This window comes from Triticum urartu, chromosome 3 (genome assembly GCF_003073215.2).
Source record: "Triticum urartu cultivar G1812 chromosome 3, Tu2.1, whole genome shotgun sequence".
NCBI classification, from domain to species: domain Eukaryota; kingdom Viridiplantae; phylum Streptophyta; class Magnoliopsida; order Poales; family Poaceae; genus Triticum; species Triticum urartu.
In genome coordinates this window covers 597,458,698-597,530,786 of record NC_053024.1, presented here as the reverse complement: position 1 = coordinate 597,530,786, position 72,089 = coordinate 597,458,698, and positions in this window count along the sequence as shown.

Below are 72,089 nucleotides of genomic sequence, written 5' to 3'. Positions count from 1 at the left end.
AATGGGAATGGAGCAGGCAGCAATCAGAACTGCTCTAACCTAGCAATGCCCGCCAAGAAGGACCTGGGTCACATTACTTGTTTCAAGTACGGGAAGACTGGACCTATGCCACTGAGTGTTCTGAAGCAAAGAATGGGAATGGCAATGGAAACTCTGGGAAGAAGCCCAACCCATTCAACAAGGGACAAGGGAACCATGTGAACGTGGAGGAGGTTGAAGAGCAGCCAGATGCAGTTATTGGTAAGTTTTTGGTTAAGTCGTTTACCGCAATTGTTCTTTTTGATACTGGTGCATCGCATTTATACATTTCAAGGGGATTTGTGGACAAGTTTAAGTTACCCACCTTAGCCCTTAGGACACCCTTGCTAGTGAGCTCACCCGGTGCAGAGTATATGGCCAGCCGATGGTGCGGTCGGATACCCTTAACCATTGGTAGCCATGTTTTCCCCTCAGACCTAGTAATTTTGGAGTCACAAGGTTTGGATGTGATACTAGGAATGGATTGGCTATCAAAGTATGGAGGAAACATTGACTGTGCTAGCAGGTCTATTCTACTCACCACCCCAAAGGGAAAAATGATCAAGTATGTTTCTAGGCATGCGCCGAGAAGGACCCAAGTAAATTCTCTTACGGGAGTGGTTTAGGAGGAAGTGCCGGTAGTGAAGGATTACGCAGATGTATTTCCAGAGGAGTTACCAGGCATGCCGCCAGATCGAGACATCGCATTTTTGATTGAGCTATTGCCAGGCACCAGACCGATATCGAAGAGACCATACCAGATGCCCCCAAATGATCTGGAGGAGATCAAGAAGCAGATTAAGGAGTTGTTGGAGAAATGTTACATTTGACGAAGTTCATCACCATGGGTAGCCCCAGTGCTCTTGGTTGAGAAGAAGGATGGATCGTTAAGAATGGTTGTTGATTATCGTGTGTTGAATGAAGTGACAATCAAGAACAAGTACCCACTACCGATGATCAATGATTTGTTTGACCAATTGCAAGGAGCAAAAGTGTTTTCGAAGATCGATCTGCGATCTGGATATCACCAGTTGAAGATTCGAGAAAAGGGTATACCTAAGACAGCTTTTACCACAAGGTATGGGCTATATGAGTATACGGTTATGTCATTTGGATTGACTAACGCCCCTGCTTATTTCATGAGTATGATGAATAAGGTGTTCATCGAATTCCTGGATAAGTTTGTTGTGGTGTTCATTGATGATATCTTGGTATACCCAAAGGATGAAGAGGAACACAAGGAGCATTTGCATTTGGTTCTTGAGAAGCTCAGGGAACATCAGTTATATGCCAAGTTTAGAAAATGTGAGTTTTGGTTGAAGGAAGTTGGATTTCTTGGACATGTTATATCAGGAGAAGGTATAGCAGTGGATCCTACGAAGGTTCAGTCAGTCACTGAGTGGTTGGCACCCACCTCAGTTGGAGAGATCCGCAGTTTTCTTGGACTCGTGGGATACTACCAGAGATTTATTGAGAATTTCTCCAAGATTGCGAAGCCTATGACGGCATTGTTGAAAAGGACACCAAGTTCCATTGGATTGAAGAATGTGAAGCAAGTTTCCAGGAGTTGAAGAAACGTTTGACTACAGCCCCAATGTTGATTCTGTCTAATATACGCAAGGATTTCCAAGTGTATTACGATGCCTCTCGCTTAGGACTTGGAGGAGTACTTATGCAGGACGGAAGGGTTGTTTCTTATGCCTCAAGACAACTTCGACCGCATGAGTTGAATTATGCTACACATGATTTGGAGTTAGCAGCCGTAGTGCATGCGCTCAAGACCTGGAGACATTTTCTTATTGGAAACCGTTGTGATGTGTACGTGGATCACAAGAGTTTGAAGTACATTTTTACCCAGAAGGAGCTGAACCTCAAGCAAAGGAGATGGTTGGAGCTCATAAAGGATTATGATATGAAGTTGCACTATCATCCAGGAAAGGCCAATGTTGTAGCAGACGCTTTGAGCCGGAAGATTTATGTCAATACCCTCGTAAACGGAGGATTGCCAAAGGTGTTAGCAGAAGATCTCAGGGAGCTACGTTTGAAGATAGTACCATGAGGTTTTGTTGCAGCATTGGAGGTTCAGTCAACATTATTGGGAAAGATTCGAGAAGCTCAAAAGGATGACAAAGAAATTTCTGCAATAAAGGAGAAGATGAGTGATGGAAAAGCCAAAGGTTTCCGTGAGGATGAGCACGACACCTTGTGGTTTGAGGACCGTGTTTATGTGTCCAATAATGCAGAGATAAGGAAGTTGATACTTCAGGAAGCTCATGACTCGCCATACTCGATACACCCCGAAAACACCCAGATGTATTTGGATTTGAAGGAGCGTTTCTGGTGGACTGGAATGAAGAAGGATATTGCCGAGTATGTAGCCGTATGTGATGTATGTCAGAGAGTGAAGGCAGAACATCAGAAGCCAGCAGGATTACTGCAGCCTATGCCGATACCCGAACGGAAGTGGGACAAGCTTGGCATGGATATTATCACCGGATTGCCCAGGACCCGATAGGGATATGATTCTATCTGGGTAGTAGTGGATCGTTAGACCAAAGTAGCTCACTTTATCCCAGTGAAAACCACTTATACAAGTGCGAAGTTGGCCAAGATATACATGACCAGGATCGTATGTCAGCACGGAGTTCCGAGGACCATCGTATCAGATAGAGGAACACAGTTTACTTCAAAGTTTTGGCACCAGCTGCACCAGACTTTGGGTACCAGGCTGGAGTTTAGTACAACTTTTCACCCGCAGACAGATGGACAGACCGAGAGAGTCAATCAGATTTTGGAGGACATGTTAAGAGCTTGTGCATTAGATTATGGATCTAGTTTCGACGATAATTTGCCATATGCAGAGTTCTCATACAACAACAGTTACCAGGCCAGTTTGAAGATGATACCATTTGAAGCCCTGTATGGAAGAAGATGCCAAACACCGTTGTTGTGGGATGAGGTTGGAGACCGTCAGTTGTTTGGTCCGTATTTGATTAAAGAGTCAGAAGAGAAGGTTAAGCTGATTCGAGATAGACTGAAGGTAGCTCAGTCCAGACAGAAGAGTTGTGCAGACTCGAAACACAAGGAGGTAGTCTATGAAATCGGAGACAGGGCATATCTATGAGTGTCACCCTTGCGAGGAGTTAAATGTTTTGGAGTTAAGGGAAAGTTAGCCCCGAGATCTATAGGACCGTACCTTGTCTTGGAACGCATGGGAGAGATTGCCTACAAGTTGGAGTTACCCGAAGGACTGTCGGCAGTTCATGATGTGTTTCACGTTTCCCAGTTGAAGAAGTTCCATGGAGAGATGGCCGATATTCCTTTGAGAGATACAGTGCCCCTGGATGCAATTAAGTTGGACAGTGATTTGAGATATGAGGAGAAACCTGTCAAGATTCTTGAATTTGCCAGCCAAGTTACTCGCAGCAAGGTTATCAAGTTTTTCAAAGTTCAGTGGGGCCACCATACCGAGGATGAAGCCACTTGGGAACGAGAGGATAATCTACTTAAGGACCACCCACACCTAGTTTCTAGCCAATCCGAATCTCGTGGACGAGAATCACCTTAAGGGGGGTAGGTTTGTAACATCCTAAATTTTCAATTTGGAATGTTATACATAGGTCATTCATGCATATCATATTTTATTGCATTTCGTTTCACGATCCTCGAAATTCTAAGCAACTCAAGGACCCACGGAGAGACTTGGGGATTTCACGTTTTTCATATTTGAATTTTAGCAAATATTGAAACAAGGATCATTTTGGTTTTAAATAATTTTTCTCTCCGAAAATATTTCGTATTAAAATATATGAGAGTAGATAATATGACTTCTTCAAAATAAACGAAATATTGGAGGAAAAATATTAAAATCAATAAATAAATTTTATTTGGAGTTTATTGCAATTTAATTTGAATTAGGAAAAATATGCGTTTTTCAAAATTGCATTAGAGGACGGTGAAAATTTATTTCAGGATTTTTGGAGTCCGTTTAGTATTTCTTTTAATCGTTTTTCTGCTCGTCAGATTTTTTTTAAGATACCGACCTTACCGGGTCGTGTCCACCTGGGACACTGACCCGGCCGGCCCTTTAAGAGCCGTAGCCCCGAGCCGCCAGCCCACCCCACCGCACCCCAAACCCTAGACCAATCCACGCCGCCGCCTCGCGTCGCCCGCGGCCGCACCATCCCGCCGCCGCCGGAGCCGCCCCGCCGGAGTTGCCCGGAGCCGCACCGCCGTCTCGCGGCCGCCTCGCCGACCGTCGCAGGAGGTAGCCACTGCCGGTTTTCGCGAGAAAACCGATCGGTTTTATTTCGAAAACCCTAGATCTTGTTTTTATTTTAGTTCGGTTTTGTTTCGGTTTTTCCTGGTTTAGTTAAATAGCGGACATTCGTCCATACATTCGTTTTAACGAACGGTATTCATTCGTTAGTCACAGACAGCGAACGTTCATTCGTTAGCCTGTTCATCAGTTTTTCTTTTTCCAGGGTTTTTCCACGATTATTTTCGATCGTGATTTCTGCCCTGATCTTCGTTTTAGTTTATCTTTTCACCCGTTTATCAGAATCAGGAAATTCAAGCACCTAGATCTTCGTCTCGAAGCCCTCTTTTTGTTTAACCAACTTGAACAAGATTTTGGTACTATAAAATTTGACTTTAGTCCAAATTAGTAATCAGATCTTGTTTCTTTCGCAGTTTGAGTTTCGTTGCTCCGTTTGATTTGATTCTTTTTGCAAACCGGAGTTCTTCAGTTGAACTTTCTGGTTAGATCTTCTTATTTGAGTTTTAACCATGCATCTTTGCTTGATTTCTTATGTATGTTATTGTTTGCTTGCGATAGAATACCCGGAGTGCGAAGCGTGCTACTACAAGTCGCTAGGTTTTGCAGATCGTCAGAAAGGCAATTAACACATTGATCATACTCTTTTCATACCCAGTTTTATGCATTAGTTTCAACCCTTACACATTACATGAGTAGGATCTCTTAACATGTGGGTTTGGGAAGTAGATGATGCGGTAGAACCTATTGACCTTTTATTATCAAACCCTGGGAGTTACTTCTACATTATGCTTATATTGCTATGCTATGCTCGTAGACGTGGATTGGGTTTGAGTGTATCCATGACAGATGTGAGTTGTTAATTAATGGTTCAACTTAAGGTGGCAAATTTAATACACATCTGGGTGCATTGCTTGTGGGCACCTAGAGAATCCAGTGTTGTCCTAGGATATCCCTGAGGACCCGTGTGCTCATCCTACGGTCCGCCACCCAGGCTCAAAGGGATCATAAGATTATTCATGCTAGAAACTTACGTGTGCAGCCACAAGACATTATGGGCTCTGGCATAGTTGAGTATGTTGCATGACCTCTTCCAGTGGTAGGCTAGCAGATGTAGGGGATGTAGGTTGGTACTGTCTACCTGGGGTTAGAGTTAATGCTTCTGAAAGACTGTGTCTCGGTCATCCGTTTCTCAAACACCATGCAGTGCAAGAAATCCAACGGAGGAGATCGAGTCTTGTGGGGAAAAGTGTGCAAACCTCTGCAGAGTGTATAAACTAATCATGGTTAGCTGTGTCGTCGGTTATGGACATCTTGAGCATCTGGTACTTGAATTATTGGTTTGATCTCATCACCCTAAATTAAATTGTTGGATTGTTAATGACTACTTTGATGGGGATTGAGTTGGAGGAACCTTCTCAATGATGTTTCAACCACCATGATAGTTAAATAAAATATATTCCTTTGATGTAGGGAAAAATTGGCTTTTCGCAAAAACAATATAACCATAGAGCCTCCACCAGCCATATATGCATGTAGTGATAGCATTTGTCTGTTCATTGCTCTACTGTGTTATAGTGCCAGCATATTCCATGTGCTGACTGGTACGTCTCCAACGTATCTCTAATTTTTGATTGCTCCATGCTATATTATCTACTGTTTTGGACATTACTGGGCTTTATTATCCACTTTTATATTATTTTTGGGACTAACCTATTAACCGGAGGCCCAGCCTAGAATTGTTGTTTTTTTGCCTATTTTAGGGTTTCAAAGAAAAGGAATATCAAACGGAGTCCAAACGGAATGGAACCTTCGGGAACGTGATTTTCTCACCAAACATGATCCAGGAGACTTGGACCCTACGTCAAGAAATAAAGGAGGAGGCCACGAGGTAGGGGGCGCGCCTAACCCCCCAGGCACGCCCTCCACCCTCGTGGGCCCCCTGTTGCTCCACCGACGTACTCCTTCCTCCTATATATACCTACGTACCCCCAAACGATCAGATACAGAGCGAAAACCCTAATTCCACCGCCGCAACTTTCTGTATCCACGAGATCCCATCTTGGGGCTGTTCCGGAGCTCCACCGGAGGGGGTATCCATCACGGAGGGCTTCTACATCAACACCATAGTCCCTCCGATGAAGTGTGAGTAGTTTACCTCAGACCTTGCGGTCCATAGTTATTAGCTAGATGGCTTCTTCTCTCTTTTTGGATCTCAATACAAAGTTCTCCCCCTCTGTTGTGGGGATCTATTCGATGTAATCTTCTTTTTGCGGTGTGTTTGTTGAGACCGATGAATTGTGGGTTTATGATCAAGTCTATCTATGAACAATATTTGAATCTTCTCTGAATTCTTTGATGTATGATTGGTTATCTTTGCAAGTCTCTTTGAATTATCAGTTTGGTTTGGCCTACTAGATTGATCTTTCTTGCAATGGGAGAAGTGCTTAGCTTTGGGTTCAATCTTGCGGTGTCCTTTCCCAGTGATAGTAGGGGCAGCAAGGCACGTATTGTATTGTTTTCATCGTGGATAACAAGATGGTTTTTTTTATTATCATATTGCATGAGTTTATCCCTCTACATCATGTCATCTTGCTTAAGGCGTTACTCTGTTTTCATGAACTTAATACTCTAGATGCATGCTGGATAGCGGTCGATGAGTGGAGTAATAGTAGTAGATGCAGGCACGAGTCGGTCTACTTGTCTCAGACATGATGCCTATATACATGATTGTACCTTGATATTCTCATAACTATGCTCAATTCTGTCAATTGCTCAACAGTAATTCGTTCACCCACCGTAAAATACTTATGCTCTTGAGAGAAGCCACTAGTGAAACCTATGGCCCCGGGGTCTATCTTCATCATATTAATCTTCCAACACTTAGTTATTTTCATTGCCTTTTATTTTACTTTGCATCTTTATCATAAAAATACCAAAAATATTATCTTATCATATCTATCAGATCTCACTCTCGTAAGTGGCCGTGTAGGGATTGACAACCCCTTATCGCCTTGGTTGCGAGGATTTATTTGTTTTGTGTAGGTGCGAGGGACTCACGCGTAGCCTCCTACTGGATTGATACCTTGGTTCTTAAAAACTGAGGGAAATACTTACGCTACTTTGCTGCATCACCCTTTCCTCTTCAAGGGAAAACCAACGCAGTGCTCAATAGGTAGCAAGAAGGATTTCTGGCGCCGTTGCCGGGGAGTCTACGCAAAAGTCAATATACCAAATTTGATGGATTATGGAACAAGGAGCGGCAAGAGCATAAGCTTGGGGATGCCCATGGCACCACCAAGATAATCTAAGGACACCTAAAATCCAAAGCTTGGGGATGCCCCTGAAGGCATCCCCTCTTTTCGTCTACTTCTATCGGTAACTTTACTTGGAGCTATATTTTTATTCACCACATGATATGTGTTTTGCTTGGAGCGTCTTGTATGATTTGAGTCTTTGCTTTTTAGTTTACCACAATCATCCTTGCTGTAATCACCTTATGAGAGAGCCATACATGATTTGGAATTTGTTAGAATATTCTATATGCTTCACTTATATCTTTTGAGTTATATAGTTTTGCTCTAGTACTTCACTTATATCTTTTAGAGCACGGTGGTGGATTTGTTTTATAGAAACTATTGATCTCTCATGCTTCACTTAGATTAATTTGAGAGTCTTTAAATAGCATGGTAATTTGCTTAAATAATCCTAATATGCTAGGTATTCAAGATTAGTAAAAAAATTCTTATGAGTGTTTTGAATACTAAGAGAAGTTTGATGCTTGATGATTGTTTTGAGATATGGAGGTAATAATATCAAAGTCGTGCTAGTTGAGTAGTTGTGAATTTGAGAAATGCTTGTGTTGAAGTTTGCAAGTCCCGTAGCATGCACGTATGGTAAACCTTATGCAACAAATTTGAAACATGAGGTGTTATTTGATTGTCTTCCTTATGAGTGGCGGTCGGGGACGAGCGATGGTCTTTTCCTACCAATCTATCCCCCTAGGAGCATGCACATAGTGCTTGGTTTTTGATGACTTGTAGGTTTTTTGCAATAAGTATGTGAGTTCTTTATGACTAATGTTGAGTCCATGGATTATACGCACTCTCACCTTTCCATCATTTGCTAGCCTCTTCGGCACCGTGCATTGCCCTTTCTCACATTGAGAGTTGGTGCAAACTTCACCGGTTTATCCAAACCCCGTGATATGATACGCTCTTTCACACGTAAACCTCCGTATATCTTCCTCAAAACAGCCACCATACCTACCTATTATGGCATTTCCATAGCCATTCCGAGATATATTGCCATGCAATTTCCACCATTCCGTTTATCATGACACATTCATCATTGCCATATTGCTTAGCATGATCATGTAGTTGACATAGTATTTGTGGCAAAGCCACCATTCATAATTCTTTCATACATGTCACTCTTGGTTCATTGCATATCCTGGTACACCGGCGGAGGCATTCATATAGAGTCATATCTTGTTCTAAGTATCGAGTTGTGAATAAATAAAAGTGTGATGACTATCATTCATAGAGCATTGTCCTGAAAAAGGAGAAAGGCCAAAAAAAAAGGCCAAAAAATTTTATAAAAGGAACAATGCTATTATCCTTTTCCACACTTGTGCTTCAAAGTAGCACCATAATCTTCATGATAGAGAGTCTTTTGTTTTGTCACTTTCATATACTAGTGGGAAATTTTCATTATAGAACTTGGCTTGTATATTCCAACAATGGGCCTCCTCAAGTGCCCTAGGTCTTGGTGAGCAAGCAAGTTGGATGCACACCCACTTAGTTTCTTTTGTTGAGCTTTCATACATTTATAGCTCTAGTGCATCCGTTGCATGGCAATCCCTACTCCTTGCATTAACATCAATCGATGGGCATCTCCATAGCCCATTGATTAGCCTCGTTGATGTGAGACTTTCTCCTTTTTGTATTCTCCACATAACCCCCATCATCATATTCTATTCCACCCATAATTCTATATCCATGGCTCGCGCTCATATATTGCGTGCAAGTTTATAGGTTTGAGATTACTAAAGTATGAAACAATTGCTTGGCTTGTCATCGGGGTTGTGCATGATGAGAGCATTCTTGTGTGACGAAAATGGAGCATGACTAAACTATATGATTTTGTAGGGGTGAACTTTCTTTGGCCATGTTATTTTGAGAAGACATAATTGCTTAGTTAGTATGCTTGAAGTATTATTATTTTTATGTCAATATGAACTTTTATCTTGAATCTTTCGGATCTGAATATTCATAACACAATTAAGAAGAATTACATTTAAATTATGCCAAGTAGCACTCCGCATCAAAAATTCCATTTTTATCATTTACCTACTCGAGGACGAGCAGGAATTAAGCTTGGGGATGCTTGATACGTCTCCAACGTACCTACAATTTTTGATTGCTCCATGCTATATTATCTACTGTTTTGGACATTGTTGGGATTTATTATCCACTTTTATATTATTTTTGGGACTAACCTATTAACTGGAGGCCCAGCCCAGAATTGCTGTTTTTTTTTCCTATTTTAGGGTTTCGAAGAAAAGGAATATCAAACGGAGTCCAAACAGAATGAAACCTTCGGGAACGTGATTTTCTCACCGAACATAATCCAGGAGACTTGGACCCTACGTCAAGAAATAAAGGAGGGGGCCACAAGGTAGGGGGCGCGCCAACCCCCCCAGGCGCGCCCTCCACCCTCGTGGGCCCCCTGTTGCTCCACCGACGTACTCCTTCCTCCTATATATACCTACGTACCCCCAAACGATCAGATACGAAGCCAAAACCCTAATTCCACCGCTGCAACTTTCTGTATCCACGAGATCCCATCTTGGGGCCTCTTCCGGAGCTCCGTCGGAGGGGGTATCCATCACGGAGGGCTTCTACATCAACACCATAGCCCCTCCGATGAAGTGTGAGTAGTTTACCTCAGACCTTCGGGTCCATAGTTATTAGCTAGATGGCTTCTTCTCTCTTTTTGGATCTCGATACAAAGTTCTCCCCCTCTCTTGTGGAGATCTATTCGATGTAATCTTCTTTTTGCGGTGTGTATGTTGAGACCGATGAACTGTGGGTTTATGATCAGGTCTATCTATGAACAATATTTGAATCTTCTCTGAATTCTTTTATGTATGATTGGTTATCTTTGCAAGTCTCTTCGAATTATCAGTTTGGTTTGGCCTAGTAGATTGATCTTTCTTGCAATGGGAGAAGTGCTTAGCTTTGGGTTCAATCTTGCGGTGTCCTTTCCCAGTGACAGTAGGGGCAGCAAGGCACGTATTGTATTGTTTCCATCGATGATAACAAGATGGTTTTTTTATCATATTGCATGAATTTATCCCTCTACATCATGTCATCTTGCTTAAGGCGTTACTCTGTTTTCATGAACTTAATACTCTAGATGCATGTTGGATAGCGGTCGATGCGTGGAGTAATAGTAGTAGATGCAGGCAGGAGTCGGTCTACTTGTCTCGGATGTGATGCCTATATACATGATCATACCTAGATATTCTCATAACTATGCTCAATTCTGTCAATTGCTCAACAGTAATTCGTTCACCCACCGTAAAATACTTATGCTCTTGAGAGAAGCCACTAGTGAAACCTATGGCCCCCGGGTCTATCTTCATCATATTAATCTTCCAACACTTAGTTATTTTCATTGCCTTTTATTTTACTTTGCATCTTTATCATAAAAATAGCAAAAATATTATCTTGTCATATCTATCAGATCTCACTCTCGTAAGTGGCCGTGTAGGGATTGACAACCCCTTACCGCGTTGGTTGCGAGGATTTATTTGTTTTGTGCAGGTGCGAGGGACTCGTGCGTAGCCTCCTACTGGATTGATACTTGGTTCTCAAAAACTGAGGGAAATACTTACGCTACTTTGCTGCATCACCCTTTCCTCTTCAAGGGAAAACCAACGCAGTTCTCAAGAGGTAGCACTGACCCGTTTTCGGGCTGGAACGTATCATGTTGGAGACTTTTCAGACGACGAGTAAGGTGCCATAGGTTGTTTGTCATGCACTCAGCTATGCTGTTGGAGTTGATGGACTCACTTTATCTTACAAGCCTTCCGTTGTTATCGTATTAGATGGCCTTAAGCCATATTTATTGTAATAAGTTCTCTTTTGAGACATTTGATGTAATAAGTGTGTGATTGCTACTCCGTTATAAATCCTTCGACTACTGTGTGTGTCAGCATTACCGATACAGGGATGACACTGAACACAGAGACTTGACCATCTGAGGTCGGGTCGCTACATTATTATTCAAAATTTGTATGCCCGGCTTTCTCTCAATAATCGCTCCATGCTCGATACTTCTTGTACCGGTTCTTTTACGATGAAGACTATTGAATTCAGATGGGATTTATTGGAAAGGATTAAATGCAACTCTGAAGATTGGGAAATCGACGAAGGTAAGGAGTCAGGTATAACACCTAAGTTTGATTGTGTTAAATCTTTTATGGATATCGATGCTTTTCGTGAAGTTAGCACTAAATATGGACTTGACTCTGAGATGGTAGCTTCTTTCTGTGAATCATTTGCTACTCATGTTGATCTCCCTAAGGAGAAGTGGCTTAAATATCATCCTCCCATTTAAGTAAAAGTAGTTGAACCTATTAAAGTTGAAGAAAATACTATCACTTATAATGTTGATCCTATTGTTCCTACCGCTTATATAGAGAAACCACCCTTTCCTGTTAGAATAAAGGATCATGCTAAAGCTTCAACTGTGGTTCGTAAGAGTAATACTAGAACACCTACACCCTCTGAGCAAATTAAAGTTGAACCTAGTATTGCTATGGTTAAGGATCTCTTGGTCGATAATATTGATGGGCATGTTATTTACTTCTGTGATGAAGCTGCTAGAATAGCTAGACCCGATACTAAAGATAAACATAGACCTATTGTTGGCATGCCTGTTGTTTCTGTTAAAATAGGAGATCACTGTTATCATGGCTTATCTGACATGGGTGCTAGTGCGAGTGCAATACCTCATTCCTTATATAAAGAAATTATGCATGATATTGCACCTGCTGAGATAGAAGATATTGATGTTACTATTAAGCTTGCCAATAGAGATACTATTTCACCAGTTGGGATTGTTAGAGATGTTGAAGTCTTGTGTGGGAAAGTTAAATATCCTACTGATTTTCTTGTTCTTGGTTTCCCACAAGATGACTTTTGTCCCATTATATTTGGTAGACCCTTCTTGAATACTGTTAATGCTAAGATAGACTGCAAAAAGGATATTGTTTCAGTTGGTTTAGGGGATATGTCTCATGATTTTAATTTTGCTAAATTTCGTAGACAACCCCATGATAAAGAATTTCCTAGTAAAGAAGAAATCATTGGTCTTGCTTCTATTGCCGTGCCTCCTAATGATCCTTTAGAACAATATTTGCTAGACCATGAAAAATGATATGTTTATGAATGAAAGAAGCGAAAAGATGAAGTATTCTTTAAACAGGGACCTATTTTGAAACACAACTTGTTTGTTGAAATTCTAGGGGACCCTCCTCCACCAAAGGGTGATCCCGTGTTTGTGCTTAAACCATTACCAGATACTCTTAAATATGCTTATCTTGATGAAAAGAAGATATATCATGTTATTATTAGTGCTAACCTTTCAAAGCAGGAAGAAGAGAAATTATTGAAAACTCTGAAGAAGCATTGTGCTGCTATTGGATATACTCTTGATGATCTAAATGGCATTAGTCCCACTCTATGCCAGCACAAAATAAAATTGGAGAAAGACGCTAAACCGTTTCTTGATCAACAACGATGGTTAAATCCTAAGATGAAAGAAGTGGTAAGAAATGAAATACTAAAGCTTCTAGAGGCAGGGATAATTTATCCTGTTGATCATAGTCAATGGGTAAGTCATGTCCATTGTGTCCCTAAGAAGGAAGGTATTACTCTTGTTCCTAATGATAAAGATGAATTGATCCCAGAAAGAATTGTTACAATTTATAGAATGGTAATTGACTTCCGCAAATTAAATAAAGCTACTAGAAAGGATCATTACCCTTTACCTTTTATTGATCAAATGCTAGAAAGACTATCCAAACATACACATTTTTGCTTTCTAGATGGTTATTCTGGTTTCTCTCAAATAACTGTGTCGAAATAGGATCAGGAAAAGACAACTTTTACTTGCCCTTTCGGTACCTGTGCTTATAGACATATGCCTTTTGGTTTATGTAATGCACTTGCTACCTTTCAAAGATGTGTGACTGCTATATTCTCTGACTTTTGTGAAAAAATTGTTGAGGTTTTCATGGATGATTTTTCAGTGTATGGAACTTCTTTTGATGATTGCTTAAGCAACCTTGATCGAGTTTTGCAGAGATGTGAAGAAACTAATCTTGTCTTGAATTGGGAGAAGTGCCACTTTATGGTTAATGAAGGTATTGCCTTGGGGCATAAAGTTTCTGAAAGAGGCATTGAAGTTGATAAAGCTAAAGTTGATGCTATTGAAAAGATGTCATGTCCTAAGGACATTAAAGGTATAAGAAGTTTCCTTGGTCATGCCGGTTTTTATAGGAGGTCCATGAAAGACTTCTAAAAAATTTCTAGGCCTCTAACTAATCTCTTACAAAAATATGTTCCTTTTGTCTTTGATGATGATTGTGTAGAAGCATTTGAAATACTTAAGAAATCCTTGATCTCTGCACCTATTGTTCAGCCACCTGATTGGAATTTACCCTTTGAAATTATGTGTGATGCTAGTGATTATGCTGTAGGTGTTGTTCTAGGACAAAGAGTTGATAAGAAATTAAATGTCATACAATATGCTATTAAAACTCTAGACAGTGCCCAGAGAAATTATGCCACTACTGAAAAAGAATTTTTAGCAATTGCATTTGCTTGTGATAAGTTCAGACCTTATATTGTTGATTCCAAAGTAACTGTTCACACTAATCATGCTCCTATTAAATACCTTATGGAAAAGAAAGATTCTAAACCTAGACTTATTAGATGGGTTCTCTTGCTACAAGAATTTGATTTGCATATTATTGATAGAAAGGGAGCTGAGAACCCCCGTTGCAGAAAACTTGTCTAGGTTAGAGAATGTTCTTGGTGACCCACTACCTATAGATGATAGCTTTCCTGATGAACAATTAACTGTCATAAATGCTTCTCATACTGCTCCATGGTATGCTGATTATGCTAATTACATTGTTGCTAAATTTATACCAACTAGTTTCACATACCAGCAAAAGAAAAAGTTTTTCTATGATTTAAGACATTACTTCTGGGATGACCCACACCTTTATAAAGAAGGAGTAGATGGTGTTATTAGATGTTGTGTACCTGAGAATGAACAGGTACAAATCCTATGCAGGTGTCACTCCGAGGCTTATGGAGGACGCCATGCTGGAGATAGAACTGCACATAAGGTATTGCAATCCGGTTTTTATTGGCCTCCTCTTTTCAAGGATGCACGTAAGTTTGTCTTGTCTTGTGATGAATGTCAAAGAATTGGTAATATTAGTAGACGTCAAGAAATGCTTATGAACTATTCACTTGTTATTGAACCATTTGATGTTTGGGGCTTTGATTATATGGGACCGCTTCCTCTAATCGGTATACACATATATTAGTTGTTGTTGATTACATTACTAAGTGGGTAGAAGCTATTCCAATTAGTAGTGCTGATCATAACACTTCTATTAAGATGCTTAAAGAAATTATTTTTCCGAGGTTTGGAGTCCCTAGATACTTAATGACTGATGGTGGTTCACATTTTATTCATGGTGCCTTTTGTAAAATGCTTTCTAAGTATGATGTTAATCATAGAATTCCATCTCCATACCACCCACAGACTAGTGGTCAAGTAGAACTGAGTAATAGATAGCTTAAATTAATTTTGCAAAAGGCTGCTAATAGATCTAGAAAGAATTGGTCCAAGAAACTTGATGATGCATTATGGGCCTATAGAACTGCATATAAAAATCCTATGGGCATGTCTCTGTATAAAATGGTTTATGGAAAAGCATGTCACTTACCTCTCGAACTAGAACATAAGGCATATTGGCCCATTAAAGAGCTCAATTATGATTCCAAACTTGCCAGTGAGAAGAGACTATTTGACATTAGCTCACTTGATGAGTGGAGAACCCAGGTCTATGAGAATGCCAAAGTTTTAAAGAAAAAGTTAAAAGATGGCATGACAAAAGGATACAAAAGCGTGAGTTTAATGTAGGTGACTTTGTTCTATTATACAACTCTCGTTTAAGATTTTTTTGCAGGAAAGCTCCTCTCTAAACGGGAAGGTCCTTACGTTATCGAGGAGGTCTATTGTTCTGGTGCCATAAAAATCAACAACATCGAAGGCACAAATCCGAGGGTAATGAACGGTCAAAGAATCGAACATTATATCTCAGGTAATCCCATAAATGTTGAAACTAATGTTATTGACACCGTAACCCCGGAGGAGTATATAAGGGACACTTTCCAGAATGTTTCAGACTCTGAAAAGGAATAGGTAAGTGGTATGGTAAGTAAACCAACTCCAAAACAGTTCTAATAGCAATTTTTCTCCGTTTTGGAATATTTAAGAAAATAGCAAAATAAGAAGCAGTCTGAAAAGGACACGAGGCGTCCACGAGGATGGAGGGCGCGCCCTAATCCCTTGGGCGCGCCCCCTGCCTCGTGAGCACCTCGTGTGCCCTCCAGACTCCGATTTCTTGCATGATACTTCTTTTGGTCGGTAAAAATTCATTATATAATCTCCCGAAGGTTTTGACCACCGTACCACGCAAATATATGCTGCTTTATTTTCGAGCTGTTTTTCTGACAGATCTAGATCACCATGACATCTTCAAGCGCCCCCAAGGACAAGTTTTTCGAGAGGGTCATCAAACCCCTACCTCACAGAGGTGCTGCAACACCCTCAAACCATTGAGTTGCATGAGGGGGTGCTGCACATCCATGATGTTGAGGGACCAAGGAGGACCGGAAGCGTGGAGACAAGACTCGAAGCAATGGAGCAACAAGTTTTCAAGTGCCAGGGGATGGTGGAATGCGGACTCAACGCCAACCACATGATGATCGCAGAGTTCACCACCAACCACAAGTTGGATGTCAAGAACATTGGTGAGACCATCTTCAAGCTTCACGAGAAAATCGAGCACCTCCAAGCCCAGATCTATGACCCGCAAAACGAAAACTATGAGTATGAATATAGATTCAAGAGGATGAGTTTGGCTGCAAATTTGAGGATCCCGGAGACTCAATCATCCTTCTATGATGGTGAGCCTATGCCTTGGAAGATGGACGACAAGCCTACATCATCAACAACTCTGTCATCACTACCACCAAAGGAGAATTGAGTATCGGGTATGGGCACTCCCCTTGGCAATTGCCAAGCTTGGGGGAGTGCCCCGGTATCGTATCACCATCACACTTCTATCTTTACCGTTTTCTTAGTTCGATCCTTTTTGTTATATCTTGATCTAGTAGAATAAATTTTAGTATGATCTAGCTTTCAGTTTTAGTATCGATCCTTATCTATGTAATTGAGTTCGTGAGCTATATATAATAAAGATTAGTTTTGAGTCAGGGGCTTGGTTATCTTGCTATGATCTTGAGAAAAAAGAGAAAGAATAAAAAGAAATAGAGAGATCATATTGATCTTATGGAGAGTAATGACTTCACATATAAAGAGTATGATGAATAAAAGTTGTTGAGAGTTGACAAACATAGTTTTGGTCATCGTTGCAATTAATAGGAAGTAATAAAGAAAGAGAGATTTTTACATATAAATATACTATCTTGGACATCTTTTATGATTGTGAGCACTCATTAAAAATATGACATGCTAAAAAGTTGATGTTGGACAAGGAAGACAACATAATGGGTTGTGCTTTCTTATATCCGAAATAAATTATATCGTCATGGATCGTCCCACATGTTGAGATTGCCTTTCCCCCTCATGCTAGCCAAATTATTTGCACCAAGTAGAGATACTACTTGTGCTTCCAAATATCCTTAAACCCAGTTTTGCCATGAGAGTCCACCATATCTACCTATGGATTGAGTAAGATCCTTCAAGTAAGTTGTCATTGTTGCAAGCAATAAAATTTGCTCTCTAAATATGTATGATTTATTAGTGTGGAGAAAATAAGCTTTATACGATCTTGTGATATGGAAGAAATAAAAGCGACGGACTGCATAATAAAGGTCCCTATCACAAGTGGCAATATAAAGTGACGTTCTTTTGCATTAAGATTTTGTGCATCCAACCATAAAAGCACATGACAACCTCTGCTTCCCTCTTCAAAGGGCCTATCTTTTGTTTTTGTCCTATACCTTATACAAGAGTCATGGTGATCTTCACCTTTCCTTTTTACATTTTATCCTTTGGCAAGCACTATGTGTTGGAAAGATCCTGATATATATATAACTAATTGGATGTGGGTTTTCATAAATTATTATTGTTGACATTATCCTTGAGGTAAAAGGTTGGGAGGCAAAACTGTAAGCCCCTATCTTTCTCTATGTCCGATTAAAACTTCATACCCATAAGTATTGCGTGAGTGTTAGCAATTGTGAAAGACTAAATGATAGTTGAGTATGTGGACTTGCAGAAAAGCTCTTATATTGACTCTTTCCGATGTTATGATAAACTGCAATTGCTTCAATGACTGAAATTATAGTCTGTTAGTTTTCAATGAAGTTTCTGATTCATACTTTACATTGTGAATAAGATTGTTACTTTAGCATAAGAAACCATATGACTATATACATATATATGTTGTTGTTCTAAGAATGATCATGATGCCCTCATGTCCGTATTTTATTTTATCGACACCTCTATCTCTAAACATGTGGACATATTTTTCGTTTTCGGCTTCCGCTTGAGGACAAGCGAGGTCTAAGCTTGGGGGAGTTGATATGTCCATTTTGCATCATGCTTTTATATCGATATTTATTGCACTATGGGTTGTTATTACACATTATGTCACAATACTTATGCCTTTTCTCTCTTATTTTACAAGGTTTACAAGAAGAGGGAGAATGCCGGCAGCTGGAATTCTGGGCTGGAAAAGGACCAAATATTAGAGACCTATACTACACAACTCCAAAAGTCCTGAAACTCCACGAAAGTTAGTTTTGGAATATATTAAAAATATTGGGCGAAGAAAGCACCAAAGGGGAGCCAGCCACCGTCCACGAGGGTGGGGGCGCGCCCTACCCCCCTGGGCGTGCCCCCTGCCTCATGGGCCACCTGACAGGCCCCTGATGCCCATCTTTTGGTATAAGGTGTCTTTTTCCCTGGAAAAAATATGGAGGAAGCTTTCGGGACGAAGCGCCGCCGTCTCGAGGCGGAAGCAATCTAGGGCTCCGATGGAGCTGTTCTGCCAGGGAAACATCCCTCCAGGAGGGGGAAATCAACACCATCGTCATCACCGTCGATCCTCTCATCGGGAGGGGGTCAATCTCCATCAACATCTTCACCAACACCATATCCTCTCAAACCCTAGTTCATCTCTTGTGTCCAATCTTTGTCTCAAAACCTCAGATTGGTACCTGTGGGTTGCTAGTAGTGTTGATTACTCCTTGTAGTTGATGCTAGTTGGTTTATTCGATGGAAGATTATATGTTCAAATCCTTTATGCATATTAATACCTCTCTGATTATGAACATGAATATGATTTGTGAGTAGTTAAGTTTGTTCCTGAGGACATGGGAGAAGTCTGGCTATAAGTAGTCATGTGAATTTGGTATTCGTTCGATATTTTGATGAGATGTATATTGTCATTCCTCTAGTGGTGTTATGTGAACATCGACTACATGACACTTCACCATTGTTTGGGCCTAGGGGAAGGCATTGGGAAGTAATAAGTAGATGATGGGTTGCTAGAGTGACAGAAGCTTAAACCCTAGTTTATGCGTTGCTTCGTAAGGGGCTGATTTGGATCCATATGTTTCATGCTATGGTTAGGTTTACCTTAATTCTTATTTTGTAGTGGCGGATGCTTGCGAGAGGCGTTAATCATAAGTGGGATGCTTGTCCAAGTAAGGGAAGTACCCAAGCACCGGTCCACCCACATATCAAATTATCAAAGTAACGAACGCAAATCATATGAGCGTGATGAAAACTATCTTGATGATAATTCCCATGTGTCCTCAGGAGCGCTTTCCTTTATATAAGAGTTTATCCAAGCTTGTCCTTTGCTGCAACAAGTATTGGGCCACCTTACTAATACGTCCATTTTGCATCATGCTTTTTATATCAATATTTATTGCATTATGGGCTGTTATTTCACATTATGTCACAATACTTATGGCTATTCTCTCTTATTTTACAAGGTTTACATAAGGAGGGAGAATGCCGGCAGTTGGAATTCTGGGCTAGAAAAGGAGCAAATATTAGAGACCTATTCTGCACAACTCCAAAAGTCCTGAAACTCCACGGAACACCTTATAATAAATAATGAAAAATCCTTACCAAAGATGAAGACCAGGGGCCCACACCCTTCTCACGAGGGTGGGGGGCGCCCCCCCCTAGGGCGCGCCCCCCTGCCTCGTGGGCCCCCTGGTGGCTCTCCGATGACCATCTTCTCCTATATGAAGTCTTTCGTCGAGAAAAAAATAATAAGCAACCTTTCACAACGAAACTCCGCCGCCACGAGGCGGAACCTTGGTGGATCCAATCTAGAGCTCCCGCAAAGCTGTTATGCCGGGGAAACTTCCCTCCCGGAGGGGGAAATCGTCGCCATCATCATCACCAATGCTCCTCTCATCGGGAGAGGGAAATCTCCATCAACACCATCTCATCTCAAAACCCTAGTTCATCTCTTGTATCCAATTCTTGTCTCCAAGTCCGGGATTGGTGCTAGTAGGTTGCTAGTAGTGTTAATTACTCCTTGTAGTTGATGCTAGTTGGTTTAATTGGTGGAAGATCATATGTTCAGATCCTTTATGCATATTAACACCCCTCTGATTATGAACATGTTTATGCTTTGTGAGTAGTTACGTTTGTTCCAGAGGACAAGGGAGAAGTCTTGCTATTAGTAGTCATGTGAATTTGGTATTCGTTCGATATTTTGATGAGATGTATGTTGTCTAGCCTCTAGTGGTGTTATGTGAATGTCGACTACATAACACTTCACCATTATTTGGGCCTATAGGAAGGCATTGGGAAGTAATAAGTAGATGATGGGTTGCTAGAGTGACAGAAGCTTAAACCCTAGTTTATGCATTGCTTTGTAAGGGGTTGATTTGGATCCATATGTTTCATGCTATGGTTAGGTTTACCTTAATACTTTTGTTGTAGTTGCGGATGCTTGCAATAGAGGTTAATCATAAGTGGGATGCTTGTTCAAGTAAGAACAACACCCAAGCACTGGTCCACCCACATGTCAAATTATCAAAGTACCGAACGCGAATCATATGAACTTGATGAAAACTAGCTTGACAATATTCCCATGTGTCCTCGGGAGCGCTTTTCCTTATATAAGAGTTTGTCCAGGCTTGTCCTTTGCTACAAAAAAGATTGGCCCACCTTGCTGCACTTTATTTACTTTTGTTATTTGTTGCTCGTTACAAATTATCTCATCACAAAACTATCTGTTACCACTTATTTCCGTACTTGCAGAGAATACCTTGCTGAAAGCCGTTTATCATTTCCTTCTGCTCCTCGTTGGGTTCGACACTCTTACTTATCGCAAGGACTACGATAGATCCCCTATACTTGTGCGTCATCAAGACTCTTTTCTGGCGCCGTTGTCGGGGAGTGAAGCGCCTTTGGTAGGTGGAATTTGGTAAGGAAAATTTTATATAGTGTGCTGAAATTTACTATCACTTGTTACTATGGAAAGTAATCCTCTGAGGGGCTTGTTCGGAGTATCTTCACCCCGACCAGTAGAGCAAAGAGTTGCTCCTCAACCTACTGAACCTATTGAAAATGAAATTTCTTATGAAGTTCCTTCGGGTATAATAGAAAAACTGCTAGCTAATCCTTTTTTAGGAGATGGAACAAAACATCCTGATGAACATCTAATATATGTGGATGAAGTTTGTGGATTATTTAAGCTTGCAGGTGTATCCGGAGATGTTGTTAAGAAGAAGGTCTTCCCCTTATCTTTGAGGGGAGATGCATCGACATGGTATAGGCTATGTGATGATATGAGGTCTTGGAATTACAAACGATTGAAATTGGAATTTCATCAGAAGTTTTATCCTATGCATCTTGTTCATCGTGATCGCAATTATATATATAATTTTTGGCCTCGCGAAGGAGAAAGCATCGCTCAAGCTTGGGGGAGGCTTAAATCAATGTTATATTCATGCCCCAATCATGAGCTTCCAAGAGAAACAATTATTCATAATTTTTATGCTCGGCTTTCTGATAACAATCGCAGCATGCTTGATACTTCTTGTGCTGGCTCTTTTATGATGAAGACTATTGAATTCAAATGGGATTTATTGGATAGAATTAAATGCAACTCTGAAGATTGGGACCTCGACAATAGTAAGGACTCAGGTATGACACCTAAGTTTGATTGTGTTAAATCTTTTATGGATACCGATATTTTTCGTAAGTTTAGCACTAAATATGGACTTGATTCTGAGATAGTAGCTTCTTTCTGTGAATCTTTTGCTACTTATGTTGATCTCCCTAAGGAGCAGTGGTTTAAATATCATCCTCCCATAGAAGTAAAAGTAGCTGCACCTATTAAAGTTGAAGAAAAGATTGTCACTTATAATGATCCTATTGTTCCTACTTTTATGTTGAGAAACCACCTTTCCCGGTTAGGATAAAGGATCATGCTAAAGCTTCAACTGTGGTTCGTAAAAGCAATATTAAAACATATACACCTCCTGAGCAAGTTAAAGTTGAACCTAATATTGCTATTGTTAAAGAGCTCTTGTCTAATAATATTGATGGGCATGTTATTCAGTTCTGCGGTGAAACTGCTAGAATTGCTAAACCTTGTGCTAAAGATAAACATAGACCTGTGGTAGGCGTGCCTGTTATTTCTGTTAAAATAGGAGATCATTGTTATCATGGCTTATGTGATATGGGTGCTAGTGCTAGTGTTATACCTTATGACTTGTATAAAGAAATCAAGCATGAAATTGCACCTGCTAAGTTAGAAGATATTGATGTCACAATTAAACTTGCTAATAGAGATACTATTTCAGCAATGGGAATTGTTAGAGATGTTGAAGTCTTGTGTGGGAAAACTAAATATCCTGCTGATTTTCTTGTTCTTAGTTCCCCACAAGATAGCTTTTGTCCCATTATATTTGGTAGACCCTTCTTGAATACAGTTAATGCTAGGATAGACTGCGAAAAGAATGTTGTTACTATTGGCTTGGATGATATGACTCATGAATTTAATTTCTCTAAATTTAGTAAACAACACCGTGAAGAAGAATTGCCTAGTAAGCATGAAATTATTGGTCTTGCTTCTATTGCCGTACCTCCTAATGATCCTTTAGAACAATATTTGCTAGACCGTGAGAATGACATGTTTATGAATGAAAGAAGGGAAATAGATGAAGTATTCTTTAAACAAGAACCTATGCTAAAACACAATTTGACTGTTGAAATCCTAGGGGATCCTCCTCCACCAAAGGGTGATCCCGTGTTTGAGCTTAAACCGTTGCCTGATAATCTTAAATATGCTTATCTTGGTGAAAAGAAGATATATCCTGTTATTATTAGTGCTAACCTTTGAGAGCATGAAGAAGAAAGATTATTGAAAACTCTGAAGAAGCACCGTGCTGCTATTGGATATACTCTTGATGATCTTAAGGGCATTAGTCCCACTCTATGTCAACATAAAATAAATTTGGAAGCAGATGCCAAACCAGTTCATGATCCTCAACGACGTCTGAATCCTAAAATGAAAGAAGTGGTAAGAAAAGAAATACTAAAGCTTCTAGAGGCAGGTATAATTTATCCCGTTGCTGATAGTCAGTGGGTAAGTCCTGTTCATTGTGTCCCTAAGAAGGGAGGTATTAATGTTGTTCCTAATGATAAAGATGAATTGATTCCACAAAGAATTATTACCGGTTATAGGATGGTAATTGATTTCCGCAAATTAAATAAGGCTACTAAGAAAGATCATTACCCCTTACCGTTTATCGATCAAATGCTAGAAAGATTATGCGAACACACACTTTACTACTTTCTAGATGGTTATTCTGGTTTCTCTCAAATACCTGTGTCGGCTAAAGATCAATCAAAGACTTCTTTTACGTACATGCCCTTTTGGTACTTTTGCTTATAGACGTATGCCTTTTGGTTTATGTAATGCACCTGCTACCTTTTAAAGATGCATGATGGCTATATTCTCTGACTTTTGTGAAAAGATTTGTGAGGTTTTCATGGACGACTTTTCCGTATATGGATATTCTTTTGATGATTGCTTGAACAATCTTGATCGAGTTTTGCAGAGATGTGAAGAAACTAATCTTGTCTTGAATTGGGAAAAGTGCCACTTTATGGTTAATGAAGGTATTTTCTTGGGGCATAATGTTTCTGAAAGAGGTATTGAAGTTGATAAAGCCAAGGTTGATGCTATTGAAAAGATGCCATGTCCCAAGGACATCAAATGTATAAGAAGTTTCCTTGGTCACGCTAGATTTTATAGGAGGTTCATTAAGGACATCTCAAAAATTTCTCGGCCTCTGACTAATTTATTACAAAAAGATATACCATTTGTCTTTGATGATGATTGTGTAGAAGCATTTGAAATACTTAAGAAAGCATTAGTCTCTGCACCTATTGTTCAGCCACCTGATTGGAATTTACCCTTTGAAATTATGTCTGATGCTAGTGATTATGCTATAGGTGCTGTTCTAGGGCAAAGAGTTGATAAGAAATTAAATGTTATCCATTATGCTAGTAAGACTCTAGACAATGCTCAAAGAAATTATGCTACTACTGAAAAAGAACTTTTAGCAGTTGTATTACCTTGTGATAAGTTCATACCTTATATTGTTGATTCTAAAGTAACTATCCACACAGATCATGCTGCTATTAAATATCTTATGGAGAAGAAAGATGCTAAACCTAGACTTATTAGATGGGTTCTCTTGCTACAAGAATTTGATTTGCATATTGTTGATAGAAAAGGAGCTGAGAACCCCGTTGCAGACAACTTATCTAGGTTAGAGAATGTTCTTGATGACCCACTACCTATTGATGATAGCTTTCCTGATGAACAATTAAATGTCATAAGTACTTCTCGTAGTACCCCTTGGTATGCTGATTATGCTAATTACATACTTGCTAAATTTATACCACCTAGCTTCACATACCAACAAAAGAAAAAGTTCTTCTATGATTTGAGACATTACTTTTGGGATGACCCACATCTTTATAAAGAAGGAGTAGATGGTGTTATTAGACGTTATGTACCTGAGCATGAACAGGAACAGATCCTACACAAGTGCCACTCCGAAACTTATGGAGGACACCACGCGGGAGATAGAACTGCACATAAGGTATTGCAATCTGGTTTTTATTGGCCTACTCTCTTCAAGGATGCCCGTAAGTTTGTCCTATCTTGTGATGAATGTCAAAGAATTGGTAATATTAGTAGACGTCAAGAAATGCCTATGAATTACTCACTTGTTATTGAACCGTTTGATGTTTGGGGCCTTGATTATATGGGACTTTTCCCGCCTCCAATGGATATACACATATTTTAGTTGCTGTTGATTACGTTACTAAGTGGGTAGAAGCTATTCCAACTAGTAGTGCTGATCATAACACTTCTATTAAAATGCCTAAATAAGTTATTTTTCCGAGGTTTGGAGTCCCTAGATATTTAATGACTGATGGTGGTTCACATTTTATTCATGGTGCTTTCCGTAAAATGCTTGCTAAATATGACGTCAATCATAGAATTGCATCTCCGTATCACCCACAGTCTAGTGGTCAAGTAGAATTGAGTAATAGAGAACTCAAATTAATTTTGCAAAATACTGTCAATAGGTCTAGAAAGAATTGGTCCAAGAAACTTGATGATGCATCATGGGCCTATAGAACTGCATATAAAAATCCTATGGGTATGTCTCCGTATAAAATGGTATATGGAAAAGCATGTCACTTACCTCTCGAACTAGAACATAAGGCATATTGGGCTATTAAAGAGCTCAACTATGATTTCAAACTTGCCGGTGAAAAGAGGTCATTTGATATTAGCTCACTTGATGAATGGAGAACCCAAGCTTATGAAAATGCCAAGTTGTTTAAAGTAAAGGTTAAAAGATGGCATGACAAAAGGATACAAAAGCGTGAGTTTAATGTAGGTGATTATGTATTGCTATACAACTCTCATTTAAGATTTTTTGTAGGAAAACTTCTCTCTAAATGGGAAGGCCCCTATGTTATTGAGGAGGTCTATCGTTCCTGTGCCATAAAAATCAACAACTTCGAAGGCACAAATCCGAAGGTGGTAAACAGTCAAAGAATCAAACACTATATCTCAGGTAATCCCATAAATGTTGAAACCAATATTATTGAAACCGTAACCCCGGAGGAATACATAAGGGACACTTTCCAGAATGTTTCAGACTCCGAAAAGGAATAGGTATGTGGTACGGTAAGTAAACCGACTCCAAAACAATTTTTAAGGCAATATTTCTCCGTTTTGGAATATTTAGAAAAATAGAAAATTAAGTAGCAGCCAGGAAGGACACGAGGGCCCCACGAGGGTGGAGGGCGCGCCCTACCCCCTGGGCGCGCCCCCCTACCTCGTGAGCTCCTCATGTGCCTTCCGGACTCTGTTTTGTTACACGATACGTATTTTGGCCGGTAAAAACTCATTATATAATCTCCCGGGGGTTTGGGCTCCCGTATCATGCAAAAATCTCCTGTCTTTGTTTCGAGCTATTTTCTGTCAGGGTTGTCAAGGCCAGGCACTATGTCGTCTCCCTCCTCCTCCAACCATGAGGGCAACGATGCTTGGCTAATGAATATAGAGCTGAAGAGAGAAGAACCTATGGAGATCAACAAGGATGAAAGGATCAAGAAGGCCGTGGAGGACCAAGTTCCAACAATAGAAGACACCCTTCAACTGGATCATAATCTCCTTACCCCTACAGAAATCTAAGCTTTCAAGATGATTGAGTTGGCTCGTATACAAAATAAGTATCTCACACATGAAAATATTTTGTTGAAGGAGCATATCATCGCACTCAAGGGCATTATCCGCAAGTTAGAAGACCTTCTACGCTCGATGTGCGACTATCCATCATCAACAACACCTCCACCTTCTTCATCAACCAAGGAGATATAATAACATGGGTATGGGCACTCCACTTGGCAACTTCCAAGCTTGGGGGAGTGCCCCGGTATCATATCACCATCACTTTTATCTTTACTATTTTCCTTAATTCGATCTTATTAGTAGTATTTTGATCTAGTAGAATAAAGTTTATGGCATGATCTATTTGTGAGTTTTGCTTTATTATCCATCTATGTAATCGAGTCCGTGAGCTATATAATAAAGATTAATGTTGAGTCAAGGGCTTGATTATTTTGCCATGATCCTAAGTGAATAAAAGAAAGGAGAAAGAAATAAAAAGAAACAAAGAGAACATATGGATCTCATGGAGAGTAATGAGCTCACATAGAAAAAGTATGATGAATAAAAGTTGTTGAGAGTTGACAAGCATAGTTTTGGTCATTGTTGCAATTAATAGGAAGTAATAAAGAAAGAGAGGTCTTCACATATAGATATAGTATCTTGGACATCTTTTATGATTGTGAGCACTCATTAAAATATGACATGCTAAAGAGTTGACATTGGACAAGGAAGACAACGTAATGGGTTATGTTTTCTTACATCTGAGACAAATTATATTGTCTTGGATCCTCCAACATGTTGAGCTTGCCTTTCCCCCTCATGCTAGCCAAATTCTCAGCACCAAGTAGAGATACTACTTGTGCTTCCAAATACCCTTAAACCAGTTTTGCCATGAGAGTCCACCATATCTACCTATGGATTGAATAAGATCCTTCAAGTAAGTTGTCATCGGTGCAAAGCAATAAAAATTACTCTCTACATATGTATGATTGATTGGTGTGGGAGAAATAAGCTTTATATGATCTTGTGATGTGGAAGTAATAAAAGCGAGGGACTGCAAAATAAAGGTTCATATCACAAGGGGCAATATAAAGTGACATTCTTTCATATTAAGATTTTGTGCATCCAACCATAAAAGCGCATGGCAACCTCTGCTTCCCTCTGCAAAGGGCCTATCTTTTATTATTATCTTCTACCTTATGCAAGTGTCATGGTGATCTTCACCTCTCCCTTTTTCATTTTATCCTTTGGCAAGCACAGTATGTTGGAAAGATCCTGGTATATATGGCTAATTGGATGTGAGTTTTCATGAACTATTACTGTTGACATTACCCTTGAGGTAAAACGTTGGGAGGCAAAACTATAAGCCCCTATCTTTCTTTGTGTCCGAATAAAACTCCATACCCATAAGTATTGCATGAGTGTCAGCAATTGTGAAAGATTATATGACAGTTGAGTATGTGGACTTGCTGAAAAGCTCTTATACATTGACTTTTTCCTATGTTATGATAAATTGCAATTGCTTCAATGATCGAGATTGTAGTTTGTTAGTTTTCAATGAAGCTTACGATTCATACTTGATATTGTGATTGAATTATTACCCTAGCATTAGAGATCATATGACAAGAATTATATAAGTTGCTGTTCTAAGAATGATCATGATGCCCTCATGTCCGTATTTTATTTTTATCGACACCTTCATCTCTAAACATGTGGACATATTTTTCGATTTCGGCTTTTTCCTTGAGCACAAGCGAGGTCTAAGTTTGGGGGAGTTGATACGTCCATTTTGCATCATGCTTTTATATCAATATTTATTGCATTATGGGCTGTTATTTCACATTATGTCACAATACTTATGGCTATTCTCTCTTATTTTACAAGGCTTACATAAGGAGGGAGAATGCCAGCAGCTGGAATTCTGGGCTGGAAAAGGAGCAAATATTAGAGACCTATTCTACACAACTCCAAAAGTCATGAAACTCCACGGAACACCTTATAATAAATAATGAAAAATCCTCGCCAAAGATGAAGACCAGGGGGCCCACACCCTTCTCACGAGGGTGGGGGGCGCCCCCCTAGGGCGCGCCCCCTGCCTCGTAGGCCCCCTGGTGGCTCTCCGATGACCATCTTCTCGTATATGAAGTCTTTCATCGAGAAAAAAAAAATAAGAAGCAACCTTTCGGGACGAAACTCCGCCGCCACGATGCGGAACCTTGGCAGATCCAATCTAGAGCTTCGGCAGAGCTGTTCTGCCGGGGAAACTTCCCTCCCGGAGGGGGAAATCATCGCCATCGTCATCACCAACGCTCCTCTCATCGTGAGAGGGCAATCTCCATCAACATCTTCATCAGCACCATCTCATCTCAAAACCCTAGTTCATCTCTTGTATCCAATTCTTGTCTCCAAGTCCGGGATTGGTGCTAGTAGGTTGCTAGTAGTGTTAATTACTCCTTATAGTTGATGCTAGTTGGTTTAATTGGTGGAAGATCATATGTTTAGATCCTTTATGCATATTAATACCCCTCTGATTATGAACATGTTTATGCTTTGTGAGTAGTTACGTTTGTTCCTGAGGACAAGGGAGAAGTCTTGCTATTAGTATTCATGTGAATTTGGTATTCGTTCGATATTTTGATGAGATGTATGTTGTCCACCCAAGCGCCGGTCCACCCACATGTAAAATTATCAAAGTACCAAACGCGAATCATATGACGTGATGAAAACTAGCTTGACGATATTCCCATGTGTCCTCGGGAGCACTTTTCCTTATATAAGAGTTTGTCCAGGCTTCTCCTTTGCTACAAAAAGGATTGGGCCACCTTGCTGAACTTTATTTACTTTTGTTATTTGTTGCTCGTTACAAATTATCTCATCACAAAACTATCTGTTACAACTTATTTCAGTACTTGCAGAGAATACCTTGCTGAAAACTGTTTATCATTTCCTTCTGCTCCTCGTTGGGTTCGACACTCTTACTTATCGAAAGGACTATGATAGATCCCCTATACTTGTGGGTCGTCACTTACTGCACCTTGTTTACGTTTATTACTTGTAACCCGTTACGAATTACCTTATCACAAAACTATCTGTTACCGATAATTTCAGTGCTTGCAGAGAATACCTTACTGAAAACCGCTTGTCATTTCCTTCTGCTCCTCATTGGGTTCAACACTTTTACTTATCGAAAGGACTACGATAGATCCCCTATACTTGTGGGTCATCAGCATACTTTATAGAACCTATGACTGTGGCATAGGGAATGACTTTTCATTCGCTTTCTATTTTCTGCCGTGGTCGGGTTTTGAGTCTTTACTCGACTTCACACCTTGCAACACAGGCAACAACTCCTTCTTTGACTGTTCCATTTTGAACTACTTCAAAAACTTGTCAAGGTATGTACTCATTGAAAAATTTATCAAGCGTCTTGATCTATCTCTATAGTTCTTGATCCTCAATATGTAAGCAGCTTCACCAAGGTCTTTCTTTCAAAAAATCCTTTCAAATACTCCTTTATGCTTTCCAGAAAATTCTACATTATTTCCGATCAACAATATGTCATTCACATATACTTATCAGAAATGTTGTAGTGCTCCCACTCACTTTCTTGTAAATACAGGCTTCACCACAAGTCTATATAAAACTATATGCTTTGATCAACTCATCGAAGCATATATTCCAACTACGAGATGTTTGCACCAGTCCATAGATGGATCATTGGAGCTTGCACACTTTGTTAGCACCTTTAGGATTGGCAAAACTTTCTTGTTGTATCATATACAATTCTTCTTTAAGAAATCCATTAAGGAATGCAGTTTTGACATCCATTTGCCCGATTTCATAAAATGTGGCAATTGCTAACATGATTCAGACAGACTTAAGCACCGCTACGGGTGAGAAAATCTCATCATAGTCAACACCTTGAACTTGTCGAAACTTTTTGTGACAATTCGAGCCTTGTAGATAGTAACACTACTATCAGTGTTCGTCTTCCTCATGAAGATCCATTTATTCACAATGGCTTGCCGATCAACGGGCAAGTCCACCAAAGTCCACACTTTGTTCTCATACATGGATTCTATCTCAGATTTTCATGGCCTCAAGCCATTTTGCGGAATCTGGCTCATCATCGCTTCCTCATAGTTCGTAGGTTTGTCATGGTCAAGTAACATGACCTCCAGAACATGATTACCGTACCACTCTGGTGCGGATCTTACTCCGGTTGACCTATGAGGTTCGGTAGTAACTTGATCAGAAGTTTTCATGATCATCGTCATTAGCTTCCTCACTAATTGGTGTAGGAATCATTGGAACTGATTTCTGTGATGAACTATTTTCCAATAAGGGAGCAGGTACAATTACCTCATCAAGTTCTACTTTCGTCCCACTCACTTTTTTCGAGAGAAACTCCTTCTCTAGAAAGGATCCACTCTTAGCAACAAAGATCTTGCCTTCGGATATGTGATAGAAGGTGTACCCAACAATTTCTTTTGGGTATCCTATGAAGATGCACTTCTCCGATTTGGATTTGAGCTTATTAGGTTGAAACTTTTTCACATAACCCCAAACTTTAAGAAACGACAGCTTAGGTTTCCTGATAAACCATAGTTCATACAGTGTCATCTCAACAGATTTTTAGACGGTGCCCTATTTAACATGAATGTAGTTGTCTCTAATGCATAACCCCAAAACAATAGTGGTAATTCGGTAAGAGACATCATAGATTGCACCATATCTAATAAAGTACGGTTATGACATTTGGACACACCATTACATTGTGGTGTTCCAGGTGGCGTGAGTTGCGAAACTATTCCACATTGTTTCAAATGAAGACCAAACTCGTAACTCAAATATTTGTTTCCGTGATCAGATTGTAGAAACTTTATTTTCTTGTTACGATGATTTTCCACTTCACTCTGAAATTCTTTGAACTTTTCAAATGTTTCAGACTTATGTTTCATCAAGTATATATACCCATATCTTCTCAAATCATCTGTGAAGGTTAGAAAATAACGATACCCACTGCGAGCCTCAACACTCATTGGACCGCACACATCAGTATGTATTATTTCCAATAAGTCTGTTGCTCGCTCCATTGTTCCGAAGAACGGAGTCTTAGTCATCTTGCCCATGAGGCATGGTTCGCAAGCATCAAGTGATTCATAATCAAGTGATTCCAAATGTCCATCAGCATGGAGTTTCTTCATGCACTTTACACCAATATGACCTAAACAGCAATGCCACATATAAGTTGCACTATCATTATTAACTTTGCATTTTTTGGCTTCAATATTATGAATATGTGTATCACTACGATCGAGATTCAATAAACCATTTATATTGAGTGTATGGCCATAGAAGGTTTTATTCATGTAAATAGAACAACAATTGTTCTTTGACTTAAATGAATAATCGTATTGCAATAAACATGATCCAATCATTATGCTCAACGCAAACACCAGATAACATTTATTTTAGGTTCAACACTAATCCTGAAGGTAAAGGGAGTGTGCAATGGTGATCTTATCAACCTTGGAATCACTTCCAACTCACATCATCACCTCGCCCTTAACTAGTCTCTGTTTATTTTGCAACTCCCGTTTCGAGTTACTACTATTAGCAACTGAACCAGTATCAAATACTGAGGGCTTGCTATAAACACTAGTAAAGTACACATCAATAACATGTATATCAAATATACCTTTGTTCACTTTGCCATCCTTCTTATCCGCCAAGTATCTAGGGCAGTTCCACTTCCAGTGACCATTTCCTTTGTAGTAGAAGCACTCAGTTTTAGGCTTGGGTCTAGCTTTGGGCTTCTTCATGGGAGTGGCAACTTGCTTTCCATTCTTCTTGAATTTCCCTTTCTTTCCCTTGCCCTTTTACTTGAAACTTGTGGTCTTGTCAACCATCAATACTTTATGCTTTTCTTGATTTCTACCTTCGCTGATTTCAGCATCGTGAATAGCTCGGGAATCATTTTCGTCATCCCTTACATATTATAGTCCATCACAAAGTTCAAGTAACTTGGCGATAGTGACTAGAGAACTCTGTCAATCACTACCTTATCTGGAATATTAACTCCCAATTGATTCAAGCGATTGTAGCACTCGGACATTCTGAGCACATGCTCACTGATTGAGCTATTCTCCTCCATCTTGTAGGCAAAGTACTTGTCAGAGGTCTCATACCTCTCGACTCGGGCATGAGTCTGAAATACCAATTTCAGCTCTTGAAACATCTTATATGCTCTGTGGCGTTCAAAACATTTTTGAATTCTCGGTTCTAAGCCGTAAAGCATGGCGCACTAAACTATCAAGTAGTCATCATACCAAGCTTGCCAAAAGTTCATAACATCTGCATCTGCTCCTCCAATAGGTCTATCACCTAGCGGTGCATCAAGGACATAATTCTTCTGTGCAGCAATGAGGATAATCCTCAGATCACGGAGCTAGTCCACATCATTGCTACTAACATCTTTCAACATAGTTTTCTCTAGGAACATATCATAAATAAAACGGGGAAGCTATACGCGAGCAATTGATCTACAACATAGATATGCAAATACTATCAGGACTAAGTTCATGATAAATTTAAGTTCAATTAATCATACTACTTAAGAACTCCCACTTAGATAGACATCCCTCTAATCATCTAAGTGATCACGTGATCCATATCAACTAAACCATGTCCGATCATCACGTGAGATGGAATAGCTTTCAATGGTGAACATCATTATGTTGATCATATCTACTATATGATTCACGCTCGACCTTTCGGTCTCACTGTTCCGAGGCCATATCTGCATATGCTAGGCTCGTCAAGTTTAACCCGAGTATTATGCGTGTGCAAAACTGGCTTGCACCAATTGTATGTGAACGTAGAGCTTATCACACCCGATCATCACGTGGTGTCTCGGCACGACGAACTGTCGCAACGGTGCATACTCAGGAAAAACACTTATACCTTGAAATTTTAGTAAGGGACCATCTCATAATACTACCGTCGTACTAAACAAAATAGGATGCATAAAAGATAAACATCACATGCAATCAAAATATGTGACATGATATGGCCATTATCATCTTGTGGCTTTGATCTCCATCTCCAAAGTACCGTCATGATCTCCATCGTCACTGGCATGACACCATGATCTCCATCGTCTTGATCTTTATCAACGTGTCATCACATGGTCGTCTCGCCAACTATTGCTTTTGCAACTATTGCTATCGCATAGCGATAAAGTAAAGCAATTATATGGCACTTGCATCTTATGCAATAAAGAGAAAACCATAAGGCTACTGCTAGTTTTCGATAACTTTAACAAAACATGATGATCTTATACAACAATTTATATCTCATCACGTCTTGACCATATCACATCACAACATGCCCTGTAAAAACAAGTTAAACGTCCTCTACTTTGTTGTTGCAAGTTTTACGTGGTTGCTACGGACTTAGCAAGAACCGTTCTTACCTACGGCATAAAAACCACATAGTGGTATAGTGATTGCTTTTTGATCTTCAGAAAGAACCCTGTTCATTGAATCCGATTCAACTAAAGTTGGAGAAACAGACACCCGCCAGCCACCTACGTGAAAAGCACGTCGGTAGAACTAGTCTCATGAACAAGGTCATGTAATGTCGGTCCGGGCCGCTTCATCCAACAATACCGCCGAATCAAGAAACAACCAGTGACGGCAAGCAATATGTATATACCCACACTACAAAAAAAGACACATCCGTGACATTTTGGGCCGAACGAAATTTTTTCTGTCATACTTATGACACTTCTATGACGATAATTGTGACAAAACCCGGTATCATCATAGATGTGGTGGGCTCCTACTTCTATGACAAAAAATCATGACAGAAAATGGGCTTTTCATCCTGGGCGGGCCGGAGACGCAGCTGCATGACATTCTTTGGGCCGTCCATGATGGAAAAAACCATGGTAGAAGCGAGGGCGAGGAAAATTTCGGGGAGTTCCCGGTTACGGCGGGTGGTCGGGGGCCGAGCGATGCGCATTTCTCTCGTACACGTACGCGCGTGTGTGCGAGGCGTTGGGCTCTAACTGAACCCGAGCGATTGCACTAGCTACGTTACTAAACCCAAGTGATTCCTTTGCTACTTCTTGTAACTAAAGCCGATCGATGTTGCCTCTGGATGAATAGTGAGCGTTGCTGCAGGGGTTTGGATGAACAGTTCCCGGTGGGGGTGGATGAACAGGACCCCGTGGTGTTGCCTCTGGATGAACATGACCCTGATCGATCGAGCCGGTTGGGGCTGGATGAACATGACCTCGTGGAGGGCCGGATGAACAGTAGACGGTGGAGGGCTGGATGAACAGTAGCCCGTGGAGGGGTGGTTGAACAGGAGCCCATGTAGAGGGCTAGTTGAATAGTAGCCGGTGGAGTAGTTCGCGGTGGAGGCTGGATGAACAGGAGCCCGTGGATGAACAGTCGCAGGTGGAGGCTGGAGGAGGTCGACGGTGGATGAACAGTAGCCAGTGGAGGCTGGAGGGGGTCGATGGTGGAGACGAACAATATCTCGTGGAGTCCTGTTTTGCGGTACGCCACACCCCTCCCGATGAACATGACCCCCGTTTCGACCGTAGCACTCCAACACAAGTCCGTTTCCTCCGTTTTGCGGTACGCCACACCCCTCCTGATCAATAGGACCCTGTTTCGACCGTAGGAGGTCCATTTCCTCCATTTTCCCGTACGCCAGACCCCTCCCGATGAATAGGATCCCGTTTCAAACGTGGCCGGTCGAACACAAGGCCGTTTCCTCCGTTCTGCGATACGTCAGGCCTCATTTCCATCGGCTGTTCCATCCAAGCCGGTTGGCTCCCACGCGTTCTGTTGCATCCCGATGAACACGACGCATTGCGTTGCCTCCCCATGAACACGACGACGACGCTGTTGTTTCTTTTGCGGGCGACAACGACGCTGTTTCTCTGTTTTGACCCTGCCATGTACACGAACCCTGACCGTACATATGCGCGAGTAGGCGTTCGAGACCCCGCCCGTATATACGTACGTGGCCGTATTTTCTTTCTTGCGCACTGGTCATTATACGTACGTGTACATGCTACGTGCGCGCCTCTACTACGACACGTGTGCGCCTCTACATTGACCAGTATGTACGTACATGTTCGCGACCAGAATGACAATGCTACGTACGCTTCGACCAGGTGGGTCCCGACTGCCAGGCACTTCCTTGCGTGCGAAGATGTAGCTGGTGGGTCTCAGCAGTCAGGGGGGCGAATCGTTTTTTTTGCCCGGACGCACTTACTTGTGTGCGAAGATGTCGCTGGTAGGTCCCAGCAGTCAGGGGGGAATGTTTTTTTCACGAAATACGGTTGCCCGTCTGGTGGGTCCCTGCTGTCAGGTGGAGGAATCATTATTTTCCGCGTAATAAGGAGGCACTTCCTTGTTGCAGCCATGGACCCAGATGTCAGCCTCTCCACGTACAGTCCATGTCCGATAGAAGCCGTTCCTTGACCACGTTGACCACGCCGTGCCGAGAGCACCGGGGCGGTGGACGACGACGAGGCCTGGGAAGGGGACGACGCGGAGCTGGGGAAGACGCGGCAGTGTATGCCCACGCGTAGAGGAGTATGAGGGTTGTCTGGTTCGCTGCAGTGTGAGGCTGCCGTCGCCGCAGAATAACAAGGGGTGTGGGTGAGTAGAGGGATGGCCTGGCCAGCGGTGGGAGTAGTAGGGGCGGTGAGGCCTCCGTGGCATCGCAGTCGGCCACGCGAGGCAGGAGCACGAGGCACGACCGGTGCTGGTTTGGGCGGCTGGAGCAAGAAGACCAGAGGTTGAAGAAGCACTACGGCCGTTGGATGGACATCATACGGTCACTGGAGCTAGAATCGTTCATATTGACTAAGTTGACAAAGCCCTCCTTCCCCGTCAACTTAGTTGGCCCACAAGTCAACCTCCCACTATTGTGGGTCCCAGCTGGCAGGGGGTATTCATTTTTTGTGCGTAATAAGGAGGCACTTCCTTGCGTGCGAAGATAGAGCTGGTGGGTCCGACCTGTCAGTGGTGGGAATGTTTTTCGCGAAATACAGAGGCCCTTCCGGTGGGTCCCAGCTGTCGGGTGGAGGAATCATTATTTTGCACGTAATAAGGAGGCATTTCCTTGCGTTCGGCCGTGGACCCGGCTGTCAGCCTCTCCATGCATAGTCTACTTCCGATGGTGTCGTTCGTTGACCATGTTGACCACTTCACGCCGAGCGCATCCAAGGTGGTGGACGACGGCGAGGCCCCGGACAGCAACGAGCCGGAGATGGGAAGACGCGAGACTAGAGTCGTAGACGGGTTGGTGTACAAGGGTTAACTGGTTCTGGTGGGGTGTGGTTCGGCAGTCGGTGGAGAAGAACAGGAGGTGTGGAGGGGTGGAGGGATGGCCTGGCCAACGGTGGAGTAGCGCGTCACAGCGAACCGTGCTAAGTAGAGCTGCTAGTAGCAGGAGGCGGGAGCAGGTGGTCCCGGCGGAGCTGGAGGAAGAAGACGAGAGATTGAAGATGGATGCCAGTCGTTGGATGTAAATCCGACGGCTAACGATGTCAGAATCATTTGTTGACTAAGTTGACAACGACTTGCATTGGCTTCGACCTATTGTCACACATTTCAGCCTCCAAAAATGTGGCACGTATTCAACCCATTTTTTCAGAATTTACAGTCCTTTTTGCGGGGTAGAACTTACGGTCAATTTGATCTCTTTTTTTTGAATTACAGTCCATTAGCTGGGCTGGGTGAACAAATAATGTAGCGTCCATGAGGCCCATTTATGTTTTTCCTAAAAAATTACGTGCCATTTGCAATTTCTCGAAATACACAATTTTGCTGGGTTGATTCTAATTATAATATTGCGGTGGGCGCATCAATGTTATCAAAAAATAAACAGGGGCTGTGCATTTTGTTATATATATATAATAAGTGATTCATTATTACATTGGTCCTTAAATCTTACCAAGCTTTTGTACACAATCACCGAGATTTTCGTTGCCAAAAAAATCCAGGATTTTATTGTTAAGAAATTATTTTTATAAGTTAATAAGATGTGGAATATTGTTTTCTTACATATGTAAGTATCTGTTAAATATATGATGACAATAACAATAAATATATAATAACATATAAAATAATTTAAATATATATAATATAGTTAGAAGGGAAACATAAGTTGGACTAGGCGTTCCTATTCTTATATAGAAAAATAGAACAGACCTCTGCGTTTTCTTCAAAAAAAATACATAAATTGGGCTGTCGATGTTTCAAGAAAAATAAAACCTCGGATGAGAGGTCCATAGGCCGGTCAATACATGAAGGCCCTCAAGAAAATACAAACAGGCCTATGGACCTCTCATCTGACGTCGTGGGCTGCGCATGTTAAAAAACAAAGCCTAGACGGGGCAGCCCAAAACCCAGCTGATACTTGCTGCCCCAATGATAATAAATGATACCTGCCAGCTCCCCGACTTTGTTGTGAATTTATCTCCTATGGTAACTACGTTGAAGCACCTAAAAATGTAACTATGTTGACAAACCCGTGGGCCCCAATGTTAGTATAGCATTAGGAGGAAGTATTTTTTCGATGAGGCACTTGCTTGCGTACGGCCATAGACCTGGTGGGTCCCGACTGTCCGCCTCTCCACGTACAGTCCTCTCTAGATTCCTCTTGTTTGTTCAGCATGTTCACAATGGCAGACATCGGCGTCGCGACGAGCGCACAAAGGCGTAGGAGGAGATCCGACCACTTGAGGAAGTGCCTTATTAGTAACGAAACAACTGAACAAGCCTAGTGGCCGAGTGACACTACCCGACAACTGTTCTGCCCGGGTTCGATTCCACCTGTGCAGAGAAAATATCTCCAAAATTTTTGCCTCTGCATTTATTGACATGTGGGTCCCAATTGTCATCTACGCACACCACGTCCAACACTTGCCAAAACTTCATCCCTCGTTTTCTCTGTTTTTCGCACACTCGACATTGTGTGGGCATTTTGAAAATAGCATATCTTTTTGACTGTGCATCATATGAAGATGTGCTATGCATGAATGTTGATCAACATGATGTTAACTAGCTGGTAGTTCCAGTTTCGACCATGAATAAACCTTCCAACATGATGTTAACACTGTTTGAAAAGGCCGTGTTAATATAAATGCTCTGCCTCTGAAAGTTGCAGTTTCTTATCTGAAACTGAACTTGGAGTTTCTTATCTGAAACTGAAACTTGCAGTTTCTTCTCTGAGAATCACATTGTCTGCATTTTTATACTCCTATGAAACTACATTTTTTAAGTGCTAAAAATATATCTCTAGAATTCATAAAATACTTCATATGCTCAATACTGCAAATCTGGAATTCAAAAGACATTCATATCTGAAAGTACTCTCAAAAACACAACACAAAACACAACTCGCAACCTGCAAATACTGACAACCCTAAGCTCCTCCTAACAATTCACAACCTGCCCGACTATTGGGCTCGGGGGGGGGGGCAGTCCCTCCTATTCCTTGGCGGCAGACAGCCGCCTCATGAGACGATGTGAACGGCGAGGGAGAGGATGGCGGGGAAGCGTCGTCGGGCCAACTGTTTTTCTCCTCTTGCAGTTGGGTTCGGTCGACGAAGACTCCACCAGCTTGCTCTGGCACGACACCCTCACAAACGGCACCCTGTAGATGCTCGATCCTTCAATCTCTGGTGGATGCTCCATCTGGGATCGATACTCCCACCACCGCTCCCTCACGATCGGATTTAGTGAATCTGTTTACTCCATGGCCCAGAGGAGCATCTCTATGTACTCCCGCGCGACTCCCTTCGGGAATATCGCCACCTTTTCGCTCTGTTGCAGATATTTGGCCATGGATGTCACTGTCGCCGCTAGTTGGTCCTTGTTGTCAAACCAAGACTGTATCTCCAACATCCTAGCTAGCTTCATAGGGTCGCTGTCTGCGATCCTCACATATCGGTTGTACTCCTCCACAGCACCTTCACTCGCCGGCGGTGGTTTTTGAATGGAAGAGGAGAGGTGCAGCGCTGGTTTTGGATTAGAACGGGAGAGGAGCGACGCTGATTTTGGATTGGAATAGGAGAGGAGGGCGATGGTTTTGAAATGGAAGAGAAGTGGAGTGGCGCTGGATTTAGATTGGAACATGAGAGGACTGCTACCTCTTGAGCACTACGTTGGATTTCCTTGAAGAGTAAAGGATGATGCAGCAAAGTAGCGTAAGTATTTCCCTCAGTTTTTGAGAACCAAGGTATCAATCCAGTAGGAGGCTATGCACGATTCCCTCGTACCTGCACAAAACAAATAACTCCTCGCAACCAACGCGATAAGGGGTTGTCAATCCCTTCACGGTCACTTACGAGAGTGAGATCTGATAGATATGATAAGATAATAGTTTTGGTATTTTTGTGATAAAGATGCAAAGTAAAATAAAAGCAAAGGAAATAACTAAGTATTGGAAGATTAATATGATGAAGGTAGACCTGGGGGCCATAAGTTTCACTAGTGGCTTCTCTCAAGAGCATAACTATTTTACGGTGGGTGAACGAATTACTGTTGAGAAATTGACAGAATTGAGCATAGTTATGAGAATCATGTATATATGCATCACGTCTGAGACAAGTAGACCGACTCCTGCCTGCATCTACTACTATTGCTCCACTCATCGACCGCTATCCAGCATGCATCTAGAATATTAAGTTCATGAAAACAGAGTAACGCTTTAAGGAAGATGACATGATGTAGAGGGATAAATTCATGCAATATGATAAAAAAAACCATCTTGTTATCCTCGATGGCAACAATACAATACGTGCCTTGCTGCCCCTACTGTCACTGGGAAAGGACATCGCAAGATTGAACCCAAAGCTAAGCACTTCTCCCATTTCAAGAAAGATCTATCTCGTAGGCCAAACCAAAATGATAATTCGAAGAGACTTGCAAAGATAACAAATCATACATAAAAGAATTCAGAGAAGATTCAAATATTGTTCATAGATAATCTTGATCATTAACCCACAATTCATCGGTCTCAACAAACACACCGCAAAAAGAAGATTACATCGAATAGATCTCCAGAAGAGAGGGGGAGAACATTGTATTGAGATCCAAAAAGAGAGAAGAAGCCATCTAGCTATTAACTATGGACCCGAAGGTCTGAGGTAAACTACTCACACTTCATCGGAGGGGCTATGGTGTTTATGTAGATGCCCTCCGTGATGGATGCCCCTCCGGTGGAGCTCCGGAACAGGCCCCAAGATGGGATCTAGTGGATACAAAAAGTTGGGGCGGTGGAATTACGTTTTTGGCTCTGTTTTTGATCGTTTGCGGGTACGTAGGTATATATAGGAGGAAGGAGTACGTCGGTGGAGCAACAGGGGGCCCACGAGGGTGGAGGGCGCGCCTGGGGGGTAGGCGCGCCGCCCTACCTTGTGGCCTCCTCCTTTATTTCTTGACGTAGGGTCCAAGTCTCCTGGATCATGTTCGGTGAGAAAATCACGTTCCCGAAGGTTTCATTCCGTTTGGACTCCGTTTGATATTCCTTTTCTTCGAAACCCTAAAATAGGCAAAAAACAACAATTCTGGGCTGGGGCTCCGGTTAATAGGTTAGTCCCAAAAATAATATAAAAGTGGATAATAAAGCCCAGTAATGTCCAAAAAGTAGATAATATAGCATGGAGCAATCAAAAATTATAAATACGTTGGAGACGTATCAAGCATCCCCAAGCTTAATTCATGCTCGTCCTCGAGTAGGTAAATGATAAAAACAGAATTTTTGATGTGGAATGCTACTTGGAATAATTTTAATGTAATTCTTCTTAATTGTGGTATGAATATTCAGATCCAAAATATTCAAGATAAAAGTTCATATTACATAAAAATAATAATACTTCAAGCATATTAACTAAGCAATTATGTCTTCTCAAAATAACATGGCCAAAGAAAGTTCATCCCTACAAAATCATATAGTTTAGTCATGCTCCATTTTCGTCACACAAGAATGCTCTCATCATGCACAACCCCGATGACAAGCCAAGCAATTGTTTCATTCTTTAGTAATCTCAAACCTATAAACTTTCACGCAATATATGAGCGCGAGCCATGGACATAGCACTATGGGTGGAATAGAATATGATGATGGGGGTTATGTGGAGAAGACAAAAGAGGATAAAGTCTTACATCAATGAGGCTAATCAATGGGCTACGGAGATGCCCATCGATTGATGTTAATGCAAGGAGTAGAGATTGCCATGCAACGGATGCACTAGAGCTATAAATGTATGAAAGCTCAACAAAAGAAACTAAGTGGGTGTGCATCCAACTTGCTTGCTAACGAAGACCTAGGGCACTTGAGGAGGCTCATTGTTGGAATATAAAAGCCAAGTTCTATAATGAAAAATTCCCACTAGTATATGAAAGTGACAAAACAAAAGACTCTCTATCATGAAGATTATGGTGCTACTTTGAAGCACAAGTGTGGCAAAGGATAGTAGCATTGTCCCTTCTCTCTTTTTCTCTCTTTTTTTGGGCCTTCTTTTTATGGCCTTTTTTTAATTCCTCACTTGGGACAATGCTCTAGAAAATGATGATCATCACACTTCTATTTATTTACAACTCAATGATTACAACTCGATGCTAGAACAAAAGATGACTCTATATGAATGCCTCCGGCGGTGTACCGGGATATGCAATGAACCAAGAGTGACATGTATGAAAGAATTATGAACGGTGAATTTGCCACAAATACTATGTCAACTACATGATCATGCTAAGCAATATGACAATGATGAATGTGTCATGATAAACGGAATGGTGGAAAGTTGCATGGCAATATATCTCGGAATGGCTATGGAAATGCCATAATAGATAAGTATGGTGGCTGTTTTGAGGAAGATATAAGGAGGTTTATGTGTGAAAGAGCGTATCATATCACGGGGTTTGGATGCACCGGTGAAGTTTGCACCAACTCTCAATGTGAGAAAGGGCAATGCACGGTACCGAAGATGCTGGCAATGATGGAAGGGTGAGAGTGTGTCTAATCCATGGACTCAACATTAGTCATAAAGAACTCACATACTTATTGCAAAAATCTACAAGTCATCAAAAACCAAGCACTATGCGCATGCTCCTAGGGGGATAGATTTGTAGGAAAAGACCATCGCTCGTCCCCGACCGCCACTCATAAGGAAGACAATCAAAGAACACCTCATGTTTCAAATTTGTTACATAACGTTTACCATACGTGCATGCTACGGGACTTGCAAACTTCAACACAAGCATTTCTCAAATTCACAACTACTCAACTAGCACGACTTTGATATTATTACCTCCATATCTCAAAACAATCATCAAGCATGAAACTTCTCTTAGTATTCAAAACACTCATAAGAAAGTTTTTACTAATCTTGAATACCTAGCATATTAGGATTATTTAAGAAAATTACCATTCTATTTAAGACTCTCAAAATAATCTAAGTGAAGCATGATAGATCAATAGTTTCTATAAAACAAATCCACCACCGTGCTCTAAAAGATATAAGTGAAGTACTAGAGCAAAACTATATAACTCAAAAGATATAAGTGAAGCACATAGAGTATTCTAACAAATTCCAAATCATGTGTGGCTCTCACAAAAGGTGTGTACAGGAAGGATGATTGTGGTAAACTAAAAAGCAAAGTCTCAAATCATACAAGACGCTCCAAGCAAAACTCATATCATGTGGTGAATAAAAATATAGCTCCAAGTAAAGTTACCAATAGAAGTAGACGAAAGAGGGGATGCCTTCCGGGGCATCCCCAAGCTTTAGCTTTTAGGTGTCCTTAGATTATATTGGGGGTGCCATGGGCATCCCCAATCTTAGGCTCTTGCCACTCCTTGTTCCATAATCCATCAAATCTTTACCCAAAACTTGAAAACTTCACAACACAAAACTTAAAGTAGAAAATCTCGTGAGCTCCGTTAGCGAGAGAAAACAAAAGACTACTTCAAGGTACTGTAATGAACTCATTATTTATTTATATTGGTATTAAACCTACTGTATTCCAACTTCTCTATGGTTTATAAACTATTTTACTAGCCATAGATTCATCAAAATAAGCAAACAACACACGAGAAACAGAATCTGTCAAAAACAGAACAGTCTTGAGTAATATGTAACTAGCGTAAGATCTGGAACCCCAAAAATTCTAAAATAAGTTGTTGGACCTTAGGAATTTATCTCTTAATCATCTGCAAAAAGAATGAACTAAATATCACTTTCCAAATAAAAATGGCAGCAGTTCTCGTGAGCGCTAAAGTTTCTGTTTTTTACAGCAAGATATAAAGACTTTCCCCAAGTCTTCCCAACGGTTCTACTTGGCACAAACACTAATTAAACACAAAAAACACAACCAAAACATAGGCTAGGTAAATTATTTATTACTAAACAGGAGCAAAAACCAAGGACTAAAAATAAAATTGGGTTGCCTCCCAACAAGTGCTATCGTTTAATGCCCCTAGCAAGGCATAAAAAGCAAGGATAGATCTAGGTATTGCCATATTTGGTAGGCAATCCATAAGTGGCTTTCATAATAGATTCATAAGGTAATTTAATTTTCATTCTAGGAAAGTGTTCCATGCCTTTCCTTAACATAAATTGGAATCTAATATTTCCTTCCTTCATATCAATAATTGCACCAATCGTTCTAAGGAAAGGTCTACCAAGGATAATAGGACATCAAGGATTGCAATCTATGTCAAGAACAATAAAATCTACGGGCACATAATTCCTATTTGCGACAATAAGAACATCATTGATTCTTCCCATTGGTTTCTTAATAGTGGAATCCGCAAGGTGCAAGTTTAAAGAGCAATCGTCAAAATCATGGAAACATAACAAATCACACAAAGTCTTTGGAATCGTGGAAACACTAGCATCCATATCACATAAAACATAGAACTCATGATCTTTAATATTAATTTTAATAGGTGGTTCCAACTCATCATAAAGTTTTCTAGGGATAGAAACTTCCAACTCAAGTTTTTCTTCATAAGATTGCATCAAGGCATCAACGATATGTTTAGTAAACGCTTTATTTTGACTATAAGCATGAGGAAAATTTAGCACGGATTGCAACAAGGAAATACAATAAATCAAAGAGCAATTTTCATAATTAAATTCCTTGAAATCCAAAATAGTGGGTTTAGCAACATCTAGGGTTTTAATTTCTTTAATCCCACTTTCATCAAATTTAGCATCAAGATCTAAAAACTCCGAATTTTTGGAACGCCTTCTAGGTAAAGGTGGATCATATTTAGTCCCATCATTATCAAGATTCATATTGCAAAACAAAGCTTCAATAGGGGACACATCAATAACTTTTAGATCTTCATCTTTATTCTCATAGGAACTAGAAGAACACGCTCTTATAAAGGCATCTTTCTTAGCACGCATCCTAGCGGTTCTTTATTTGCACTCATCAATGGAAATTCTCATGGCTTTGAGAGACTCATTGATATCATGCTTAGGAGGAATAGATCTAAGCTTTAAAGAATCAACATCAAAAGAAATTCTATCTACGTTCCTAGCCAACTCATCAATCTTAAGCAATTTTTCTTCAATCAAAGCATTGAAATTCTTTTGCGAAGTAATAAATTATTTAATATTAGATTCAAAATCAGGGGCATCTTATTATAATTTCCATAAGAATTGTTGTAGGAATTACCATAATTATTAGAGGGATTACTAGGATAAGGCCTAGGATTAAAATTTCCTCTATACGCGTTGTTACCAAAATTGTTCCTACCAACAAAATTTACATCCATAGATTCATTATTATTCTCAATCAAAGTAGACAAGGGCGTATCATTAGGATCAGAAGAAACACTCTTACTAGCAAATAAATTCATAAGTTCATCCATCTTTCCACTCAAAACATTAATTTCTTCTATCGCATGCACCTTTTTATTAGTAGATCTTTCAGTATGCCATTGAGAATAATTAACCATAATATTATCTAGGAGTTTAGTAGCTTCTCCTAAAGTGATTTCCATAAAAGTGCCTCCCGCGGCCGAATCTAAAAGATTTCTAGAAGCAAAATTCAATCCGGCATAAATTTTTTGTATAATCATCCACAAATTCAAACCATGAGTAGAGCAATTACATATCATTAATTTCATCCTCTCCCAAGCTTGTGCAAAATGTTCATGATAAAGTTGCTTAAAATTCATAGTATCATTTCTAAGGGAGATGATCTTAGCAGGAGGAAAATACATAGAGATAAAAGCATCTTTGCACTTGTTCCAAGAATCAATACTATTTTTAGGCAAAGACGAAAACCAAGCTTTAGCACGATCTCTAAGGCGAAAAAGGAAATAGTTTCAACTTAACAATATCCTTGTCCACATCTTTGTTCTTTTGCATATCAAACAAATAAACGAAGCTATTTAGATGGGTAGCGGCATCTTCACTAGGAAGGCCGGAAAACGGATCTTTCATGACAATATTCAGCAAAGCGGCAATAATTTCACAAGACTCAGCATCAGTAAGAGGAGCGATCGGAGTGCTAATAAAATCATTGTTGTTGGTATTGGTAAAGTCACACAATTTAGTGTTATCTTGAGCCAGCATGACAAGCAAGCAATCCAACACACAAGCAAACAAAAAGCAAGCGGGCAAAAAGAGGCAAATAGAGAAAGAGAGGGAGGATAGAGAGAGAGGGTGAATAAAACGGCAAGGGTGAAGTGGGGAGAGGAAAACGAGAGGAAAATGGCAAATAATGTAATGCGGGAGATAAGGGTTGTGATGGGTACTTGGTATGTTGACTTTTGCATAGACTCCCCGGCAACGGCGCCAGAAATGGCTCATTGTCGGGAGTCAAATCTTGACTTGCGCGAACCTCCCCGGCAATGGCGCCAGAAATCTTCTTGCTACCTCTTGAGCACTGCGTTAAATTCCCTTGAAGAGGAAAGGATGATGCAACAAAGTAGCTTAAGTATTTCCCTCAGTTTTTGAGAACCAAGGTATCAATCCAGTAGGAGGCTACGCGCGAGTCCCTCATACCTGCACAAAACAAATAACTCCTCGCAACCAATGCGATAAGGGGTTGTCAATCCCTTCACGGTCACTTACGAGAGTGAGATCTGATAGATATGATAAGATAATATTTCTGGTATTTTTGTGATAAAGATGTAAAGTAAAATAAAAGCAAAGTAAAAAAGCAAAGGAAATAACTAAGTATTGGAAGATTAATATGATGAAGATAGACCTGGGGGGCATAGGTTTCACTAGTGGCTTCTCTTAAGAGCATAAGTATTTTACGGTGGGTGAACGAATTACTGTTGAGCAATCGACAGAATTGAGCATACTTATGAGAATATCTAGGTATGATCATGTATATAGGCATCACGTCTGAGACAAGTAGACCGACTCCTGCCTGCATCTACTACTATTACTCCACTCATTGACCGCTATCCAGCATGCATCTAGAGTATTAAGTTCATGAAAACAGAGTAACGCCTTAAGCAATATGACATGATGTAGAGGGATAAATTCATGGAATATGATAAAAAACCATCTTGTTATCCTCGATGGCAACAATACAATACGTGCCTTGCTGCCCCTACTATCACTGGGAAAGGACACCGCAAGATTGAACCCAAAGCTAAGCACTTCTCCCATTGCAAGAAAGATCAATCTAGTAGGCCAAACCAAACTGATAATTTGAAGAGACTTGCAAAGATAACCAATTATACATAAAAGAATTCAGAGAAGATTCAAATATTGTTCATAGATAATCTTGATCATAAACCCACAATTCATGGGTCTCAACAAACACACCGCAAAAAGAAGATTACATCGAATAGATATCCACAAGAGAGGGAGAGAACATTGTATTGAGATCCAAAAAGAGAGAAGAAGCCATCTATCTAATAACTATGGACCCGAAGGTCTGAGGTAAACTACTCACACTTCATCGGAGGGGCTATGGTGTTGATGTAGAAGCCCTCCGTGATGGATGCCCCCTCCGGCGGAGCTCCGGAACAGGCCCCAAGATCGGATCTCTTGGATACAGAAAGTTGCGGCGGTGGAATTAGGTTTTTGGCTCCGTATTTGATCATTTGGGGGTACATATGTATATATAGGAGGAAGGAGTACGTCGGTGGAGCAACAGGGGGCCCATGATGGTGGAGGGCGCGCCTGGGGGGGTAGGCGCACCCCCTACCTTGTGGCCTCCTCCTTTATTTCTTGACGTAGGGTCCAAGTCTCCTAGATCATGTTCGGTGAGAAAATCACGTTCCCGAAGGTTTCATTCCGTTTGGACTCCGTTTGATATTCCTTTTCTTCGAAACCCTAAAATAGGCAAAAAACAGCAATTCGGGGTTGGGCCTCCGGTTAATAGGTTAGTCCCAAAAATAGTATAAAAGTGGATAATAAAGCCCAATAATATCCAAAACAGTAGATAATGTAGCATGGAGCAATCAAAAATTATAGATACGTTGGAGACGTATCAAGGAGCGGCGGTGGTTTAAGAGGAGAAGAGCGGAAGAGCGGCGCTGGTCTTGGAAGTATTTTTTTGTTTTGCGTATTTTGGGTCAAAGATTGACCACGTACTGTATTTGACAAGCAAAATGTGAATGCATGTCACCAAAAATTGTATCGTTTGGTTCGTATCTGAATGTAGTTTCAAATTATATTATTTTTGCAATGTATAACATATATTTTATTTGCGAAAATCATGGTCAATGATGACCCAAAATAAAAGGGAGACTAGTTAATGTGGGGTCACTTTCTTAATTGAAGGGTAAATTAATTTTGATTTTGATCCAGTCACAGCGCGCCGACCCTCTCTTCCAATCCTAAATCGCTGCCGCGCGCTCCCCTCCTTCTTCTCCATTGCAAAACCACCTCCTCTCCTCTCCATCATCTCCATTCAAAAAACACTGTCTCGCCTCTTCCTTTTCTCCATTGCAAAACCACATCCTCTCCTATCCATCATCTCCATTCCAAAACCACCGTGTCGCCTCTCCCTCTTCTCCATTGCAAAACCACCTCCTCTCCTCTCCATCATTTCCATTCCAAAACCACCATCTCGCCTCTCCCTCTTCTCTATAGCAAGACCACCATCTCTACTCCGATCTTCCAAAGCTGGCACCGGACCACTCAGAAGGACATTTATGGAGAGGATGCAGCAGTGAATCAGGCAGATCGCCGGCGGCGACCAGGCAAAGTTCGCTAGGTTGAAGGAGATCCTTACTTGGTTTGACAATGAGTGGGAGATTTCAAGGATGGTGAGGGCCATGTGGCAATGTATGCGAAAGAGCGAGACAACGGCAATGAGGGCTGTGATGTACATGTACTCCTCGGCGGCAGTCACGCCGCAGTCCTTCGAGTTCATCGAGTATCTCCTCTGGGCAATGGAGCAGACAGATTCGCCCGAGGTGAAAGTCAGGCGGAGGTGGTGGGCATATAGGTCGAAGGTTGAGCACCCATAGGATAACGAATCAATCGAGTATGGAGTGCCGTTCGTGAGGGTGCAGAGCCAGCCGAAGCCACAGGAGTATTCGTTCTCCCACCGTAAGAGGAGGCCGGATGGCGCGACGTCGCTTCCCCGCCGTTCTCCACGGCTCCCTCGACGCTCGCCTTGTTTCAACGGCGGCGGTAGGGTTTAAGTTAAGCTTCGCACTAACCTAATCTTCCACCTGCTCATGCTTACAATCAGTGTGACAGCTAATGAAAATCATGCTTACAATGAGTCTCTGAGTACTACGCCAATCACCCTTAAATAGCTCTGGACCTTTGGGTCAAAGTTGTGACACTGTGTATAAATAAAGAAAAATAGATTGGTGCTTCTTTCAGAAAATAGTACTCCCTAGAAAACTGCCAATATAAGCTACTAGTATTTGGTTAGAGGATTTGCTGCCGAGAAAGATCCATCCACAAAGAGCGCCACACATACCACTGGTGGTGGTGGATGCCAATGCGTGCATGGAGCATGGTTGGTGTCGGTAATTTTTACTTGACACACCTCGCACTCTGCATATATGCCGGTTCCATCTGTACATTTGTGCAGTTCCACCAAAATGTAGCTGAATAACCCTGTTTGCACAGATAATGAAAAAACGTGATTACATTATGGTGGCACTAGTTGATGAAACACACAAAATAAATAGAAAAAAATATTGCAATAGTATCATAGTATGCCATGCTGCGAGGGCGAGATGGGCCCTACGACGCCTCATACGGTACGCCACGCCTCATACTGGAAATCATCCCAAGTCTCCCCGATACACCTTCTGTCAGTGATGAACATCAGTGTATAGTGATAGTACAAGGAGGGGCCTTGAGACATTCAAATCTCTATTTTTGTGCAGATCAACTAAAATTAAGCACCCCAGTTTGTAGAAATGCTTAAACATTAACAATGGGACTAGTTGATGAAACATACATTAACAAAGAGAAGCACTTTCTTTATTTACATTGGAAATGAAATGATAGAGAGGACACTCGCTCTATTTTAACTGTATTATTACTTAATTTTATCAGTGACACTAGGGTCGAGCAGGTGGCAAACAAGGTGTACCGTGCGTCGCAAGGATGAAGGTCGGGGTGCTTAGACTGGGATGCTGAAGCTGGCTCTTTCAGTCCCTATCTTCCCCCTTATTTTTCTGTGGTAGAATTTGGGTTGTAATCCAAACTTGGTCGAGCTGGTGCTGCGTCCCCCTACCTGCCTAGCTTATGTGGCGAACTTGTCTCCTGCTAGTACTCAGTCCGTTCTAGTAGTAGTTGCATAACCGCCCGTTTACACTGAGATGTTGTCGGATAACGGTTCTCTATGGTTGGGTTTCTTTAATGAAATCGGAGGGAAGCCCCTCTTTCGATATATAAAAAAATAGTGGCACTAGAGGTGCTAAAACATTGCCTCAAATTAATAGTGCCACTAGATTAAGGTGCAAAATAATAACATTACTGCTTTATCATGGTAGTGCCAAAACAGTAGCACAAGAGCAGGATCAACATGCAGGATCTTTGGCAAACGGTCAGACCAAAAAGGAACATACCTCGTGATGGGAACCATATCTGCAGTCAACGCCATCGTAGAAGGGATGACACCAATCACCAATATGGATGATTCAATTCATGGGACCTTTTGGTGAAGTTCACCTAAAATGAAGCAATGTCCCATGAGCTAGCAGCTTCTTTTTTTTTTAAGAAAAGGGCTCCAGCCCCGGTTCCATTTACATCAGAAAACGAAACCCACAAAGCTTCTTCTTCATTAGTTGCAATAAAATTGAGCAACATCAAGGTTGGTCGTGAAGCTCCTGGAATGTTCAACTATAATTTGGATATCATTTGTGCAGTTCAACTAAGATCAAGCGTGAAATGTATATCTCTGTTTGCACAAAAAAAGGTGGAAAGGAGGGTGACTAACAAGTGATGAAACGTGCATCAAATGAAAAAAGCATGTTCCTTATCTGAATGGCAATCGTACAAGGACAGTAGCAATTTCTAGGAGAATTGCTAGATATTAGTGTGGGCATTAGGATTAACTATGACAACCATTAAATACGACATTACTTTAATGGTGCCATTGCTTCATTTTACCAGCAACATTACATTAACAGCTACTACAGAGTCTGTATTTGGGCACGGGAGAGTAGGCGGACCAGGACAGTTGCATCTCTAAAGAAAAGAAGCAACTTATCTTAATGGGAAATTTAGCAGGACATGAAAAAAGGTGCCATTGATTCATATTACTGGAGGCATTACATTGAAAACAACATTGGTTTAACGTGTCCTTGCTTTTAACAGTGCGACTGCTACATTTTACCAGTGGCATTACATAAGAGCGGCTCGGGGCAACAAACATCATAAGAGGATATCTGGGTTGGTCCCATTTTTGTTCGGTATATAGCCACCTTATACTGTGTGAGGCTAGCAAATCTAGTGCTGGACTTACTCTGTTGACTTGTCCCCCAGTCCCCACTTTCTTTGCCTTTTCAACCAATAGATCGGGTTTATATTGAGTTTGTACTGTGTTCCCTTTATTTCCCTATTAGATCTAGATACCAATTGGATAGCCAGTCTCTGCTACTTTTCGCCCCCATTATTTCCTCTTTCGACCAAGTCCTAGATTCAAGTAACAAATCTCCCCCCCCTTCTTCGTTGTTTGAACCAAGTAGTAATAGATTCGAGTGCATGAACTAGTTTTACCTCTTAACAGTAAAAAATTAGGTGGTTTTCGAATAGCCGATCGATCCTATCTACGAGGGGGTCTGAGAAATAGTAAAAGATACAAATGCAGTGACGTCAGGAGCTCGGGAAGTAGAGCAAGGCTGGTTTCGAAGGAAGTTATACCTGAGGGTCGCCGGGATGTCGCTAGGTGGGCGGCGGGAGGCCGGATCTGCCCACACTACGGCAGCGAGGAAGAAGGGGTGGGAGGCCCTCCCTTGCCAGCGATGCTTGGGAGAGAACGGCAAGGCACGCTGATCGGGACGCGCCGGCAGCGGGTAAGAGCCGTCGCCGAGGATGACCGTGTGAACGTTGCACCTTCTCACCTTCCCCGGCGGAGAGGATCCGGCTGGACCTATGACCAGTGGTGAGTAGAGAGAGAGTGTGTGGCCACCGCTGTCGTGTTTAGACCTGGAGAGGACGAGACAGTGTGAAGAGAGCAACACTAGCAAGCAAGCACGGAGACTCCTGCCTATATAGTGGAGTACTAGTTTTCTTTTATCTACCAGCCGGAGCCGGTTTGACCTCGGCAATGAGTGTCGAGAAGTCTTCATGCACGTGCCCCGGAGGCGCGTTGTCATCATTTTGATCTGAAGCACTGGATTATAACATATAACACGAAAAAATGCCACATGACAAGAAATCATAACCTCACTGCCCAAAGGAGAGAAGATGAATCCTGACGGACAAACTAGACGAGGATCAAAGCTCAAATTAAAGATAAACTCGTAGAAAAGGGGTCCGTCGATAGATGTCCTAATTAACATAGCCGGCTTGACCTTGATGGCAGCCCAGTAGTCTTCGTGCATGTGTCCCCAATGACTAGCCCAACTCAGTTGTCGCTGTTTAACCCTCGCAGTGATCCAAAGCACATGACACCTAATTTTGCAAGATGACAAGAACCTTTTTTTAGATTTCTCACAAGAACTACAACCTTGTACAACAGAGCCTGCATGATATGTAGATGATAGCCAATCCAGGCGTCTCTGCTGGAGTCTAGTCACAGGCATGGACAAACTGATCTTCCGTGTCTTGCAAGGATCGTCCAGGTACCAATGTATCTCCTACAACACTTCTCTAGTAGTACTATCGCTCGTCTCTCTCTTCTATTAACTCACCGACTTGCGGGGCCGGGGAGTGTGCCTATGGTCGGTTCTCAATTGCGGTCCCACATGTGTGTGTGCAAACGCAATATGACGCGTGTCCCATTCAGAGAGCGGCGTGCCAGACCGACTGTAGCGACCCGACCCAAATGGATCAAGTCTCTGTGCTTAAGTGTCATCCCTGGATCGGTATGCTGACACACACAGTACTCGAAGGATTTATAACAGAGGTAAATCACATGTATAAAGTAACGTAAATACTATTACCTCAATCCATATAGCGGAAGCAACAAGGTTGTGGATTCCCATCAACACCAACGGCAAAGTTGAGTGTAGAAATCGTAACCCTAACATATCACTTACTCGTCGTAAGAAACCTGCAACATGAGACGTTGCAGCCCGAAACGGGTCAGTACATTGAATGTACTGGCAAATTCACACCATAGAGAATGATGAACAATGGCTATCACTACATGCATATTTGGCTGGTGGAAAAGCTCTATGGTTATAAGGTTTTTGCGTAAAGCCAATTTTTCCCTACTTCAAAGGAATAAATTTAATTACTATCATGGTGGTTGTTGAACATTGAGAATGGTTGATAGCATTCTCAATCCCAATTAAGTAACATCATTAAACCCAACAATATTCATTTAAAGTAACGTGATGAGATCAACAGGATAATCCAAGAACTAGATACTCAAGTTGTCCATAACCGGGGACATGGCTAATCATGATTAGTTTATACACTCTGCAGAGGTTTGCGCACTTTTCCCCACAAGACTCGATCGCCTCCGTTTGTTTTCTCGCACTACATGGTGTTTGAGAAGACGGATGACCGAGACATAGTCTTTCAGAAGCGCTAGCACCTTACGATCGGGTAGACCGTACCACCTACATCCCCTACATCTGCTAGTCTACCACTGTAAGAGTTCGCACAACTTAATCAACTATGCCAGAGCCCATAATGGCTTGTGGCTGCACACGGAAGTTTCTAGTATGAATAATCTCATGATCCCTTTGAGCCTGGGTGGCGGTCCAAAAGAAAACAGGCAAGTCCTGGATTACCCAGGTGCCTAGACAGGCAATCCTAGAATAACCAGGTGCCTCAATCCACCCAGATGTGTGTTTAAGTTGCCACCTTAAGTAAACCATTAATTAACAATCTCACATCTGTCATGGATACTCTCAAAACCCAATCCACGTCTACTAGCATAGCATGGCATAGTAAGCAAACGTAGAAGTAACTCCCAAAGGTTTGATAATAAACAGGTAATAGGTACTACCTCATCTACTTCCCATCCCACACTTTAATTAGATCCTAATCATGCAATGTGTGAGGATTGATCTAATGCAATAAAACTGGGTTGTAGAAAAAGGTATGATCAAGGTGTGAACTTGCCTGCAATGTTGATGAAGATGATTCGCACTCAAAATTCTTGATAGATCTACTCGTCACACTCCGGTCAATCTATCGTAAGCAAGCAATAGTAACCACACATAAGCAATCACTCAAAAGATCAGAAAGAACGAAGAAGACGGTTCGGAAAACTTCAAAACCAAGCAAATAGCTCTTGCAACATAAAACTATTTCTAACAGTACCAAAATTATGTGAATTTGGCCTTATCAGAAAGTTTAGGTCAAGAGCTTCGATTTGCAAAAAGAATCAACTCAAACGGAGCTACGAAACTCAAGTTATGATCAAACGAAGTTTGAATTCAAATCTGATCTAATTAAAATTTTAAACTTTTCAAAAAAAATGTTTAAGTTGGATTACTGGATAGAGGAGATCATAACGAAGACGTGGGCGTTGGTTTCGTCTAATTCCGACTAACGAGCAAAAAGTTATAGTCGTTTGAAAACCAGGGGCTGATCTGTAATTAAAGTATTCACTGTTGGGGAACATTGCAGAAAACAAAAATTTTCCTATGGTTTCACCAAGATCCATCTAGGAGTTCATCTAGCAATGAGTGATTAGATGCATCTACGTACCTTGTAGATCGCGAGCGGAAGCGTTCAAAGAACGGGGATGATGTAGTCGAACACGACGTGATTCAAATCACCGATGATCTAAGCACCGAACGGACGATGCCTCCGCGTTCAACACACGTACGGGACGGGAGACGTCTCCTCCTTCTTGATCCAGCAAGGGGGGGAGGAGAGGTTGATGAAGATCCAGCAGCACGACGGCGTGGTGATGGATGCAGGGCGTCACAGTAGCAGGGCTTCGCCTATACTACGAGAGAGAGACGTAACGGGGAGAGAGGAAGCACCAAAGGCTGAGGTATGAAATCCCTCCTCTCCCCCACTATATATAGGAGGGCCAAGGGGGGTGGTGCGCAGCCTAGGAGATCCAATCTCCTAGGTGCGGCGGCCAGGGGAGGGTTTCCCTCCCCCCCAAGGCACCTCGGGGTGCCTTCCACCACTTGGACTCCTCCTTGGTGGAAACCCTAGGCGCATGGGCCTAGTAGGGCTGGTGCCCTTGGCCCATGTAGGCCAAGGCGCACCCCCTACAGCCCATGTGGCCCCCCGGGACAGGTGGCCCAACCCGGTGGGCCCACGGGACCCCTCCGGTGGTCCCGGTACAATACCGATAACCCCGAAACTTGTCCCGATGCCCGAAACAGCACTTCCTATATATAATTCTTTACCTCCGGACCATTCCGGAAATCCTCGTGACGTCCGGGATCTCATCCGGGACTCCGAACAATATTCGGGTTACTGCATACACATATCTTCATAACCCTAGCATCACCGAACCTTAAGTGTGTAGACCCTACGAGTTCGGGAGACAAGCTAACATGACCGAGACGACTCTCCGGTCAATAACCAACAGCAGGATCTGGATACCCATGATGGCTCCCACATGCTCCACGATGATCTCATCGGATGAACCACGATGTCGAGGATTAATCAACCCCGTATACAATTCCCTTTGTCAATCGGTATGTTACTTGCCCGAGACTCGATCGTCGGTATCCCAATACCTTGTTCAGTCTCGTTACCGACAAGTCACTTTACTCGTACCGTAATGCATGATCCCGTGATCAACCACTTGGTCACCTTGAGCTCATAATGATGATGCATTACCGAGTGGGCCCAGTGATACCTCTCCATTATCCAGAGTGACAAATCCCAGTCTCGATCGTGTCAACCCAACAGACACTTTCGGAGATACCTGTAATGCACCTTTATAGTCACCCAGTTACGTTGTGACGTTTGATACACCCAAAGCACTCCTACGGTATCCGGGAGTTACACGATCTCATGGTCAAAGGAAAAGATACTTGACATTGGAAAAGCTCTAGCAAACGAACTACACGATCTTTGTACTATGCTTAGGATTGGGTCTTGTCCATCACATCATTCTCCAAATGATGTGATCCTGTTATCAATGATATCCAATGTCCATAGCCAGGAAATCATGACTATCTGTTGATTAACGAGCTAGTCAACTAGAGGCTTACTAGGGACATATTATGGTCTATGTATTCACACGTGTATTACGATTTCCGGATAATACAGTTATAGCATGAATAAAGACAATTATCATGAACAAAGAAATATAATAATAATGCTTTTATTATTGCCTCTAGGGCATATTTCCAACAGTCTCCCACTTGCACTAGAGTCAATAATCTAGTTACATTGTGATGAATCGAACACCCATGGAATTCTGGTGTTGATCATGTTTTGCCCTAGGGAGAGGTTTAGTCAACGGATCTGCTATATTCAGGTCCGTATGTACTTTACAAATCTCTATGTCTCCATCTTGAACATTTTCACGAATGGAGTTGAAGCGACGCTTGATGTGCCTTGTCTTCTTGTGAAACCTGGGCTCCTTGGCAAGTGCAATAGCTCCAGTGTTGTCACAAAAGAGTTTGATTGGCCCCGACGCATTGGGTATGACTCCTAGGTCGGTGATGAACTTCTTCACCCATATAGCTTCATGTGCTGCCTCCGAGGCTGCCATGTACTCCGCTTCACATGTAGATCCCGCCACGACGCTCTGTTTGCAGCTGCACCAGCTCACTGCTCCACCATTCAACATATACACGTATCCGGTTTGTGACTTGGAGTCATCCAGAACTGTGTCGAAGCTAGCGTCGACGTAACCCTTTACGACGAGCTCTTCGTCACCTCCATAAACGAGAAACATTTCCTTAGTCCTTTTCAGGTACTTCAGGATATTCTTGACCGCTGTCCAGTGTTCCTTGCCGGGATTACTTTGGTACCTTCCTACCAAACTTACGGAAAGGTTTACATCAGGTCTGGTACACAGCATGGCATACATAATAGAACCTATGGCTGAGGCATAGGGGATGACACTCATCTCTTCTATATCTTCTGCCGTGGTTGGACATTGAGCTGAGCTCAATTTCATACCTTGCAAAACAGGCAAGAACCCTTTCTTGGACTGATCCATTTTGAATTTCTTCAAAATCTTATCAAGGTATGTGCTTTGTGAAAGACGTATGAGGCGTCTTGATCTATCTCTATAGATCTTGATGCCTAATATATAAGCAGCTTCTCCAAGGTCCTTCATTGAAAAACTCTTATTCAAGTAGGCCTTGATGCTGTCCAAGAGTTCTACATCATTTCCCATCAAAAGTATGTCATCTACATATAATATGAGAAATGCTACAGAGCTCCCACTCACTTTCTTGTAAACGCAGGCTTCTCCATAAGTCTGCGTAAACCCAAACGCTTTGATCATCTCATCAAAGCGAATGTTCCAACTCCGAGATGCTTGCACCAGCCCATAAATCGAGCGTTGGAGCTTGCACACCTTGTTAGCATTCTTAGGATCGACAAAACCTTCCGGCTGCATCATATACAATTCTTCCTTAAGGAAACCATTAAGGAATGCCGTTTTGACGTCCATTTGCCATATTTCATAATCGTAGAATGCGGCAATTGCTAACATGATTCAGACGGACTTTAGCTTCGCTACCGGTGAGAAAGTCTCATCGTAGTCAACCCCTTGAACTTGCCGATAACCCTTAGCGACAAGTCGAGCTTTATAGATGGTCACATTACCATCCGCGTCTGTCTTCTTCTTAAAGATCCATTTATTTTCTATGGCTCGCCGTTCAATGGGCAAGTCAGTCAAAGTCCATACTTCGTTTTCATACATGGATCCTATCTCGGATTTCATGGCTTCCAGCCATTTGTCGGAATCCGGACCCGCCATCGCTTCTTCATAGTTCGAAGGTTCACCGTTGTCTAACAACATGATTTCCAAGACAGGGTTGCCGTAGCACTCTGGTGCGGAACGTGTCCTTGTGGACCTTCGAATTTCAGTAGGAGCTTGATCAGAAGTATCTTGATCATTATCATTAACTTCCTCTCTAGTCGGTGCAGGCACCTCAGGAACATTTTCTTGAGTTGCTCCATTTTCCGGTTCAAGAGGCAATACTTCATCAAGTTCTACTTTCCTCCCACTTACTTCTTTCGAGAGAAACTCTTTCTCTAGAAAGAGTCCGTCTTTGGCAACAAAGATCTTGCCTTCGGATCTTAGGTAGAAGGTATACCCAATAGTTTCTTTAGGGTATCCTATGAAGACGCATTTTTCCGACTTGGGTTCGAGCTTTTCAGGTTGTAGTTTCTTGACATAAGCATCGCATCCCCAAACTTTTAGAAACGACAGCTTAGGTTTCTTCCCAAACCATAATTCATATGGTGTCGTCTCAACGGATTTCGACGGAGCCCTATTTAAAGTGAATGCGGCAGTCTCTAAAGCATAGCCCCAAAAAGATAGCGGTAAATCGGTAAGAGACATCATAGATCGCACCATATCTAATAGAGTGCGATTACGACGTTCGGACACACCATTACGCTGAGGTGTTCCAGGCGGCGTGAGTTGTGAAACTATTCCACATTTTCTTAAGTGTGTGCCAAATTCGTGACTCAAGTATTCTCCTCCACGATCTGATCGTAGAAACTTGATTTTCCTGTCACGTTGATTCTCAACCTCACTCTGAAATTCCTTGAACTTTTCAAAGGTTTCAGACTTGTGTTTCATTAAGTAGACATACCCATATCTACTTAAGTCATCAGTGAGGGTGAGAACATAACGATAGCCACCGCGAGCCTCAACACTCATTGGACCGCACACATCAGTATGTATGATTTCCAATAAGTTGGTTGCTCGCTCCATTGTTCCTGAGAATGGAGTCTTGGTCATTTTTCCCATGAGGCATGGTTCGCACGTGTCAAATGATTTATAATCAAGAGACTCTAAAAGTCCATCTGCATGGAGCTTCTTCATGCGTTTGACACCTATGTGACCAAGGCGGCAGTGCCACAAGTATGTGGGACTATCATTATCAACCTTACATCTTTTGGTACTCACACTATGAACATGTGTAATAATACGCTCGAGATTCATTAAGAATAAACCATTGACTATCGGAGCATGACCATAAAACATATCTCTCATATAAATAGAACAACCATTATTCTCGGATTTAAATGAGTAGCCATCTCGTATTAAACGAGATCCTGATACAATGTTCATGCTCAATATAGGCACTAAATAACAATTATTGAGGTTTATAACTAATCCCGTAGATAAATGTAGAGGTAGCGTGCCCACGGCGATCACATCGACCTTGGAACCATTCCCGACGCGCATCGTCACCTCATCCTTTTCCAGTTTCCGTTTATTCCGCAGCTCCTGCGGTGAGTTACAAATATGAGCAACAGCACTGGTATCAAATACCCAGGAGTTACTACGAGTACTGGTAAGGTACACATCAATCACATGTATATCAAATATACCTTTGGTGTTGCCGGCCTTCTTATCCGCTAAGTATTTGGGGCAGTTCCGCTTCCAGTGACCCTTCCCTTTGCAATAAAAGCACTCTGTCTCAGGCTTGGGTCCATTCTTTGACTTCTTCCCGACAGCTTGCTTGCCGGGTGCAGCAACTTCCTTGCCGTCCTTCTTGAAGTTCTTTTTACCCTTGCCCTTCTTGAACTTAGTGGTTTTATTCATCATCAACACTTGATGTTCCTTCTTGACTTCTACCTCTGCTGATTTCAGCATAGCAAATACTTCAGGAATGGTCTTTACCATCCCCTGCATATTGAAGTTCATCACAAAGCTCTTGTAGCTTGGTGGAAGCGACTGGAGGATTCTGTCAATGACCGCGTCATCCGGGAGATTAACTCCCAGCTGAGTCAAGCGGTTATGTAACCCAGACATAGTGAGTATGTGCTCACTGACAGAACTATTTTCCTCCATCTTACAGCTGAAGAACTTATCGGAGACTTCATATCTCTCGATCCAGGCATGAGCTTGAAAAACCATTTTTAGCTCTTCGAACATCTCATATGCTCCATGTCTCTCAAAACGCTTTTGGAGCCCCGGCTCTAAGCTGTAAAGCATGCCGCACTGAACGAGGGAGTAGTCATCAGTACGTGTCTGCCAAGCGTTCATAGCATCTTGGTTCTGTGGGACGGGTGGATCACCTAGCGGTGCTTGTAGGACATAATCTTTCTTGGCAGCTATGAGGATGATCCTCAGGTTCCGGACCCAGTCCGTATAGTTGCTGCCATCGTCTTTCAGCTTGGTTTTCTCTAGGAACGCGTTGAAATTGAATACAACGTTGGCCATTTGATCTACAAGACATATTGCAAAGATTTTAGACTAAGTTCATGATAATTAAGTTCATCTAATCAAATTATTAATGAACTCCCACTCAGATTAGACATCCCTCTAGTCATCTAAGTATTACATGATCCGAGTGAGCTAGACCGTGTCCGATCATCACGTGAGACAGACTAGTCAACGTCGGTGAACATCTTCATGTTGATCGTATCTTCTATACGACTCATGCTCGACCTTTCGGTCTTCTGTGTTCCGAGGCCATGTCTGTACATGCTAGGCTCGTCAAGTTAACCCTAATTGTTTTTGCATGTGTAAAACTGTCTTACACCCGTTGTATGTGAACGAAAGGATCTATCACACCCGATCATCATGGCGTGCTTCGAAACGACGAACTGTAGCAACGGTGCACAGTTAGGGGAGAACACTTCTTGAAATTGTTGTAAGGGATCATCTTATTCACTACCGTCGTTCTAAGTAAACAAGATGCAAAACATGATAAACATCACATGCAATCAAATAATAATAGTGACATGATATGGCCAATATCACATAGCTCCTTTGATCTCCATCTTGGGGCTACATGATCATCCTTGTAGATCGTCATACTCATCGACATGTAAGTCGTGATTCCTATTACAAGAACATGATCAATCTCATACATCACATATATCATTCATCACATCCTTTTGGCCATATCACATCACATAGCATACCCTGCAAAAACAAGTTAGACGTTCTCTAATTGTTGTTTGCATGTTTTACGTGGCTGCTATGGGTTTCTAGCAAGAACGTTTCTTACCTACGCAAAGACCACAACGTGATATGCCAATTGCTATTTACCCTTCATAAGGACCCTTTTCATCGAATCCGATCCGACTAAAGTAGGAGAGACAGACACCCGCTAGCCACCTTATGCAACTAGTGCATGTCAGTCGATGGAACCTGTCTCACGTAAGAGTACGTGTAAGGTCGGTCCGGGCCGCTTCATCCCACGATGCCGCCGAATCAAGATAAGACTAGTAACGGCAAGCATATTGAACAAAATCAACACCCACAACTACTTTGTGTTCTACTCGTGCAAGAGAACTACGCATAGACCTAGCTCATGATGCCACTGTTGGGGAACGTTGCAGAAAACAAAAATTTTCCTACGGTTTCACCAAGATCCATCTAGGAGTTCATCTAGCAATGAGTGATTAGATGCATCTACGTACCTTGTAGATCGCGAGCGGAAGCGTTCAAAGAATGGGGATGATGTAGTCGAACACGACGTGATTCAAATCACCGATGATCTAAGCACCGAACGGACGATGCCTCCGCGTTCAACACACGTACGGGACGGGAGACGTCTCCTCCTTCTTGATCCAGCAAGGGGGGGAGGAGAGGTTGATGAAGATCCAGCAGCACGACGGCGTGGTGATGGATGCAGGGCGTCACAGTAGCAGGGCTTCGCCTATACTACGAGAGAGAGACGTAACGGGGAGAGAGGAAGCACCAAAGGCTGAGGTATGAAATCCCTCCTCTCCCCCACTATATATAGGAGGGCCAAGGGGGGGTGGTGCGCAGCCTAGGAGATCCAATCTCCTAGGTGCGGCGGCCAGGGGAGGGTTTCCCTCCCCCCCAAGGCACCTCGGGGTGCCTTCCACCACTTGGACTCCTCCTTGGTGGAAACCCTAGGCGCATGGGCCTAGTAGGGCTGGTGCCCTTGGCCCATGTAGGCCAAGGCGCACCCCCTACAGCCCATGTGGCCCCCCGGGACAGGTGGCCCCACCCGGTGGGCCCACGGGACCCCTCCGGTGGTCCCAGTACAATACCGATAACCCCGAAACTTGTCCCGATGCCCGAAACAGCACTTCCTATATATAATTCTTTACCTCCGGACCATTCCAGAACTCCTCGTGACGTCCGGGATCTCATCTGGGACTCCGAACAATATTCGGGTTACTGCATACACATATCTTCATAACCCTAGCGTCACCGAACCTTAAGTGTGTAGACCCTACGAGTTCGGGAGACAAGCTGACATGACCGAGACGACTCTCCGGTCAATAACCAACAGCCGGGATCTGGATACCCATGATGGCTCCCACATGCTCCACGATGATCTCATCGGATGAACCACGATGTCGAGGATTAATCAACCCCGTATACAATTCCCTTTGTCAATCGGTATGTTACTTGCCCGAGACTCGATCGTCGGTATCCCAATACCTTGTTCAATCTCGTTACCGGCAAGTCACTTTACTCGTACCGTAATGCATGATCCCGTGATCAACCACTTGGTCACCTTGAGCTCATAATGATGATGCATTACCGAGTGGGCCCAGTGATACCTCTCCGTTATCCAGAGTGACAAATCCCAGTCTCGATCCGTGTCAACCCAACAGACACTTTCGGAGATACCTGTAATGCACCTTTATAGTCACCCAGTTACGTTGTGACGTTTGATACACCCAAAGCACTCCTACGGTATCCGGGAGTTACACGATCTCATGGTCAAAGGAAAAGATACTTGACATTGGAAAAGCTCTAGCAAACGAACTACACGATCTTTGTACTATGCTTAGGATTGGGTCTTGTCCATCACATCATTCTCCTAATGATGTGATCCTGTTATCAATGACATCCAATGTCCATAGCCAGGAAATCATGACTATCTGTTGATTAACGAGCTAGTCAACTAGAGGCTTACTAGGGACATATTATGGTCTATGTATTCACACGTGTATTACGATTTCCGGATAATACAGTTATAGCATGAATAAAGACAATTATCATGAACAAAGAAATATAATAATAATGCTTTTATTATTGCCTCCAGGGCATATTTCCAACATTCACAACTAGGTCCCTGGCCGAAAATAACAGAAAAAGAAAAAGACTAAAAGGCGAACGCTCGCTTATACGGTCTAAACAGTGGACGTTCGCTGTTTAGTAAAACCTAAAAAAACAGATCTAGTCTAGGTTTTTTTTAAATCGAACTTAAAATAAAACCGAGGCGGGTTACGGTTTATACCGGTTCACCCAAAAGAACCGGCGATGACGGTGGTTACTCCGGCGATCTCCGGCGAGGCGGCGCGGGGCTCCGGCGGTGGCTCCGGTGGCGGCGGAAGCAGCGGCAGCAGTGAGGGGCGTCGCGGGCGGCGCGGGGCGGCAGTGCGTCGGCGGCGGAGGCGAGCAGCATGCGGTGGCGCGGCAAGGCAGCGGCGCAGCAGCTGCGAGCGGCGGCGGCGGTGGTTGACCACGGCGGCGGCTGCGGGAGGAGGCGGCGGCGCGACCAAGAGGGAAACGGGGCCCGGGGCGGCGGCTTTATAGTAGGGGAGGGGTGGAGGTGGCCTTGGAGGAGGGGTAAGGCGGCGGAGGACTCCGTGGAGGCCACGACGCGGCGGCGTGCTGGCTCGGGAGTCCCTCCCGAGCTCGGGGACGACGAGGTGGTGGGCTGGGCCGCGGCCTAGCCTGGGAGCTGGGCCGGCCCAGTTGGCGGGAAGGGTTTTTTTTTATAAACAATTTTTCCAGAGAACTAAAATAATAAAAACAAAATAACTAAAAATATTATATAGGCATATAATATATCAAAAATTTTAGAAAAAGATTTTCTACGACGTGAACATTTTTATAAATTCAAATAAAATCCACACAAATTCAGATAAATCAAAGAGTGCTACTAGTCTATTAAAATCCAACAAAAATCATTTTAAAAATACCAAAATGATTTCAAATTAATTTTTCTCCAATTTTTTTATTGTAGGGAATCATGTTACCCTAATTTCCATATATTTTATTTTTGGAGAAAAGTAATTTGAATAAAACTCAAATAAATCCAAATTGAAAATTAATTCCAAAAGGACTTGAAATTGATCCTGTGAAACTCCCAACTCATATTTCATAATTTGAAGAAGTCATTTTATCTTCTCTCGTGAAAATCATTGAGTTGCATAAAGTTTCAGAATTGGAAATATTTTCCAAATGAAATTCAAATATTTTCAACACCCCTTGTCATTTAAATAAATGGAAGAAGTCATGTCATCTTCTCTCCAGGGTTTTGTGGTGAAAAGAATTTGAATTCACGGAGAGCAAAATGCAAAAAATGAAAGTTTGGGAAAGTCCTTTTATTCCCTCTCATTTAACTTTCAAAAGTTTCAAATTCACTCACTTTCAGTCAATCAAACAAACAATCCATCCAATCTATCTATTTATTATAACATTCCAAAATTTAGAATTTTGGGATGTTACAAACCTACCACCCTTAAAATGAATCTCGTCCTCGAGATTCGGAGAGGCTAGCAAGAAAAAGGTTAGGGTTTGGGGGTCTCCTCAAATTCCATCAATCATCACCGGGGTCTGGGGTGCTACCACCCTTAGAAGCATGGTTACGGTTCTATCAAAACTCATATACTCCATCCTTATTCTTGACAGTGTCGGTCTTCTTAGATCTTCAGGATAATTCCTTATCTGGGCTCTTCCGGTAGTGGCATAACCTTACCACAATTTTTCTATCCTTTCTTCTTGGTAAGCTTCTTCCGAGATTGGGTCTTCTTAGCTGACAGGTCTGGCGCCAAAACTAAACAACTATCGATATCTCATGGTGGTCAACAATTTATGTTTTCTCCTGCAGGAAATGGGTCTGGTTGATCCTCACCGTATAACCTACGGTTGGCAACAACTGCCGCGTACAAGGGAAAAATTTCTTATACCATTCTAAGGTTTAAACAGGGTTTTGATCGTCGTCTCTCTACTATAGGCAAGTCACTCAGATTTACCATCCCATATAGCAAGGCGAATAATAAGAGTAAGTTGGTATGGTGATCAATCCATCCCGCACCCAAATCATTACCTTGTATACAGTTTAGCGAATCTCGCATTGTAACACCCAGTCATCCTCACAAGCATTGCAGAATTTCTCTCGTCGACGAACCAAGTTCGGAACAATCCATTGATTCTGCAAGCCAGACAAACATCTATCGTTCCTTCACAACTCTCAGGTTTTGCGTAAACTCCTATAAAATCGTCTGTCGACAAAGGTATATCCACTTCCAGGGTTTTTCCTTCAGCAAGAATGTGCTTGCTTCTTGGCAGGTCCTGGGGCCTGTGGGTTATGGCCCATCCCATCACTTGCAAACCTTGAACTCATCATCGGAGCAACTGATCATTATTCCAACTTCCAACTTCCTAGTATTCTTAAATTCATCCAATTGTACTGTCTTCCTTCCTTCTATTGGCACCAAACTAGGACATGATTACTCAGACTCATCATGGAGTTTTCATTGATCCCTATTTCTGACATCATACCTCCTTTATATCCAATAGTAATTTATCTCTTCATCCTCGTGGGATATCCCTCATACCGAGATAAAAACTTATACTTATGAAGTCCATATTCCACTTCATGGAACATCATTATCTTTTCCGCGGTCAAGCATCCTTACACGGGAGTATTGGCCATCTCTGCATGGCACTTCTTCAACTGGGAACCGTGAAACACATCCTGAACTCCTGACAGTCCTTCGGGTAACTCCAACTTGTAGGCCACTTCTCTCATACGCTCCAAAACTCGGTATGGTCCTACAAATCTCAGGGCTAACTTTACCTTAACTCCAATTCGTTTAACTCCTCGCAGAGGGATCACGCGAGACATGCTCTGTCTCCAATGTCATAGACTACCTCCTTGCGTTTTTTAGTATGCATAACTCTTCTGCCTGGACTGAGCTACCTTCAGTCTATCTCGAATCAACTTAACATTCTCTTCTGACTCCTTGATCACATTTGGTCCAAACAACTTACGGTCTCCAACTTCATCCTACATACTCTTGGGCATCACACATATCGAGACAAAACTCGTATTCATTTTGTCTGAAATCCACTCAGTGGAGTATCCTTATCCTTTCCAGGGGTCAACGGTTCTTACAGGGTACTACCACCCTTAAAATGCACAAATCTTCCATAGAACATATTTCTCATATCCTCAGAATGGCCAAAATCCTTCTTCATAGAGTAACAACTCATAAAATCCATATCAGTACCGACGATGCTAACTTTATTCATTCTCAAATGATTACAATTTCTCGCTTCTCCATTACATGTCTCAACTCAACACCTCAATATAAAAGAAAAATGTTCGCACTTCTACTACTCCATTTCTTTTGTTGCAAACTCAACTATCTAGCACAAGTTTCCTTCTCCTTAGGGCATTCTCTGGCAAAGTGCCCTGCTCCATTACAACTAAAACATATTACTTCTGACAAGTCTTGAGGTTTCCTTTTTGGGCAATTGTTGAGGTAGTGCCCTGACTCCTTGCACCTGTAACAGGTGATATGACTCAGATTCTTCCTGGAATCCAATCTGCTTCTCTTCCTGGACCTTACCATGCCAATCATGGCTTCTATTTCTCGGGGTCATATTCTACTTCCTCTGTTGGGAATTCTACTAGATCCCCATTCAAACAATTTTGGGAGATGTGTCCTTCTTCTCCACATGAATAGCAAGACTTAGTGCAGGGTTTACTCGGGTATTCTTTAGGTGTGTCCTCCATCACAGCTTCTTCTAAAATTTCCATGAGGGCTCCTTTCATTTCTTCTTTCTTCTGTTGGATGGTTCGTTGTACCATGGGGTAAATGTGACACTGAGCAGGATAGTGGGTAGTCCCTTCACACAAGAAACAAGTAATCTGCCTAATTGGGCATTCTTCAACTGGGTGACTTCCTTCGCAATTAGGGCATTCATCCTTGTGTTCTTTATGGGTGTGTCCTATTTCTCCACAAATCTTGCATGCACAAGGTTTCTTCATATCCTTTCCATAAGGCTTCAACTTCTGGGACACAAACTGAGACTTTAGCAAAGTCAACTTAAATTCCTTCCAAGTGGTTACTCCTTGCCATCCATTGATGGTTTGGTACATTCTCCACCAAGTAGCAGCACCTCTTTCAAAGCACTGAAGAGCATGCTGGGTCATATCATGTCCAACTATAGGGTTATTCTCCATGTGATCCTCCATGTTCTGAATCCATCGGTCTGTCTCCAATTGACTCATCGGTCCAGAAAATACAAGCTCATATCCATTCATCCTCTATTGGGTCCAAGGGTTTTGGGGTGAGATAAGAGGGATAGAGAGGGATACACACAATACAAACAATGGTTTTGAAAAGACAGATTTTTTCTGTGGCTGTCGGAAAAACATCAAACAAATGATTGCTCACAAACATCGCATCTAACGTAGGTATATAACAGGGGTTTGGTCTTCTAAAGGTCAATAAATCTTCAACGTTGCCAAACTCTTCCAGTTTTGTTCATATCTCCGATGGGCTTCTTCCGATCATGCTTGTCCTTCTCAAGTTCTTTTGCCAGATCAATCTCTGTTGACGTGAAATCTCTCGTGACATCCTTTAATATTCCGGAGTTGCATTTCAAACTTCTGGTTTCAACATCCTTCACATGAACCATGATCATACTGTCCTTCAGTTCCTGACAATTCTCCGGTATCTCGAGGTTGTAGCTCCTCCAGCTTGGCTACTCTCATCTTTAGGATCCTGAGTTCCTCATGAAATACTTCCTTGTCTAATACGACTTCCTGGAGCTCCATTTTAAACTTCTTGATGTACTACTCCAGATCCTGGTGATACACCGGCTAGGGCTAAAACTTCATCTTATGATAGGTGCTCCATCAGCCTTCTTCCATCAAATCCATTCTGACGAAATGCATCCTTAACTCAGCACGGTGACAATAGCATCAGCGGCGATGACATCACGAATAACCGTGTTTCTGCCCTTGTCATTGCCATGAGCTATCTTCCATAATTGATATCCCCTGCCTTAGGGTTTTCTTGACAAAACTTTGAGGTTTTTAACTCTCCATGCTTGGTCTTTCTCTAATACACCTTGATCTCGGGTATTGACAACTTCCATAGTCTGCCAAGTTCCATAAGGGTAGCCTTCCTAGGTCATATAAATCTGGGAATTCTTCAGAGTCTTCAAATTCTACTTGTCTTCGGCCTTCAACCGTTGTAGTTTTCATTATTCAGATGCATGGAAAATACTCTTCATTCCGAAGTGGTCTTACTTGTCTGATATCCTGTACTTCTTGGAGTGGTCTCATCAGTCGAATCTTCGAGTGGTCAAAAGGGAAAGGGGTATGGTTTCACTAAAGGGAAATTTGAATAAACTCAGAAGAGAAGAGAGGTAAAAGATCTTTTTGAAAGGGAAAGTTGTAGAGAAAAGTCTTTGCTATGGGCTTGCCAGTTTCTAGGGTCACGTCCTACAGTCAACATGTGCTTTGATACCATCTTGTAGCGACCCGACCCGAATGGATCAAGTCTCTGTGCTTAAGTGTCATCCCTGGATCGGTATGCTGACACACACAGTACTCGAAGGATTTATAACAGAGGTAAATCACATGTATAAAGTAACGTAAATACTATTACCTCAATCCATATAGCGGAAGCAACAAGGTTGTGGATTCCCATCAACACCAACGGCAAAGTTGAGTGTAGAAATCGTAACCCTAACGTATCACTTACTCGTCGTAAGAAACCTGCAACATGAGACGTTGCAGCCCGAAACGGGTCAGTACATTGAATGTACTGGCAAATTCACACCATAGAGAATGATGAACAATGGCTATCACTACATGCATATTTGGCTGGTGGAAAAGCTCTATGGTTATAAGGTTTTTTGCGTAAAGCCAATTTTTCCCTACTTCAAAGGAATAAATTTAATTACTATCATGGTGGTTGTTGAACATTGAGAATGGTTGATAGCATTCTCAATCCCAATTAAGTAACATCATTAAACCCAACAATATTCATTTAAAGTAACGTGATGAGATCAACAGGATAATCCAAGAACTAGATACTCAAGTTGTCCATAACCGGGGACACGGCTAATCATGATTAGTTTATACACTCTGCAGAGGTTTGCGCACTTTTCCCCACAAGACTCGATCGCCTCCGTTTGTTTTCTCGCACTACATGGTGTTTGAGAAGACGGATGACCGAGACATAGTCTTTCAGAAGCGCTAGCACCTTACGATCGGGTAGACCGTACCACCTACATCCCCTACATCTGCTAGTCTACCACTGTAAGAGTTCGCACAACTTAATCAACTATGCCAGAGCCCATAATGGCTTGTGGCTGCACACGGAAGTTTCTAGTATGAATAATCTCATGATCCCTTTGAGCCTGGGTGGCGGTCCAAAAGAAAACAGGCAAGTCCTGGATTACCCAGGTGCCTAGACAGGCAATCCTAGAATAACCAGGTGCCTCAATCCACCCAGATGTGTGTTTAAGTTGCCACCTTAAGTAAACCATTAATTAACAATCTCACATCTGTCATGTGTGTTTAAGGTGCCTCAATCCACCCAATCCACGTCTACTAGCATAGCATGGCATAGTAAGCAAACGTAGAAGTAACTCCCAAAGTTTTGATAATAAACAGGTAATAGGTACTACCTCATCTACTTCCCATCCCACACTTTAATTAGATCCTAATCATGCAATGTGTGAGGATTGATCTAATGCAATAAAACTGGGTTGTAGAAAAAGGTATGATCAAGGTGTGAACTTGCCTGCAATGTTGATGAAGATGATTCGCACTCAAAATTCTTGATAGATCTACTCGTCACACTCTGGTCAATCTATCGTAAGCAAGCAATAGTAACCACACATAAGCAATCACTCAAAAGATCAGAAAGAACGAAGAAGACGGTTCGGAAAACTTCAAAACCAAGCAAATAGCTCTTGCAACATAAAACTATTTCTAACAGTACCAAAATTATGTGAATTTGGCCTTATCAGAAAGTTTAGGTCAAGAGCTTCGATTTGCAAAAAGAATCAACTCAAACGGACCTACGAAACTCAAGTTATGATCAAACGAAGTTTGAATTCAAATCTGATCTAATTCAAATTTTAAACTTTTCAAAAACATGTTTAAGTTGGATTACTGGATAGAGGAGATCATAACGAAGACGTGGGCGTTGGTTTCGTCTAATTCCGACTAACGAGCAAAAAGTTATAGTCGTTTGAAAACCAGGGGCTGATCTGTAATTAAAGTATTCACAACTAGGTCCCTGGCCAAAAATAACAGAAAAAGAAAAAGACTAAAAGGTGAACGCTCGCTTATACGGTCTAAACAGTGGACGTTCGCTGTTTAGTAAAACCTAAAAAAACAGATCTAGTCTAGGTTTTTTTAAACCGAACTTAAAATAAAACCGGTTCACCCAAAAGAACCGGCGATGACGGTGGTTACTCTGGCGATCTCCGGCGAGGCGGCGCGGGGCTCCGGCGGCGGCTCCGGTGGCGGCGGAAGCAGCGGCAGCGGTGAGGGGCGTCGCGGTCGGAGCGGGGCGGCAGTGCGGCGGCAGCGGAGGCGAGCAGCATGCGGTGGCGTGGCAAGGCAGCGGCGCAGCAGCTGCGAGCGGCGGCGGCGGCGGTTGACCACGGCGGCGGCGGCTGCGGGAGGAGGCAGCGGCGCGACCAAGAGGGAAACGGGGCCCGGGGCGGCGGCTTTATAGTAGGGGAGGGGAGGAGGTTGCCTTGGAGGAGGGGTAAGGCGGCGGAGGACTCCGTGGAGGCCACGGCGCGGCGGCGTGCTGGCTCGGGAGTCCCTCCCGAGCTCGGGGACGACGAGGTGGTGGGCTGGGCCGCGGCCTGGCCTGGGAGCTGGGCCGGCCCAGTTGGCGGGAAGGTTTTTTTATAAACATTTTTTTAGAGAACTAAAATAATAAAAACAAAATAACTAAAAATATTATATAGGCATATAATATATCAAAATTTTCAGAAAAAGATTTTCTACGACGTGAACATTTTTATAAATTCAAATAAAATCAACACAAATTCATATAAATCAAAGAGTGCTACTGGTCTATTAAAATCCAACAAAAATCATTTTAAAAATGCCAAAATGATTTCAAATTAATTTTTCTCCAATTTTTTTATTGTAGGGAATCATGTTACCCTAATTTCCATATATTTTATTTTTGGAGAAAAATAATTTGAATAAAACTCAAATAAATCCAAATTGAAAATTAATTCCAAAAGGACTTGAAATTGATCCTGTGAAACTCCCAACTCATATTTCATAATTTGAAGAAGTCATTTTATCTTCTCTCGTGAAAATCATTGAGTTGCATAAAGTTTCAGAATTGGAAATATTTTCCAAATGAAATTCAAATATTTTCAACACCCCTTGTCATTTAAATAAATGGAAGAAGTCATGTCATCTTCTCTCCAGGGTTTTGTGGTGAAAAGAATTTGAATTCACGGAGAGCAAAATGCAAAAAATGAAAGTTTGGGAAAGTCCTTTTATTCCCTCTCATTTAACTTTCAAAAGTTTCAAATTCACTCATTTTCAGTCAATCAATCAAACAATCCATCCAATCTATCTATTTATTATAACATTCCAAAATTTAGAATTTTGGGATGTTACACCGACCGACCGTCTGGGGTGCGACGCGAACGCGATGTGCGTGTTGTATACTCCATACATGTGTACCGCTGTTTTCTTGAGGCTTTGCTCCATGGCGCAATCCGTGGATACAAAATTAGTATACTGTACTATTTAAAAGTCGAGGGCGGTGCTTTTCCCACACGGTAGGTGGGGTAGTTCCGCCTAGTCGGTTCGACAGAGACGTGAGAAGATGAGGGAGTAGGCTGCTGCAAACGTAGGGTTGTGTGATTTGACAGTGAGTTACTGCTGGATAGGTGGGCCCGGTGATTTGACTTTCCATTATCATTGTAAGTGCGGCGCTACTACCGGCGTGAGTCTCCCGAT